Genomic DNA, 71,911 nt, shown 5'->3' with positions numbered 1-71,911 from the left:
ATTCGTAATCATGGTACGCCTCGTGACATCATTTCGGACTGTGACGCTCGGTTCACTTCGCGATTGTGGGAAACGTTTCAAGCGGCCCTTGGTACGTCGCTTAATCTGAGTACTGCATTCCATCCTCAAACCGACGGACAGACTGAAAGAACGATCCGTACTCTTGAAGACATGCTCCGAGCGTGTGTCATAGATTTTGGCGGTAGTTGGAACAAACACCTGCCATTGGTGGAATTCTCGTACAATAACAGCTATCATGCCAGCATCCAAATGGCACCTTTCGAGGCTTTATATGGTAGAAGATGTCCATCGCCTATTGTGTGGCACGAGATCGGTCACTCGCAACTAACCGGTCCCGAGATTCTACAAGAAACGACTAACAAAATCCACCAGATTCGAGACAACTTGGTGAAAGCTCGGAACAGACAGAAAAGTTACGCCGATAAAAGACGCAAGCCCCTTGAATTTGAAGTTGGTGACTACGTACTCCTAAAGGTATCACCTTGGAAGGGTGTAGTCCGATTCGGCAAGAAAGGGAAACTAGCGCCTCGATATGTTGGACCTTTTAGGATTCTGGAAAGAATCGGAAAAGTCGCCTACAGACTCGAACTACCGGAGGAACTCAGTAACGTCCACCCGACTTTCCACGTCTCTAACCTCCGAAAATGCCTTGCTGATCATGATCTAATCGTACCGCTCGACGATCTTCAGGTCAACGAAACATTACACTTCGTGGAAAAGCCTGTCGAAATCATGGATCGCCAAACCAAGCAACTCAGGCGCTCTCGCATCCCGATCGTGAAGGTCCGATGGGAAGGCAAACGAGGCGCAGAGTTCACTTGGGAACTCGAAAGCGACATGAAGGCCAAGTACCCGCAGTTGTTCAAATAAATAGATCTGAAGCATCAAATTGGTAAATCATGGCGTTGTGTAGCCTTCGACCTAATTTTGGGACGAAATTCCCTAAACAAGGGGACGCTGTAACACCCCGTGTTTTCGAATGTCAAAGTCAAAGTCCAAGTCAACTTTGACTTCTTTGACTGCTAATGTTCTTCTTACTTTTGTATTATGTGGAGTAAGTGTTGTATAAATGAAATGATCGAATGTTTAATCAATACGACCGAATTACGACTGTGAATAGTAGGAAGTAACAATGCGATAAAGTTAATCAATCAATAATCAAGCTAATCAGTTCATCAATCAAACTCGAGACTCGAATTATGTGAACTATGCTACTGTTATACGTGTGTGTGTACCTTATGTGTTACTTGTGCGTGTTTACTTATATGTTTGGTGTGGTATTCAAGCGAATCAATCGAAGATCGAATCGAGACTCGAAAAGCAATCGAACTCAATTGAACCCGACATCGAAATGTGAAATGCAGATGCTTGTATGTAGATATAGTGATTGGGACTGAAAGTAATTTGACTAGGAACCCTATCGTATTCGTACCCTTGTCCATCGAAATCGAAACATCGAAAATCGTCACGAAATACTCAAAGTGTGTCGCGGATCGAACAGGAGACATCCTGATCGAACAGGCCAGCCGATCGGCTAGCATCTTCCTAGCCGATCGAGCAGCCCATTCGATCGGAGCTCCCGGCCGATCGCCTGCCACTTTCCTCTTTTGGAGCCTATAAATAGGGCTGTCATTGTCACACTTTCCATTTTTGGAAAGCTCTGACCGAACCAGTCTTCTTCACCTTTTCTCAGATTTCTCTCAACTCCGGTAAGTTTTCACTCTAATTCTTGTACATTTTTTATCATTGCATGATTCTACACCTTTCTATCTTTCAAAACTCGATTTCTAACCGTGAAATCATCAAGATCTAAGTGTTCTTGGGTGATGTCATCATAGTGTTCTTCAAGAACACCAAACTTTGGCCTCATTCAACCATGAATAGCTTAGATCTGACCGATTTCCACATAAACAAACTAAGATTCTTACAAATCTTAACATTTTTATGAATACTTTCCGACTTTCTTCAACCTTTTTCACCCGAAGCCTTAAAATCGGTAGAAACGGAGCTTGAACCGGCTAACTAATCATTCTAACAGTTAAGAGGTTCAAGATTCGGGTTCTATGAACAAGGTTCACCGATTTCGGGTTAAACTCTAAACCGACGTTCCGAACCGTTCACCGGCCGGACTTGGGTGATTCCTGTCCGAGCCAAAGAAGCGAGTAGGGACGAAGGATATCATAGTTCAACTCGTTATCAAACTACCTCGATATGACAACAAGTGATTAAACAGCCAAGTGTTAGACGAAAGGCCGACCAGGTCAGAAATGCTGGCCGAACGGCTAGGCTGTTCGAACAGCCCAGCCGATCGGACATGCCAGCCGATCGACCGGGCCAGCCGATCGGCTAGCACATGGTCCCACACTTTCAATTTTTATGAAGTATACTATTGACAAAGTGATGTTCGATCGAATACGCTACTCGATTGGTAAACATTACTCTTCGGATCATGAGATACTATGCTTCAACACTTAATCGTTTTCACAACTCGTTCGTAGTAGGGAATGCCAGCCGATCGAACAGTCTGTTCGATCGAGCTACATTCTGTTGAGAATCACTTTAAGGTTCCCAGCCGATCGATTAAGCCGGCCGATCGAACGGACCGTTCGATCGATCGACCTGAAAGGTAAGGACATTTTTGTGTTCTCATATACTACAACGAAAACTTCAAAAGTTCAAATCCTCGAACACAAACACACCAGAGGAAGAAACAATCCACTCGAATGGCCCAGCCGATCGAGCCTACCGGCCGATCGAACAGGACTGTCCAATCGGATATACCAGCCGACCGAACAGACCGTTCGATCGAACCTGCCGTTCGATCGACCAGCCCACTCGATCCATTCACACTTGTCTTATTTTTCCACGTTGCTCATTGTTGTGCTATCGAACTATTCAGGCTAACCCTACTCTCAGCGCTCCCTTCAATCCATAATCAATCACTGTGAGTATACTCGACCCCTTTTTGCTTTTAGCACTTTTGGGTGTTACATACGTTGCTTATATCAAACACAAACGATCACACTACTCAAACTAATTGAACGCTAACCAATATGCATGTATTACGTGACTTAATGAATGCTTGTTGATTGTGTTTACACGTGGAATGCTGTCTACCTGCCTTAACGACGTAGTACTATAGTTTGGACTCTGCACCCGTTCACACGGGGGTTGTAAAGGACAATTACTTGCATGTATTACGGTGGTAATCATGTATTGCGAACCGTCTCGGACGGTCAACTCGCAGTCATTGGTATCGATGGGTCCATGTCGATAATTAACATGCTTCGTTTTCCTCTGTGTACGTGCTGGTTATGCGTAAACTATTCGAACTCTATACGCTATTATCAAACTTGTATGCTCACCTTTACATTTTATGTATTGACTTTATTTTAACGTATGTGACAGGTGCTTAAGTTGCTAGGATGCTTAGGTGCGTGGTGATGAAATCGAGGCTAGGGAGTCTAGAAATAATAAACAATTGTCTGTAATAATAATTGAATCTGAGTTGTCGGAACAAAATTTCTTGTTTGGATGATTATCTGTAATGACATGTTTGTTTATTCGGGATACGGTATGGGACGTATCTTTAACTGGATTACATAAATAGTTGTTATGGAAACTTCTGAACAATCTGTTTCGCTCAGTGCCACGCCCCGATGATTCCGCCATCGGTTGGGGTGTGACACCTTCTCCCCCCTTGGCCCTTCCGTCAATATTCGCCGTTACATGTATAACGATACCGGCTAACTATCATATTCATGCCCCTTCATCAACACCAAAAAGCCGCATTCAACGGGTGTATCTCCTCCGAACAGGCACGTACCCCACCATATATACATACATAACTCACAGGGGCGTTGGCTATCACCGGTTGATGTTCTAGGGTTATGTTGCCAGAAATTTTTCATAAAAATAGATGAGAGGGTTGAATATCTTTTTCATTGGGTTTCGCGTTTACTCTTTTTTTCTCAGAATCTGGATATACAGAGTGATTTCGCATATTCCATGTTTGTCGTCTTTTATTCCTTTTTGAATCGCCACAATTCAAACATTCCATCTCAAGATACGTTATCATTTGTCAATGACTGAAAAGAATGGATTCGACTTAGGGTTACAGGTTGTTGAAATTGTATGTATTACTAATAGATAATCATCAAGAATTTTAGCAAGAAGACAAAGAAAAATGTTTGAACAGGGACTGTGTTGTTTTAGGTTTTTTTTTTCTTTTTTTCTTTTTTTTTTACAAAGAAGTAAGAAAAGTAATGAAAAGGACGGAATTTTATGAGTATTTATTTATTTCACCTTCAAAATCAAATCAATTTAAACAAAATCACTAAAACACGGTTTGGGCATAGATTTTTCCAATTCCACCCCTTACCAAATCGAAAGAAAAAAAAACATGAAATCAGAACAATCGATAGCACAATTTCACAATTATAACATCTCAACACATATGTATTGCTAATCAAAGTATTTGAAGAGTAAGAAACCCCATGGTTAAACAAGAAAACTGTCTCAGAACCAACCAGGGATATAAGAAATGGTGCTCTTTATTGTGTTGTTATATGTGTGCATATATTTAAATATTAAATGTGGGTGAGGTGGTGTTAGACCATGGGGGTATGGTGGGGCTTGGGTTGGGTTTGGGTTAGGGCATTTGTTGACACGTGGAATGGGAGGCCCTCCACCACCCAAACCCACGCCCATGGGGTATGGTGGGGCTTGGGTTGGGGGCCTGAGTTTGGTATGGCCATTGAGAGCCCGCCATGTCACCTTACTAGCCCGCCCCACGCCCGGCTGATATAATAACTTATTACTCAACTAAAGAATTTTTGTATCTTATATAGTGATACTATATTTTTTGAACGACGGATCTTCTATATAAAATACAGTGCTACTAATGAGTTTCACAATTAATATTCCGCCGCAACGCGCGGGTAACGTTAACTCGTTTATATTAAATCCCTACCCTCATAAATATGGTCTGATATATCTTCCCCATAACTTCATCTTCCCCCAGATAATTTTCCCCCAAAATCGCCAACTGCGATCATCTTGCCACGATCATCTTCCCCACAATCATCTTCTCCAATGTAGTTGTCTGTTTCGAACATCTTATTGCTACTATAAGTCACAATAAGTCTTATTACACATACAAACACAACAGATCTGCAAAATCATCAAATAAACCCTAATTTTTTAGATAAATAATAAAAAATCAAACCTTGTAAGAAGAAACCCTAATTACTGGCAGGATAAAGTTTGTCATCAACAATTTTCTTGTCCCGTCGCTCCGTTGCAACGTCCCACATATCATTGCCGATGTGTTTCGCTATCATAAAATGCACAAAAGTTAGATGAATTTATAAAATGAAATGGTCAACGAATTGGGTACTCACGTGACCGTGTGCAGCTTTGTGGACTTGATACTGAACGTTTCTGGCGATGCAGAGCATGCCGACGATAATCCCTAGCGGCAGCACCGCCTCCAGAAATTGGAATCGACCCATGTTGTTGTTTGTGTCTCTGCAAATCTGACCTTTTTCCAAAAGCTTGTGAATTTGGTTTGTTTGGATGGTTTTATAAGGGTGGGGGCTTAATATAATTAATTTAACTAGTGTTATTAAATCCGCGCGTTGCGCGGTGGGTGGGTATCAGTTCGTTTAACTACGGTATTAACACTTGTTATAGCAAACAATAGAGAAACAAATCATGATATGACCAAAAATATACCAACACGGCGGGAATTTGATCGGTATTGGTTAGTTTTGTTACGCCACGTACACTCGTTACAGCAACTCATAGAGGAAAAAATCTTGATATGATCAAAAAATACTGACACGTGAATCACATCGATAAAAAACAAACGCAAGTTACATAAGATATATAAAAGAACCACATAACACATATTAAAAACCACTAAATAACACAATTGAAAAACCTTTATGGTATTAACACTTGTTATAGCAAACAATAGAGAAACAAATCATGATATGACCAAAAATATACCAACACGGCGGGAATTAAATAACACAATTAAAAAACCTTTACAGTATTAACACTTGTTATAGCAAACAATAGAGAAACAAATCATGATATAACAAAAAATATACCAACAGGCGGGAATTTGATCGGTATCGGTTTGTTTTGTTACGCCACCTACACTCGTTACAGCAACCCATAGAGAAAAAAAATCTTGATATGATAAAAAATACTGACTCGTGAATTACATCGATAAAAAACAAACGCAAGTTACATAAGATATATAAAAGAACCACATAACACATATTAAAAACCACTAAATAACACAATTAAAAAACCTTTAAAACAAATATATACTTACTGTTCATTATGTTTCTCAATTATTAGTATACAATTATAAATATATTATCTATAATCTATAATCGATAATACTATAAAAAGGAGAAGTGATGTACAAAATTGTAATTTTACTACAAGTACAAGTTATAAAGCAATATTTACAAGAGAGTGCAAGCCAACATAACAGGGATCTGGCTTTATTTTTAAGACGCATGAGAGTTAAAATTGGGATTTTATAGTGGGATTGAATGCGCCTCTTCAATTTCTTTCTTTATGGCAAAATTGAATGGATCTGGATGAGTGCGATGGAATACGTTTCGCAAAATTGATGATGAATTAAAGATTTAATTAAGTCGAAACCTCCCTTGAATCCTATAATAGACGAGCTTTTGTTATTAGGGTTTTGGTGTGTACAGGTGGGAATATACTTTGTTGGACATTATTATCAGGTGCTTCAAACGCAACCTGATTATTTTCACCAGTTTTACAGTGATAGGAGCACCTTGCTTCGTGTTGATGCCTTGATGGTCATAACAGAGAAACATGATCTGTTTATGATGTTATGTGAATTGATGATTATTTGAATTTGTTGGTGTTCTAGGGGCTTAGCGGATTGTGTTTTAAGTTTGTGAAATGGTAGTGGTGATTGGAAGTTAAGGGTTTTTTTTACTGTTAGTTGATCTGTTTATGATGTTATGTGAATTGATGTTGATTTCAGTTAAAGCTTCTTGTTTAGTGGATTATTTGAAGTTTTGATGTTTTAGGGACTTATCGGATCCATATGAAATAGTGTTTTAAGTTTGTGCCATGGTAGTGATGCGATTTTGTTCTGTTTTGGTGAATACTATTTCATGTGATTGTTGCCGATATAAAGTTAAACCAGAGGCAGATATGAAGATAACAGGGTATGGGTTGATTTAGAGGTTCAGATGGTGAACTTCATTTGGTCCGAAAGCGAATTGAGAACACTAACAGGGTATGGGTTGATTCCAAGGTTTCTGCCGGTTTGGTTCCGTAGCTTCTGAGCGCAATTGAGGCCAGAGTTGTCAATTGGAACCTTGTAACCAAGGGCAAAAAAGGTATGCTTCTTCATAATTTCAAGATTATGTCAATATAATCAATTGATTTGATTTCAGCATTTTTTAGAAGCCTTTCTAATAACCCTAACAAATCGGGCGGGGCATATCAGCCAACATGTCAAAACAAATTAAGGTCGAACTAGGTGATGACTGCCACCCTTACTTTTTCATGTTTGTTGATTTAGAGGTTCAGATGGTGAACTTCATTTGGCCCGAAAGCCAATTGAGAACACTAACAGGGTATGGGATGATTCCAAGGTTTCTGCCGGTTTGGTTCAGTGGTTCCAAATCCGTGAGGCCTACCTACTATGTCATTTATCATAATGAATGCTATTTTAAGACTTTTTGTCCTGTTGATGCTATTTAAACTAAATGCTTTTTATATATCTCGATAATCGTGTGCAGTTTACATGTAATTTTTTCATATACGGTGATTATCGCTCGTTGCTTGATGTATGGTTATTTTTCTTGATATTGACATCGTATTTCTGTCTGTCAGGAGTGAAAATGGAATATATTACGCCTTACATGTTGGCGGCACCAATTTTCGGATTCTAAAAATCCAGCTTGGCGGTCAAAGGTCAATTCTCGGGCATGATGTCGAGAGGAAACCCATTCCACAGAGTCTAATGACCAGCACAAGCAAGGTGTTTACGCGTTTACACAGCATGATACTGTTACTGTTCATGAATTTCCAAATGTAAAGGCCATCTAAAGTTGCTGTAAAAGTGCAAACGTACTGTAACAACTGTCACTAAAATCCATAATTAGGATGGTAATTAGCTATTAAGGAAATCCTAATTAAGAAACCCAAGTAATTCTGCACTAACCCTAAAATTTCCAGAACAATCAGAATCAGGATCAGGGCCCCTAAAACTCAGGGGGGGATAAACCCTAGCCAACAATTATCTTAATAACTATCTGTCAAAATCGAATTTTAAGAAACTGTCGACTCATCCAGCCTACATGCACGAAGGGCTACCCTATGAAGTAGGGTGACCCCTCGCGTAGCGCGACGCCCATGGGGGTACCCCTCGCGCTACGCGACGGGGGTCAAATTTCGTATATAAATAGGGGTGTCTGGGACTTGAATTTGAGAGTTGAAACGACGTAAAACGTCAAAATACACGCTGAGTTATCAGCTATATACTACACAAACACACACCGATCTCGAATCGCTGCCGCAATCAGGGTAATAACTCGATCGCTATTACGATTCAACATCCGATCGATTATAACTATCCAACGATAGTCCAGGTGCTGCTCAATTGAGCTTGTACTTTGATTATTCGTCGTGATTTCGACTTGAATATTAGAGTGCTGTTCGAATTCGGACTATGCTCTGTTATTCGTTGTGAATCCGATTGAATTATCGAGTATTGCACTGATTAATCGTTGTGAAGGTTTAATCTCGTGAATTGACGTAATTGCTGTATTAGTTACTAACCTGTGTGTGTGCATTATGTTAAATTAGGTTTAATCAAGGCTAATCAGTAGGCATTATCTATTTGCTCGTTAATCTGCAATGTGAGTCATTCTTCTTTTTAAACTATTTTCTCACAGTTTGTGAGTAAGTATTACAATACCTCAAATTATTTTCAAAGGTTATAATTACAGGGATTAAGTCTTTGTAATCACCAAATTACAGCTGGTATGTGGGGTATTGTGCACATTACTATTTTTATCACTCTATGTGAGTGAGTATTACTCTATGTGAGTAATTATTACTCTGTGTGAGTAAACCGTCATTATTGGGGCGACGGGACCCAATAGTGGTATGACCACAGTCACAGATCCGATCGAGTGACAAATACCCATTCTTGATAATTGGTTGATAGAAACATTGTAATCGCTCTTAATACTGTGATTTATAACTAACGGGTCGTTTTAGAAAACAGAATGATTCACTCAGTATTTCCCCGCTGACAAAACCTTTTTCAAACATGTTTCAGGTGATCTGTGTGATCCAGGAAAAGTGCAGTAAAGCACTACAAGCTCAGAGAAGTGGCTCATTGTGAATAAATAAATAAAACATGTTTTGGAAAATAATGATTTCTGTGTAAAATCAACTGATTGTAAATGATGGGATTTTATCCCTAAAAACTTTGTGTAATATATTAAAACGAGCATATTTTTACGGTTAAAAGATCCTGTAATAAAAGACTTCCGCTGCCATTAGATACCACGGGTACCACACTGAAATCTGCTCGCGGACCCCGACTCCGTCCAGGGTGGGTCGGAGGACGCGACAGAAGGTGGTATCAGAGCTAATAATTAAATTGAGCCACTGATCGACCCACTGATTTAAGCCTATTACGGAATTAAGTATTGGACAAAATACTTAATTCTACTAGTTATCATTCTGTGATTATTTGTTTTATTAACTGATTATTTGATAGTTACAGTATGGGTAAACAAAAGCTGTCTGCCATCTACCACAAACTAGATGTTGCATCTTCTTCTAAAAACCCAGTAAATTTAGAAGAAGGAATCTTTGTTCGCAAGGCAAATTATGAAAATCCTCTTTCCCCAGAGAAAAGGGATTCGATACTTAAAAAGAGTCAGGAGAAAAAGAAACCCCGAACCAAGAGAGTTAGGTTTAACCCAGAAGTTCAAGAATTGGGTAATAGTGCACCTTGGGAAGATAAAATAGACAAGAAATGGGCAAATCTCTATATGCTAGCTACTATAGCAGAAAACACAAATCTCTAAATATCTGATAAGTTGGGCCTAGTAAGAGAAATCACAATCCAGTAAATAAATAAAGTCCTAGTGTGTTTATTTCTGTTATCCTTTGTATAAATTGGTATGCAATAAAACTTCAGTGTTTATTTGTTAAACTTTGTTCCAAAGTTTTAACATTGCATTTTGCATATATGCTATGCAGCATGAATGAGATGTCGGAAGCATTCCAAAATCTCAACTTATATCCAGTGCCTATCGAAGTCTCTCACGACTTTACTGGTTACATTGCTGACATAGAAGAACCTGTGGAATTCCAAACTCCACCGTTGGAAAAAGCTAAACCGAAAAAGAAGAGAAGATACGTAGGGTGGAGGAAAGTACGCCGTAGGAAACCTGCCACTAAGAGACTCCCTAAAATAGAAAATCCTGTGAGTATGATCAAGGGAAAGGAAATAGAAACTGGAGAAAGTTCGAAACCAACCGAAAAGGAAATAGGAATAGATCTGAAACAAAAGGGAATAGAGATTGGCGAAAGTTCTAAACAGCCAGAAGAACTTACGTTTCAAGACGAAATAGACCGTCTATTAGGAAATTGTGAGGTCATAAGCCCAATCCGCACTAATTTGTATCCTTACCCGGCTACAGTCCAATTTCCTTTAAACATAACACCGGCTATTCCCGAACCTTTAATCCATACCCAACCACTAGGGGAACTGGAAGAATGGTGGACAAACGACTGGCAATTCCAAAACATAGTCAATAGTCCTTATAGTTTTCTTCCACAATTTGACCCAGAACCACTCCCAAATCCTCCCATGAGTAATGAAAACCTAGCTGAACTCCGTCAGTTCGGTGAAGAACTGATAGGTACAGGTAATAGGATCAGGGAAATGGGAGAGCATCTAACTTGGAAGTACGATGAGAGGGAGCATCGTTACTAGAACTGTCAGTTAAACCACAGAAAGCCGTATTGTATGATAGTAACTTAAAATTCTGTAAAATGGGCAATAAAACTCTGTAAAATACGGTGTGTATGGATGCATATACAATATACCAACAAAGTAAAAGTCGAGAAATCAACAATTTTGGTTATACTTGTATATTGTGATAATCTATGTGTTTATCTATGTGAATTTTTTTATTGATAAGCTAGACACTAATGGAAAACGCTAACAACGAACCAATTAATGAAGTAAATCAATCTGAGCAAGAACAGGAAGATCAATATATAACTCGACAAGATATCGAGCACTTTATCGCCCAAGGGATAGCTCATGCTATTCCAGAAATTGTAGCTGCTGTTCAAAAACCTGCCGAACCACAATTAATTCCTAGTAAACGTATTTCAGACGATAACGGCAGTAATAGCATAAATGGAGGCGGCAATCATGACGATCATGATCCGCAGCAGGCCCCACTCCCTAAAAGAATGAAAGCTGCAACGCCTGGTTGCACTTACAAAGAATTTCTTGCTTGCAAACCCGCTGAATTTGCAGGTAACGAAGGGGCAACTGCAACACTGCGTTGGTTAGAGAAAACCGAAGCAGTAATTGCAATAAGCAAATGTGCCGAAGGAGACCAGGTGATGTATGCATCAAACCTGTTCAAAGAAGGGGCACTCGAATGGTGGAACACGGTCCTCCAGGCAAAAGGAAGAAGGATAGCCTACGCCATAGGTTGGGAAGAATTTAAGAGTTTGGTAGAAAGAAAATTCTGTCCCTAATACGAGAAGGAACAGATGGCAAACAAATTCCTTAGTCACCGTATGACAGGAGTAGATTGTCGGGGCTATACTTCGACATTCTTTGAATACGCAAGGGTAGTGCCATCACTGGCTTCGCCAGAACCGGTACTTATTTCTCGTTACATCTGGGGGTTAATTAGTGAAATCCGAAACATCGTTAAAGCTGCGAGACCTCGTACCATTGACGATGCGGTAGAATTAGCTAATACCCTGACGGATGAGTTGGTACGCACAAGAGAGGAAGATCGTAAGAAGGAAATAGCTCAGAAGATTACCCAGGGGTTTCGTGCGGGTAATACCAAGAAAAGAGGAACAGGGCAATTCTCATCACCTCCTTTCTGCAGAAATTGCAAAAAGAAGCATTAGGGACAATGCAACATGGTTTGCAATTTTTGCAAAATGAAAGGACATCGGGAAGAAGACTGCAGAAAGAAAACAAGAGTTTGTTATAATTGCAGAGAAAGGGGACACTTTCAATTTGAATGTCCTAAGTTAGCTAAACCTATAGCCAACCAAACCAAACCAGCTGAAGGAGCAACCAAGAGAAATGCGCGTGCATTCCAGCTAACCACTCAAGAGGCCGAACTCATTCCAGATGTGATAGCCGGTACGTTCCTAGTACATGACGTATTTGCAAAAGTATTATTTGACTCTGGTGCGAACCAAAGTTTTATTAATACTTCATTCAAGATCTTAAGTTACCTTTAACCACTCTTAGGCAAATTTTCACAGTTGAAACCGCAGAAGGAAATTCTGTGAACATAGATAAAATCTGGCAAGGAGGAAAAGTAGAACTATTAGGCCATAAGTTTTCTGCAAATCTGTTACCAATGAATTTAGCCGGATTCGATGTAGTATTAGGAATGGATTGGTTAGTAGCCAACCATGCACGAATCCTATGTGATAAAAATGCAGTAGAAATTCAAACCCCTACAGGAGAAGTAATTTTAATTACTGGAAATAAACCTCGAAAGCCATTGAAATTCATACCAGTAATGAAATTGGCTAGTTATTCGAGAAAACAGGAAATGGTGTATATGATTTCCGCAATCATTAACACTAAAGATAAGAAACTCCAGGACATTTCCGTAGTCTCAGAATACCCAGACGTTTTTCCAGAAGAATTACCTGGATTACCACCTGATAGAGAAGTAGAATTTAGAATTCATTTAATTCCAGGTACTGCACCAATAGCCAAAGCACCATATAGATTAGCACCTACCGAAATGCTAGAATTGAAAAAGCAATTAGATGAATTATTAAGCAAAGGATTCATACAACCGAGTTCATCCCCTTGGGGTGCACCGGTACTGTTTGTGAAGAAGAAAGATGGATCGATGAGAATGTGTATCGATTATAGAGAATTGAATAAGGTTACAATTAAGAATCGATACCCACTACCTAGGATTGATGATCTTTTTGATCAATTGCAAGGAGCTAGGTATTTCTCTAAGATAGATTTAAGATCTGGATATCACCAGTTGAAGGTACAAGAAGAAGACATACCTAAAACTGCCTTCAGAACTAGGTATGGTCATTATGAGTTTACAGTCATGCCCTTTGGATTAACAAATGCCCCAGCAGCATTCATGGACATGATGAATCGAATCTGTAAACCATACTTGGATAAATTTGTGATCGTTTTCATCGACGATATACTTATTTATTCCAAAAGCCAAAAAGAACATTGTGAACACTTACATGCACTCTTAACTTTGTTAAGAAAAGAAAGGCTTTATGTCAAATTCTCAAAATGTGAATTTTGGCTACAAGAAGTACAATTCTTAGGTCATGTGGTAAATCACAAAGGTGTCCATGTAGATCCTGCTAAGATAGAAGCAATTACAAAATGGAAAGTCCCACAAACAGCAATGGAGATAAGAAGTTTTCTAGGCTTAGCTGGATACTATAGACGATTTATCAAAGATTTTTCTAAGATAGCCGTACCATTAACTAAGTTAACCTGTAAAGCTGCTAAGTTTGAATGGGGACCTAGACAAGAAGAAGCCTTTAAGATTTTAAAGCATAGGTTGACGAATGTACCAATCTTAGCTTTACCCGAAGGAACAGAAGATTTTGAAGTATATTGTGATGCTTCAAAATTAGGCTATGGATGTGTGTTAATGCAACGCAAGAAGGTAATTGCGTATGCTTCTAGACAATTGAAAAAGCACGAAGAAAATTATACGACTCATGATCTAGAATTAGGAGCCATAATTTTTGCCCTTAAGATATGGAGACATTATCTGTATGGAAATAAGTTTACTGTTTATACAGATCATAAAAGTTTAAGATATATATTTGGGCAAAAAGAATTAAACATGAGGCAAAGAAGATGGATGGAGATGCTAAGTGATTACGACTGTGATATCCAATATCACGAAGGAAAGGCAAATGTAGTTGCAGATGCCTTAAGTCGTAAGTACCATGAGAAACAGAAACGAGTCCGTGCTCTGAGGTTAAATCTACAAGTAGATTTAATGGCACAAATTAAAGAAGTTCAGAAAACAGCAACCCAAGACGGTGCTGAAGGAATAAAAGGTTACCTAAAAGAATTAGAACAAGGAAATGATGGAATTTGGAAATTCCATAAGAAACGAATTTGGGTACCTAAGCAAGGAGAGTTAAGAAATAAGATTTTAGAAGAAGCTCATAAATCTAGGTATACTATGCATCCAGGAAACAATAAGATGTACCAAGATTTAAGGAATAATTTCTGGTGGATAGGAATGAAAAAGGATATAGCCGAATACGTATCCAAGTGCTTAACTTGTTCACAAGTTAAAGCTGAACACCAGAAACCTTCAGGACTACTACAACAGTTAGAAATGCCTGTATGGAAATGGGAACTCATAACAATGGACTTTGTTACAAAGTTACCCAAAACCAAAAGAGGTAATGATGCGATTTGGGTAATCGTAGACCGATTAACCAAGTCAGCTCATTTCCTACCAATGAAAGAAACCTTTAGCATGGAAAGGTTAGCACAACTCTACGTGGACGAGGTAGTATCCCTACATGGAGTCCCGCTCTCCATTGTATCGGATAGAGATAGTCGTTTTACATCTCATTTCTGGACAAGTTTTCAGAAAGCAATGTGAACTCGACTAAATCTAAGTACTGCTTATCATCCACAAACAGACGGACAGAGTGAAAGGACAATACAAACGCTAGAAGACATGCTCCGAGCATGTGTAATTGACTTTGGTGGTAATTGGGATAGCCATTTGCCATTAATTGAATTCTCCTATAACAATAGTTATCATTCAAGTATCGAAGCTGCACCATTCGAAGCACTGTACAGACGTAAGTGCAGAACTCCAGTATGTTGGGCAGAAATCGGAGAAAGTCAATTATCAGGTCCTGAGATTGTACAAGAAACTACTGACAAGATAACTCAGATCAAGGAAAGACTGAAAACAGCTCGAGATCGTCAGAAAAGCTATGCAGACAATCGTCGCAAGCCGCTTGAATTCCAAGTAGGAGATAAGGTACTTTTAAAAGTTTCTCCTTGGAAAGGAGTAGTACGATTCGGTAAGAAAGGAAAGTTGAGTCCCAGATACGTAGGACCATTTCCAATAAGCCAACGAATAGGACCTGTTGCTTACCGCTTACAACTACCAGAAGAACTAGCTGGAGTACATGATGTATTTCATGTATCCAATCTCAATAAATGTCTATCAGACGAATCCCTGGTAGTACCTCTTCAAGATGTAGAGGGGAACGAAAAATTAAAGTTTATAGAGAGACCACTACAGATCGAAGATAGAAAAGTCAAGTTTCTCAAACACAAACGACTAGTGTTGGTCAAAGTCAAATGGAATTCAAGAAGAGGACCAGAATACACTTGGGAGCTGGAATCAGAAATGAAGCGCAAATATCCTCATTTATTCCAATAAATCTCGAGGACGAGATTTTTCTTAAGGTGGGGAGGATGTAACAACTGTCACTAAAATCCATAATTAGGATGGTAATTAGCTATTAAGGAAACCCTAATTAAGAAACCCAAGTAATTCTGCACTAACCCTAAAATTTCCAGAACAATCAGAATCAGGATCAGGGCCCCTAAAACTCAGGGGGGGATAAACCCTAGCCAACAATTATCTTAATAACTATCTGTCAAAATCGAATTTTAAGAAACTGTCGACTCATCCAGCCTACATGCACGAAGGGCTACCCTATGAAGTAGGGTGACCCCTCGCGTAGCGCGACGCCCATGGGGGTACCCCTCGCGCTACGCGACGGGGGTCAAATTTCGTATATAAATAGGGGTGTCTGGGACTTGAATTTGAGAGTTGAAACGACGTAAAACGTCAAAATACACGCTGAGTTATCAGCTATATACTACACAAACACACACCGATCTCGAATCGCTGCCGCAATCAGGGTAATAACTCGATCGCTATTACGATTCAACATCCGATCGATTATAACTATCCAACGATAGTCCAGGTGCTGCTCAATTGAGCTTGTACTTTGATTATTCGTCGTGATTTCGACTTGAATATTAGAGTGCTGTTCGAATTCGGACTATGCTCTGTTATTCGTTGTGAATCCGATTGAATTATCGAGTATTGCACTGATTAATCGTTGTGAAGGTTTAATCTCGTGAATTGACGTAATTGCTGTATTAGTTACTAACCTGTGTGTGTGCATTATGTTAAATTAGGTTTAATCAAGGCTAATCAGTAGGCATTATCTATTTGCTCGTTAATCTGCAATGTGAGTCATTCTTCTTTTTAAACTATTTTCTCACAGTTTGTGAGTAAGTATTACAATACCTCAAATTATTTTCAAAGGTTATAATTACAGGGATTAAGTCTTTGTAATCACCAAATTACAGCTGGTATGTGGGGTATTGTGCACATTACTATTTTTATCACTCTATGTGAGTGAGTATTACTCTATGTGAGTAATTATTACTCTGTGTGAGTAAACCGTCATTATTGGGGCGACGGGACCCAATAGTGGTATGACCACAGTCACAGATCCGGTCGAGTGACAAATACCCATTCTTGATAATTGGTTGATAGAAACATTGTAATCGCTCTTAATACTGTGATTTATAACTAACGGGTCGTTTTAGAAAACAGAATGATTCACTCAGTATTTCCCCGCTGACAAAACCTTTTTCAAACATGTTTCAGGTGATCTGTGTGATCCAGGAAAAGTGCAGTAAAGCACTACAAGCTCAGAGAAGTGGCTCATTGTGAATAAATAAATAAAACATGTTTTGGAAAATAATGATTTCTGTGTAAAATCAACTGATTGTAAATGATGGGATTTTATCCCTAAAAACTTTGTGTAATATATTAAAACGAGCATATTTTTACGGTTAAAAGATCCTGTAATAAAAGACTTCCGCTGCCATTAGATACCACGGGTACCACACTGAAATCTGCTCGCGGACCCCGACTCCGTCCAGGGTGGGTCGGAGGTCGCGACACGTACAATCATGTGATGTAATCGGACTGCAAATAAGTAAAAAAAATGGACCCCTATTGTATAAAAAAACTGAGTTGAGACTTCAGAGGGTACATTTAGTATCATTTTGAAGTTTGTAACTATATCGTCATGTATCTAATATCATGTTATTATTTTAGGTTGAAAAAGACGTCATTGAATGTCTGCAAAAAACATTGTCTAGAAGAGGTCTATATATGAATGTCGCTGCACTTGTAAGACTTTCAACATCCAGAAAAATAATATTTATTTTTTGTTGAGGATTAACACAGTCTTGTACGTGAGTTTATTTGTAAACAGGTGAATGATGGTGTGGGAACATTGGCTGTTGGGAACTTTCTTGATAAAGACACAAGGTACTTCAGAATCAGAAGCACAATTGATTTATGGATCTATTATAATTAGTAACAGACCACTGATTTACAGTTGCTTGTTCATTTGGGCCTAAAACCCTGAATGTACTCCCAATATGTTTTTGAATTTTGTGAAAATACTTTTTATGTTTTTTTTATGTTAATCGTTTCGTAGATAGTTGGGGCAGAAAACCTGGTTTTAATGTCAGCTGCTGAGCAGATATTTAGTGCGGGTTGGAAGATAATGAGACCAGCCTTGGTGTTCTTAGTGTCACGAGCCACATTAGAACTTACAGGTTTAGAGTGAGTACCTCATTTTTATCTTAATAAACTCGAACGATTCGATATAGATGTAATAAGTTCCTTTTTCGGCTTAGGGAACTCACAAGAGAACATAGGCGTTTGGCCGAAATTATTGAAATGATTTATACTGCAAGCTTAATACATGATGATGTGTTGGATGAGAGTGACATGAGAAGAGGTAAAACTTTTGTATAATCATCTGATTTTGATTAGTAAATATCATATAATCACTTTCAAAACAATTAGTCCCCTATAAAGATGTCATGATATAAGCATTTTTCTTTCTATACAGGCAAAGAAACCGTCCACCAACTATACGGTACACGAGTCGCGGTTCTAGCTGGCGATTTTATGTTTGCACAATCATCATGGTACCTTGCGAATCTTGAAAATATTGAGGTCATAAAGCTCATTAGCCAGGTATACCATATTACCATTGCAACTAGGGGTGCAAACGAGCTCGACCAGGCTCGAGCTCGGCTCGGTTCGAGCTTTGTTTTCAAAGCTCAAGCTCGGCTCGCTGGTACTTCCTCAAGCTCGAGCTCGGCTCAGGCTCGGCTCGGCTCGGCTCGTTTATTATCAATTAATTAATATATTAAACAAAAATAATATAATTAATAGACTCTTTAAGGCTCGCAAGCTCGATAAGTGAAGCTCGGGCTCGATTACTAAACAAGCTTATTTACTTTATAGTTTTCTCTTTCAACTACTATAGAGAGTCGGTACCAGAACGAACTAAACGGATACCAACTGAGTTCCCGCCGCATAGCGCGGGGGAAAACTTAGTTTAGCATGTGATGATATTATTATTTAAAATCTTTACACATTTATCTTTGATCTTGACATATTGTTATCAGCAGTTGAACTACCATGATAGTGGAAAACAGAAAGAAGTTTTACCTCAAATGGGACAATGGAACATAAAAGATAAGGTAATAACCATTAATGCTTATATTAGCTCCTCTATAGCCAACCGAATGCAATTTACTTATGATGCTGTACTATTTTTTGTTTCTCAGAAAATAATAAATGGAGTGTTGATGAAGGAGACAAAGCTTCATTTGGCACAAAAAGAGCTCTATAAGTTAAAGGAACGATTAAACAGTGAATAAACAGTGCTGAGACTACAAAAATCGGTGCACTAACCGAGCTCGAATGAGCCAAAAGAACAGAAGCTCGAGACCATTAACGCGGCAAAAGAAGCGGCAATCAAGGCGGCAGAAGCATCGAAGAGTCAAGCAACTGTTTTAGCAATATAACATCACATGATTATTTTTATCTACGTTTACACAACTATTTTATACAAAAGCGCACATGTGAGATATAACTGTTTTTTTTTTTGTTCTTTATCATGACAAAACGAATCGATATCATTCAAACAACATATGAGGCGACAAAACAGACGCACCCGCCGCAACGCGCGGGCATTCCCACTAGTGTATTAAAAAGGAAAAGTGATGTACAATATTGTAATTTTACCATGTTTATAAGTTATAAAGCATCATGTACAAGGATGTATAAGCCATTTTAAAGGCGTTTGAGCTAAAATTTTAAGACACTATAGAGGTAAAAAGGGGATTTCAGCCTACATATTGTGGGTGTTTGGCATTCCTTCTCAAAATGACTTATTAGCTTATATAAGTCATAAGTGAGAAGTCAGAAATTGTGACTTCTCAAAAATGACTTCTCACACACACAAAATCCCCTAAAATAAGCTAACCCAAACACTTACAAAACAACTTATTAACTTTTATAAGTTAATAAGTCATAAGTTGCTCCAAAATAAGCTAACCCAAACACCCCCATTGAATGCTTCCGTTTCTAATCTATTCAGCTCCTTCAATCAAGTTTCAATTCATGTTTCAATTCATGTTTTCAATAAATCTTCAGAACTGGCGAGGAGAGGAAGGGATTTTACGGTGGCCTTTGTTTCTTTCTGGATCCTCAGAAGGGTCGCTTCATATTCAACGGAAATTGAACGTTGAAATTGCAATCACATCGTTTGCCTCCCAATCGCCCATCATGACCTTCTCAATCTTCATCAGTTACAAACATCTCAGGTACATCTCCAGATTGATGAACTTCGAGGTACGCTTCCGGTTGTCACTATCGATTGCCTTAACCTCCACTATGTATTGTTTCTGTAAATTTGTTGTATTTTAGTGTTACAAGATGCTGAGTATATTGTTTAAAGCATTTCCTATGGACTTTTCCAGAAATATCATCGTACCTTGGATTTGGGGTGGCGATTGGTGCTTCCGATCATCATGTCAATTTGGTGTTTACGTGGTCAATAAACGACAGTTCGATCTCAGATCTGAAGGTTAGAATTCATAATAATATTCGTCTGTTTGATGTTCTATAAGCTGACGTAATGAATTTGTTTTCATTTTCGATTGTGAATCAGAACTATTAACATTCATTTTGATGAACGCTTGATTATAGGCTGATGGTTTCAGGTTAGACGATGGCTCAGACGGGAATCTCTGCAAGGTATTTTGGTTTTGCTTGACCTAGGTGCCTAGACGTGCCCCTTGGTCGCCTTTTAATAAAACCTTATATCACAAAACCTGATGAGTTGTTACACGGGTTAACTGGGTCAATTTTAAAAACCTGGTGAGTTGTTATAAGCTTCAACCATTGGGTGTTAAACGGGTCACTTTCATGAACCTGGTAATTTTTTATAAATGGGAACTAGCATTTTAATCTTATGCTAAAAGATTTGTACGGCTCTTTGTGTTGGGTCAAACGGGTCCAACCTTATAGAACAAGCCAATTGATTTGTTTTTAAATGCTCAAGCGTATAAATTATATTAAACAAGTAAAACAATCATATTTTCTTAAACGTGTCACGTGGGCTACTTTTATTAAACGAACAGTTTTTTTTACAAAGGCCAACTGGGTCAATTTTAATAGGCTGATGAGTTTTTATAAATGTATTTCAATAACCTGGTTCTATGGTGTATTTCCGTGGTTCTTTTCGCGATCGTGGCAGCGGCTTACCTACTAAAAATAATCCTCTACTTTGAAGCGATTCGTCGCAAATACTACCATTCGATTCGAGTAAACTCCTTTTTCGCTCCATGGATCGCATTACTTTTTTTGGCGATTGGAGTCCCATCAATGGTGACCACAGAACTACCACATTTCCCATGGTATGTTCTTATGACACCCATATTCATCCTAGAGCTCATGATTTACGGGCAATGGATGTCCGGTGGGCAGAGGTGGTTATCGAAGGTGGCGAACCCGTCTAACCATTTATCGGTTGTTGGAAACTTTGTCGGGGCTTTGTTAGGTGCCTCGATGGAGTTCGATCTTCTTCTTTGCGGTTGGAATGGCTCACTATACCGTGCTGTTCGTTACACTCTATCAACGACTTCCTACCAATGAGACTTTGCCAAAAGAACTTCATCCGGTTTTTTTCCTGTTTGTCACGCCCCGAGTGTTGCTTCGATGGCCTGGGCGCGGATTAACGACTCGTTTGATTACGGGTCTCGAATCGCTTACTTCATAGCCATGTTTCTTTATTTCTCACTGGTTCGTTAAAAGATAGTGCCAGTAATATATTAGTTAAAGTATATTTTTACGTGGTTTTTATTATTCTATAATTTTAAATCTAATTTATTAGAGAGAATATATTAGTTAAAGCATATTTTTACGTGGTTTTTATTATTCTGCAATTTTAAATCTAAAGAAACTGTTGTGTTACTTTACAGGCGATACGAGTGAATTTCTTTAGAGGATTCAAGTTCTCGTTGGCGTGGTGGGCGTACACTTTTCCGATGACCGGAGCTGCAATCGCGACGATCCGATGCGTTTTGCTACTGTTTTCTTAAGAAAACCTGTTACATTTTTTTAGTATTTTATATGTACATCAAATCTATCCTCATGAATAGGGGTGCAAACGAGCCGAGCCGAGCCCGAGCTCGACCAGACTCGAGCTCGAGCTCGTTTAACATATGAAAGCTCGAGCTCGAGCTTGGCTCGATTCGAGCTTTATTTCTAAAGCTTGAGCTTGGCTCGAAGGTAATTTTTCAAGCTCGAGCTCGGCTCGGGCTCGAGCTCGTTTAGTATTTATTGATTAATTTATATTAATAATTATTATTATTATACATATAATTAAGTTATTTTTTTATATTTATATAAATGGTAATTATTATTATATAAATATATGTTTAATATATTAAAAATATATATATAAACAGAAAGCTCGTTTAGGCTCGCGAGCTGGCTCGGGCTCGATAAGCGAAGCTCGGGCTCGGGCTCGTTTACTAGACGAGCTTGATTTTTAGGCTCGGGCTCGAGCTCGTTTAAGCTCGGCCCGTTCGAGCTTCTTTTCGAGCCGAGTTCGAGTAGCTTGCGAGTAGCTCGGCTCGTTTGCACCCTACTCATGAACAACAGCAGTTATAACTCTTTTCAAGCTTCACATATCATTCACCGATTTGATATTCACTATTCTGGTTACCTACTTCGAGATGCATGCTCTGTTTTGGTCGAATCTGCAACAAGGTAAAACCCGATAACCTCAGTTCATTACGTTTTGCACCTTTTACAAGACACACCTTTTATATCGAGACACCTCGTATTCACAATAAGGCTACACTCTGTCGGAAGAAATGCGACAATGTCTGATCTACAACCGGCCCGATGTCGATGCGCAGTTGATCGGGCTGGAATACAAAGTGACGGAAGAACTGTTTTTAGCTCTTCCGGGCACGGAAAAACCGATGTGGCATAGCCACGAGTACGAGGTGATGAGCAGCATGCTCTTTCTTCCTGGTTTTGGCTGGCCCGGTTGAATGAAAAGATCTTGAGAAAGTGTCGAAAACGTGGGTTGACCCGTTAACCCGTTTATAACTATTTAGAAAAAAAACTTTTATATTTTTGTTTTTTCCGTTCTTATATAAATTTCATTAGTGTTGTTCGTCCACTTTGCTTTAAACTTTAATTTATATGAAGATTGTGGTTTATTAGCTGCCTATTCGATTTCTAATTGAACATTTGATGGAACTAGGTCACTTATATAGGATATTGATCAACAGAGTCCTGCTAGATTCTGCATCAATCCCCCGATTGAATAGCGTTTTATGCTTTCTGCCAGCACATTCCGGGTTTGTTTGCTGAAGTTTATATCCATGTATTTGCAGTTAGAAATTAGCATAAACTATGATAACATATTTCTTCCATGTGCAAGTCATAAATGTCTGCATAAAAATAAAGTTTATGCATCTTACCTTAACAATCATGAGATCAAAGTTTTGACCCATTTGTAAATGGGTCAAGTCAGGTTATGTTTTATATCTAACAGGTCAAATGGGTTAAATACTTAAATAAAATAAATCTAAAAAGGAAATTTGGTCAAATGGGTCGAAAATTGTCCAAAATGTATTCCTTTTCATAGAACCTTGTAATCCATCTAGAGAGAGTATATAGTGATTAAAAAATATAATATTCCTAATCATATTTGAGATACTTATTATTTATAAAAACTGTAAAACTTCTGGACAAAAATACCCGTTTTGACTTGTTACCCCAATGCCTTGCCTCTAATGAAAACTTTCTTTACGCTCTCTATAATTATTTTGTTTTATAAAATTTCACAGTTCTTGGAACCACTGGAGCTATGCTACAGATCACTATGTGCGTGTGGAGACCGTGTGATGGCTGATGGAAGCCTTCTTGATTTTCTAAGACAAGTGTCTACATTTGGACTATCGCTTGTTAAACTTGATATAAGACAAGAATCCGAGTGCCACACGGATGTCCTTGATGCAATCACTCAACATTTATAAATCGGATCCTACCGTAAACGGTCAGAAGAAAAACGCCAAGAATGGCTTCTAGCTGAACTCAGTGGAAAACGTCCTCTTTTCGGCTCAGACCTCCCCAAAACCGAGGGAGTTGAAGATGTTGTAGACACATTTAATGTTCTAGCAGAACTCCCATCCGACTGTTTCGGTGCTTACATCATCTCAATGGCCACATCACCTTCTGATGTCCTTGCTGTGGAACTTCTTCAACGCGAATGCCATGTAAAACAACTGTTACGTGTTGTCCCCCTTTTTGAAAAAACTTGCTGACCTGGAGGCCGCCCCAGCAGCCATGGCCCACCTTTTCTCGATCGAGTGGTATAAGAACCGAATCGACGGTAAACAAGAAGTCATGATCGGGTACTCTGATTCGGGAAAAATTTCATTATACTTTTTTAGCTAGGGAACAAGGGATCTTTAATTAAAGATTTTAGGCAAAAAACTTAATCATGCATGAACTACAAAGTTAGCAGTAAATATTGATATGGCCTTGGGATTTTTTTAACAATTTTGATCAAGTATATGATGGTTTATTTGAGACTCACATGCTATTTTTAATTAATGCAGCAGGTTAGTGTGTCAAAAAAATATGCTTTGTTAAATAAAAGTAATTTAGAAGTCTTATTTATCCGCTAAAATAATTTAGGAGGCTGTGAATTAAAAGTATACGTCAAGCAACTTGCAACTAGGGTGTAAATGAGCCAAGCCCTGTGTGAGCTATTAAAGACCGACTCACACCAACCCGGGCGATCAAATGGCTACCTATGGTCAACTCGGTAACCCGGACGATTAACAAGCTCCTTTCTTCAAAGTCCCACAAAGTTTTTTCAAACTTTGCTATATCCCTTGGTGTAACCGTATTAACTTGTACGTTTAAATGTGGTATATTTGTTCGAATGACAAATCTTTTGTTTTTTGTAAGTTTTACTATTTTAGAAATATACCAATACGGTAATCTACCTTACGGGCTTAGCAGATAGTAAGTGTTGCGGCTAAGTTTATGTTCACGCTCTCGTACTATCGACTCCGCTGCAACGTGCGGGTCTCCTACTAGTACTATAAAAAGGAGAAGTGGTGTACACACATGTAATTTTACATGACGTCCATCATTTTATGCAATATGTACAACTAAACAATGCTTATTTTATAAGGGTGAAATTGTAAAAAGTAAAGAATTTTAAGACACTCAGAGGGGTATAATAGTAATTTAGAGGGTATAATAGTAATTTAGGTCACACCCCTCAAGAAACCTAATAGTCATCCAATGATTGAAACGGAACCATCAAGGCGAAGAGCAGATTGAAGGATGGAAAGGTGGATCGTCCAATTGAAGATGATGATTGAATTTTCTCCTCATCCACCAATATTTAAGATCAAATCCATGCTTCAATTCTGTACTTCTTTGCCACTTCAGTGCCCTGTTATCAGGTTTGGATTACTAACTCTTTTTCTCGGTCGTGCCTTTTTGTTGGTTCCATAGACGGTGTTAAGGTAATGTGATTTTGTATATTAGATACGCAATCATTATTGTTTGTTATGGGCTCTATTTTTCCTCTGTGTTTCTAATTTAGGGTTTCTAAATATGCTTTACCACGATTCATTGAGATAACTGGTGTTCACCATGCAATCAATTCATTCTCCTTTTTTTATTTTAATCGAATAAGGAAACAAGTACATAGCACATCGAAATCTTCAGTATTGATATTGAAACCGTCGAGCAATTATAAGTATCATCAATTAGGAGAGACGAATATCTAGGTTATACTCAGGCTTAATTTTCACCGAATTTGTTGTCGTTTTTGTTCTATTTTCAGGGTGAAATCGCAAGATTCGTATGTTTACACATATGTTGTGGATTTTGATCGCTAAGGAAGGATGTTTGAGAGGGAAGAAACAAAGGATGTTGATATATCATATCAGGTGATGGGTCTGATTTTTTTTTACAGTTTTGATATTTTTGCTGTGTATGATGTTAGGTTTATGTTTTTTGGCTGAGATCAAGTTTGTGATTATTAATAATTAAATCCACACGACTACTCGAGCTTGGCTTTCCGGCGACCGTACAGCGTCGGTATTGGACATTTTCATATATTTACTCTCAATGTTGTTGATCATAGTATGTGCATCTCGATCTTTGTTCTCACATTCGAATTATGCGTCGTTTTAGGTTAGTTTTGTTTGTTGAACTCCAATTTATGTTGTACGGTTGGAACTTAGTTAGGAGTTTTAGTTAAAATTTAAGAGCTCTTAACTGGTTCAGTAATTTTGGATTCCAATTTAAAAATTGTATTTGGGGATTTCATCTCAGATTGAACCAGGTCTATTATGTGATCTAACTACAATATAAGAGGGGAAGGGGCACCCTCGGTTAGCGGTGATCGGCTTCGAAGCCGCATGCGAAACACTGCCGCCACCCCCCTCGGGTAGGTGAGCGGCTAGGGGAGCTCCACTACTGCTTGCCGAAGGTGATGTGGGCTAGGAACTGCGAAAGGACTGGTTTATCTCCACGAGGACTGTAAGATCATTCTGTTCGTTTGCTGGCCGCTATAACAGTTATACAAGTTTTGACTTTTTTCTAAAACATTGACTTTCTTATGCCAGGGTGCTCGGAAAAGTTCTAAAAGTGGATACTGTTTGACTTCTTCTGAGTTATAATATGTCTCCAGTGAGTGTAATAGACAACGAAGTTGATATTCTAATTGGTGCTTTCCGCTCTGATCTAACGTCTTTCATGGAAGAATGGAGATCGATATTTTCTCGATTTCATTTGATAGTTGTGAAAGATCCTGATGTTAAAGAATTTAAAATTCCTGTGGGATTTGATGTTCGTGTTTACACCGAGTCGGACATAGTCAAAGTGGTCGGGTCTTCTAAACCTTCTTTGTTTTCTGGATACTCATCTCGCTACTTTGGCTATCTTGTATCTAATAAAAAGTACATAATATCAATCGATGATGACTGCAGCCCAGCCAAAACATCTTAACAACCTTGAACACACCCGCAACTCCTTTCTTTTTCAACACACTCTATGACCCGTATCAAAAGGGATCTCACTTCGTTCGTGGGTACCCATTTAGCTTACGTAGCGGGGTCCCGTGTGCTCTTTCGTGCGGTCTTTGGCTTAATTTTGCAGACTATGATGCACCAACACAAGCGCTCAAACCAGATATGAGAAATACAAGGTATGTTGATGCTGTTTTGACAGTACCACTGAAGTCAATGATGCCGATGAGTGGAGTCAACATAGCGTTTGTCCGAGAACTGGTGGGTCCTGCTATGTTACCTGCTTTGAAGCTGGTGAAGGAAGGGGAAGTGAGGTGGGAAACGATGGAGGATGTATGGTGCGGGCTTGTCGTGAAAACGGTTTGCGATCACTTGAAACTGGGTGTGAAAAGTGGAATCCCATATGTTTGGAGGAATGAAAAGGGAAGTGCTATTGACAGTTTAAAGAAAGAATGGGAAGGAGTGAAGCTGATGGAGGATGCAGTGCTGTTTGTTGAGACATTAAGGCTGTCTCCGTCGTCAGTGACGGCTGTGGATTGTGTGTTGGAGATTGCTGTTGCGGTGAAGGAACGGCTGGGATCGACACATGCGGTTTTTGTCAGTGCTGCTGAGGCCATGGTCGAATGGGTGAAGCTCTGGAAGGCAGTCCAGTCATTGGATCACTGAAAGGTAATCAAGGAACTGGAAATATGTAGTTTTACTTTGATGTTTACTTTGCTTCATAATATCCAAATTCCATCTTATGTGGACTTGTGTTACATGGTTTCGTGTAATAATACACTGCTGTCTCAATTCAAAGGCTTCTCATCTTTTCAGGCACACCTTTGTACTTATTGGTTTATTTATAAAATTTTACCGGGGTAACCCTTTACCCAAAGGCTTCTCATCTTCATATTAATTGTCCAATGATTTGCAGCAATTCTGGTAAATTTGTGAAGGATTCCCCTGTTTTTTTTACGTATATTTTAATTTTTATATAGGTCATGCTTACAGTTTCTTAACCATTACTTACAATTGCCATTGATTTGCACTCTGTGGTACTAAACTACTAATTATGGTACATCTCTCGTAACACAACTTGTTGTAGGTGTAACCAAAAAATGTTCATAATTAAAAAATATATAAAAAACTGATATAATGGGGGTGTTCTTAATGTGTCTGGTACAGTTTCAGGTTTCGGCTAAGTTTTTACGTTTGTGCTCGATTTGACCTGTAAACATGACCCTCAACAAAAAGAAAGACATCAACAAGGATGGCCACACTGCACGACCTACCAGGTGAGGTGACCAATGAATGTTTGAAGATGAGTTGTACATTTAACAAAACTACTAGAGCGATTTTTTGTAAGGTTAGAGTGACGGGTTAGATTTTGTAAGTAACAACTTCGTGCTTAACGTTAACATTTGTAATAGACATCATAAGTCGGGACATCCGCCGCAACGCGCGGGCATTCCCACTAGTAATAAATTAAGATGGACCATTTTGCCCCTAAAGAAATAGACAAAATAACCAGATTTTAATAACCAAATAAGAGGTGATTTGATTTTTGGAACAAAATGGCAATAAAAGTGAAACCACAGGGACCCAGATTTAAAAAGTTTGAGTTTTGAACTAAAATGACAAAAGTGACCAAACCTTAGGGACCAAAATGGCAGTTTACTCTATATTTATTAAAACTAGACCAGTAAGTTATAAGTATCCATGAATCTTTAGTTATCTCGTGTCGACTCAATAATCCAAACCATTCATTATTATATTGATTTTAAAAGTTAAGGGGCTGTTTGGCAACCTCTGCGGCTCTACGCCAGTAAGTGCTGAGCCAATAAGAGTACGGCGATGTGGACGTGGTTGGTGGTAAAGAAAGTAGTCGCGGGTCGAGTAGGTGGTGCGTGGTCGAGTGAGAGTTATAAATACGGGTGAAGGACAAAGGGAAAAATTTTCATTTAGCATTATTTTGAAACTTAGTGGGTAAGAGGATTGTTGCATGATTCAAATATGTCCTAATAAAACAAACACACCTAATGTTGAATAATTCAAAGGTAGTCTTTTAATGGAACTAGTGGGCTTCCTCCACGCGATGCAGCGGAAACCCGGTATTGATTCGATACATTACGATATCAACACCTAGTATGGAAATCAAAAAATAAAGTTGTAATATGCCCAAAAATTATTGATATGAATTTTACATCAATCGAAAACTAAAAAACGAATATCGGTACCAGTTTAAGTAATACCCGATACCAATACCGATGTCGGTATTGGTTCGGTGCGTCACAATAACGGTACGGTACCGTCATTCGCTATAGCTTATGATGTCAATGTGTAGTCTTTTTTATACGACTCCGTTTACAACAAAACTTAACCGGGCGTCGATAAACAAAATTAAACACACTCGCCAATTCAATTCTTGTTAAGAATGGTAACAAACATAAGTTATCAGAGAAAAACAAATTAAAAGATAATTAGATAGATTAAAGATGTGAATTATTTAAAAGATAAGGTTTAAAAATGAATCTCCAAAAAATAATCCAATACTATTCCCCCCCCCCCTTCCAAAGCTAAATGCTAAAAACTAAAACCCCCAAAAACCCTAAACCCACCCCCCCCCCCCCCCAAAAAAAAAAAAAACCTAAACCCCCCTCCCCCACCCCCCCACCCCCCAAAAACCTAAACCCCCCCCCCCCCCCAAGCTAAAATACTAAAAACTAAACCCCTAAAAAACCTAAAAAAAATCTAATTTTTTTTTAAATATTTTTTATGCTCAAATCGCTACTTTTAGTGGCAAAAAAAAAATTAAATTTTTTTTTTTGGCTTCGAAAAGTAGCGATTTTTATATAAAAAAATATTAAAAAAAAAATTTTTGTGTGATTTTTAGCTATTTTTAGGCATTTTTGGTGTGTTCACATTGGTTCTCGCGGTTCTCAAAATAAGAGGTGGTTCTCGCATGATCTTCTCCCTATATATATATATAGGGAGGGCTATATAGAAAACCCTAGAAAACCCAACCTCCCGACATTTTTTTTTTTTGAAAAAAATAACACATGTAATATACATGTTTTTAAGAGTTTTGGGCCAAAAAAATCAAAAAAATGCCGAAGGAATGATTTAAAAAAAAATCAGCAAGTTTCTGTCTTTTGTGCCTAACACATGTTAGGCAACCGGACATTGCTGAAATTTGTTTATTTTTTTTTAAAAACATCCCTTCGGCGCTTTTTTGTTTTTTTTTGGCCCAAAACACTTTAAAACATATATATTACATGTGTTATTTTTTTCAAAAAAAAATGTCGGGATGTTGGGTAAAAATGGGGGGAGATTTGAGTTTCCAGAGTTTCCTAAAATTTTTAGGGTTTTTTGTCTAGTATTACCCTATATATATATATATATATATATATTTGTTTATTTTTTTAAAAAAAATCCCTTCGGCGCTTTTTTGTTTTTTTGGCCCAAAACACTTTAAAACATGTATATTACATGTGTTACTTTTTCAAAAAAAAAAAAATGTCGGGAGGTTGGGTAAAAATGGGGGGAGATTCGAGTTTCCAAAGTTTTCTAAAAATTTAAGAGTTTTTTGTCTAGCATTACCCTATATATATATACATATATATATATATATAGTGGAATTATAGGATTAGTCATATATATATATATATATATATATATATCTATATATATATATATATATATATATATATATATATATATATATATATATAGGGCAAGGATAAATCGAAAACCCGGTTGAGTTGACTAAACCCTGAAAACCCATTAACCACTATTGATTAAGCTTGATGGATGGTTGAGATTCATTTTCGTCACTAGTGAAATATGAATTCCTTTCTCACTATTTTTTAATATAAATTATGTACCTAAAGGGGCAATATGGGAAAAGATTAATATACTCTGCATGAGTGTAAGAACCTTTACATCAAACATCAAACAGCTGCATCATTACACCTCCCTAATCCTAAAAACCCTACATCACTCTACAATTTCAAAAACCACAAAAATATTACCAGACTCACATAACTCTCTCATACTCTTCAACAACCGCTCTCAAATTAACCCCAAAAATCACCGGAGAGTCACTCTCTCTCATCATCTTCACCGGAGAGTCGCTCTCTCTCATCATCTTCATCAAGCGTATAACTTCATCGACGAAGATATTCAGAAAATCACCGTAGAATTTCAACGGTCACCGGAAGAAAAAATTCAGGCTAAAAACGAGAGGGGTTTAGGTGCGTCGCTCTCTTGGTTGACTAAAATCATCAACTTTGTTTTAGCTATTCAGAATTAGGGTGTTTTATAACAGAGATTATATGGTTTGGGCCTATAGGGTTTTTTAAGACTTTTGAAAATGCTGGATTGCTTTATACCCATTTAGGTTTTTCTTAATTACAGGTACCATTAGGGGTTTTTGTTGGTTTTAAATAATCTAACTTGTTAAAAAAGAAAGTTGAAAAATTTAGGTAGTTATGAATTTTCTTTTAGAGATACAGATCTGGGATGTGTGAACATAAAGAATATAAACTATTAAACAGTTTTCAAAGTGCTCGGTTACTTCATACATCTGGTTTTCTGTTAAATGACAAGGGTGACATTAGGGCTTTTTCGGGATGAACACATGATCAATTTGGGGTGGGGGGTGGTGGGGGGGGGGGTGGTTTGTGGGTTAATTTTGATTGAGAAAAAAAAAAACTGATAGTGTGTACTTGTTCATTCTAAGGAAACAAAACTCTGCTTGCTATAAACTGATCTGGGCCATAGTGATCTGCTGTTGATTGGAGTCCTATATTTGTTATCTAGTGGTGATATGTGTCTGTTAGAAAAGTCATGTGGTCCATATATTGACTGCCTCTTTATCTCATACTTTTGCAGGATCCGTTGTAACAACTAAGAATAGCAAAACAAATCCGACAAAAAAAATGACCACAGGTGCTTATAAATTAGATAAACTATGATCAATTATGCTTACAGATTAAAAACCATTTTGTATTTATTGATGTTGACTACAAATAAAAAATGCAGCTAAAAAGGTTCGTGATACCCCGGTGGTTGAGAAGCGCAAAAACAGGCAACAAATATGTACGTAACTACTTTTTATTCATTACATGTTTGTTTGTCATGTTATGTCTAATTTCCATAAGCTTTCTAAAAAACAGTGACACCGGATACTAATACATGCGGACCAGCAATGCGGACAAGGGGGGCTAGAAAAGGTTTAAAATTAGTCTTTTTTTTTTAATAAATATTTTGGTAAAGGTTGTTACTAGTTCATGATCTATATAAAACTTGTACAAAATGTAGTTAAGGATGCACATTGTGAGGAGAAGGTACGCAGGAGAAAGCTAATAAGTACGTAAAAAAGCATTCTTTTTTTCTTTCGATTGTCTAATAGTAATGCTTTATATAAATAATAAAACAAATATGGTGCCACAGTTTTACCAGATAGTGACTTGGACACTCCGATGGAAAACATTGAGAAAAGAAATAAAGGTACATTTTTTAATGTATGGAAGCTTTGGTTACATTCTTCTTGAATCTAATATTTATGTGTACATGACTTTGTAAAACATTTGTAAGGCGAGGGCGATCAGGACGGGCCGGCAACACGTACAAGAGGAGGTACAAAACTGTGCTAGACATGATCTTTGAGAGTCTAAATAAAATGAATATATGTTTCAATACTTGGCTTACGTACTTTAATGCTAATTATTTACAAAAAAAATGTATATTTACAGCTCAGCGATGGCGTGAAGATAGCAAACCAAAGAAAAATGTCAAAAGGAAACTAATAAGTACGTAAACACACCCCACTACTACTTTCCTTCTTTATGAAATATGTAAATCTTAACCAAAAGTTGTTATCTTAGTTTCAGCAGATGGTGACTCACAGATGACTGCAGATACAGCTCTACCAAAACAGGATGCAATTGCTGTTAAAAAAACAAAAAAAGCAAAACATGATCGGGTGGAAACCCGAAGTGGCAAACACGCAAAAACGACGCATAAGTGGCCTAAATTAAAAACACGTTCGTCACCTATGCAGTTGTTCAAATGCATCAAGTCTCTAACGAGGAACCAACAAGAAGACGTTAATAGGATGGGTTTTGGAAAAATGTTGTCATTCAACATCAGTGGGATACCTCTAAAAATTGCCCACTATGTTGTGGACCACTTTAACCCAGAAGAAATGGCTATTGAATTGCCATGTGGGTCAATAGATGTTGATGTTCAGTCTGTCCATGACCTTCTAGGGATTCCTAAGAAGGGCATAGACATGCAAAATGTACGAACATATTCAAAGCTTGATGTTGCTGTTGAAGCATGGAGAAAACGATATCGTAAACGATTTGTGGCACCAACGAACCCGGCACGATCTATACTCACAAGTGATGAAGCCAACAGTTTTGATTTCCGACTGGACTTCCTGATGTTATTCTTAACCGTCATGGTTGAGTGTAACAAAAATGGGCGAATGAAAGAGTGGATTTGGAAAACTTTTAGAGGAGACACGGATTTTAGTAAAATCAATTGGTGTGCCTATCTGATCCAACAAATCAAATCATGTAAAGATGGCTGGAAGAGTTGTGATCCTGAATCTCCATTTTCTGGACCACTCACACTTTTGGCTGTAAGTGTCCTGTTTAACAAAACTTACTAACAATATATGCATACAACATTTGTTTTGTTATCTTATCGCTTGTTTTTTTTCGCCGTTACACAGTTGCTATATGTCGACAGAGTTAAATGCACAGGATTTCCAGTTGACCGGACAATATACCCAATCGTATTCTGGAGCAAATACGAACTGAAAAAAAGAGAACGGTTTGAGATAAAAAGAGGTGGCTTTGGTGGAGAGGATTTGCATGAAGTTGGTGTGGTTAGACGGGATCCAAGAAAAAGAGAGTTACATGCTAATGATGAAGTTCTGAGTGTAAGATTAATAATTACAACCAATTACAAAATAATTATGTTCTTTCGAAAATTGGTTAAAAATGTATTTTATAACTTTGTTTGTAGAATGAGATTGCATTGATAGAAAAACATTTGGACGTGATGGAGGCGAAAAGAGTTACGGTGCAAAAAAAATTGGAAGTAGTGTTCAATGCTCATCCAGACAACGAGCAAGTTAAAAAATTGATACAACGATTTGAGAAAATTGTACACTAAAAAAAAACAAGGATATCGCTGTGGCCTGATTCCCCAAGGGAAAAAATTGCTGGGGTGCTCATGTCTCTTAACAAGACAGTCCAAAACCCAGATAATGATTACACAGAAGGTACAACGGGAAAACGGATGTGTATCACTTCATTGAATATGTACTCAGTTTTTTCTACAAGCTGTTACTAATTTGAATATTTTTTTTTTAAATGCAAACCCTGAAGATGATGTGCCAAACGCGGCTGCAGTGGCAAAGATCAATGGTATGACCTTTTTTACAAAAAATATTTATCTTTTTTTATTTGCAAATAATCGTTTACACGAAAAAAGTATTCATATGTATTTGTAGCTCAAAAAAAATAGAGTTCGAGATAACTTTTTTGGTAAGACTTACTGGAACAAGAATATACTTATCGTAATTCGTTCAGATTCGTTGAGCCATAAAGTGCTTTTTACGTTCTTCGTACAATCAATTTACTCCTACACGTTAAAAATTTATTTGAAAGATGGATTAACAAGCTCCATTTTGATTACATTTTCCCGAAAAAAATAACAGTGCCATTAGAAATGCCTATGTATAGTAGTTCAAAAACTTAGGGTACATTTAATGTATCGTGGTCATGGACTGACTCTTTAAACCCATTCATTTCTAACACAAAAATAATGAGAATTGACAGATTCGAATAAACCGAATCATGTGGATGTGCGAAATAAAAAACGCAGTGCAGCGACTGATAATTTACTGAAAAAAGGTAAGGTGCAAAAAAAAGTATAATACACGCACTTGTGATAATAAACTGATACAATTTTTTTAAAACATATATAGCGTCTGGCAATGATCGGGGGAATGGCAATGGTAAGCGAATGAAGAATGATGTGTCGGCAAAAAGTAACTTTAGTGATGACAATCCTAACAAAAACGTCTTGTGTGATAATAAACTGATACTTTTTTTTTAACGTATATAGCATCTGGCAATGATCGGGGGGATGGCGATGGTAAGCGAATGAAGAATGATGTGTCGGCAAAAGGTAACTTTAGTGATGACAATCCTAACAAAAACGTCTTGTGTGATAATAAACTGATACTATTTTTTTTAAACGTATATAGCATCTGGCAATAATCGGGGGAATGGCGATGGTAAGCGAATGAAGAATGATGTGTCGGCAAAAGGTAACTTTATTGATGACAATCCTAACAAAAACGTCTTGGGTGATAATAAACTGATACTAATTTTTTTAAACGTATATAGCATCTGGCAATGATCAGGGGAATGGCGATGGTAAGCAAATGAAGAATGATGTGTCGGCAAAAGGTAACTTTAGTGATGACAATCCTAACAAAAACGTTATGTGAGGAAAAGCTAACTTTAATTTCTTTATTTGAAATAGAAACTCCACTTTAATTTCCTACACGACAACATACACGTGCAGTAATTGTAGATAGAAAAATAAAAAAAAAAAATTAATGACATCAATGTTACATTTCTCTACAGATGAAAAAATGTAAAATGTTTAACTAACTATAAGTAGTAAACCACCAAAATGTATGTCCTAAAATTGCAAACTAAGCGTAACATGTGTGTATGTGGCCACATTAAAATAAATAGATCGGGGTAGGCTGACAAAACACCAGAGATGATAGATGGAGAAAGGTGCGGAGATGCCACTACAAAAAAAAATGCTACATGTGGAGACATAGGCAACAAAGAAATTGAGGCAAAAGATCAAGAGACGATAACTACAACAAGTAAGTTTTACATCTTACATATAACCCGTCACAAGTGTAGAAAAGTCAAGAAAACCAAATCACACACAAAACAAACTAACACGTATGTGTCTGTGTACATGTGAATGAATATAAAAAGACAAGAACAACGAAACACAAAACATGCAAGGATTGTTTGATGCACCTACCTTTCACCTGCTCACACAAGACACCGAATTAGGTGACTCATAATTCCCCAAAAAAAACGAACATGTCTTATTTCTGTACACAACGGATAACCCGACTTATCAATACGAAAAAAAAATTGCAGGTGATGATGTCGATGATACGCATGACAAAAATCAAGAAGGTCAGTTCTACATGTTTTTTTTTACTTCTTTCGAAGATTATAATAAACTTGGCATTTTTTTATTAAAAACTAACAAACAAAAACTAAAATTGAGCAGGGAAGGGAACGGCTGAAAAGGATATCACACGTAATGCTTTGATAAAGGAACTCGAATCAAGACGAAGAAAACCAGTTGGTAGGTTCGCCCGCTCATGTGATGACCATGAAGACGAAATGGGAATAGACATTACAACGGAAGAACAGCGTATTTGGGATTTTCTATTCGATGTGAAGTACTCAATGTAAGCTTCAGTTTAAAAATATTAAAAATATTACTTGTTACATTATGCAAAACTTTGGTCCTCTGATAGATTATGGAATGTTTTTGCTCCAAATAGTATGTTTTTTTTTTTAAATAGTCTATTATGTTTTAAATGTATAACTGCATATGATTTTTCGCAAAACAGGACACGTGGAATGGTCATCTCCTTGTCTAGCGGGGTAACAAAAAAATTTGGTCAATCTGCTGGGTAAGTTCACCTATAAAAGATATACATAAAACATAATAGGCCTAGTTTCTTGATATCCAGAATCTAATCTACATATCTAACATTGTCTTGCGCAGAGATGTTATCTTCGAGAGTATATACGGCTTAGAACTCACAAAAACGCTGATGCGCACTTTGAGGGAGGAAGTGAAGGTCTGCTCTGATGTAGTTGATGCTTGGGTAGATGTGATGAATTATGAAGAACTTGACAGAACCGACGGCTGCCCAACGCGGGTTTATTTTAGCACAACTGTGATAGTAAGTATTCATACTATATTACTTGATCTTTGACTGTGATTTTGGATTTATTAAGTCTTTGGGAACGTTGTAAGTATGTCTATCTAAATGCATCTTTTGAATTATGGTGATTCGCGGCTTGCACCACCTTATTGACACAACTTATTTTGGAAAAAAAAACAGGACAGCTGGCTTTTGACGGATTCTACTTGTGATGATGATGAACGTATGCAAACGTTCGGCGAAAGGATGGTCGTAGGCGGCGCATATGATTTCATTGGGATCAAAATGGGTTTCTTTCCAATCCTCGAGAATGATGAATATTACATGCTTGTTTTCGACCTGGAAAACGGTGAAATAACCGTCATAGACCACAAGCCTGATCGCACACCCTTAGCTGGCATTAGGGATCATCAAGACTACTACAAAAAAGATACACCATACAAAGTGGTTAGTCATTTTCTTTTCCCATAAAAACATTAGGATGAAAAACAAGAACTCATACAAAAACTGATTAGTTTATCGTTTTTTTTACAGAAGCATATGCTGGACAATTATTTGGAGCATTGCAAACATCCGTTAAAGGATAAAATTGCACCAGCCAAGATTAAGAGGTGTGATATCCATTGGGCGACAAGTGCACATCCAATGGATAGTGCAGTATTCCTTATGCACCACATGCAGAATTTTAACGGCGTTGGTAAACACTTTGAATGTGGTTTTAGTAGCAACTGGAAGCAAAAGCAAAAACAGATTCTTACCCTCCGAAAAAAATTCGCTACACGCATACTACTCTGTGATGTGAATGTGATGAAGGGAAAGGTTCGTGATGCTGCATTATCAGTGTAAGTTGCTGCTCCGTATGGTAATGTTATGTTTTTGTGTGGATGGGACTATGGTGTACAACTTAAACAATTTAAACTCGTACTTTGTCAGTTGCCTATATGTATCTAACTATTAATGTCTGTCGTTGATCCGGACATCTTAAACATTTTGGTGAAGCATAAGTAAACTACTGGAAAGTTTGACAAGCGACCATAACTATCAATATGTGTGTTCTTTGCTATAATAATTAGCGTTAGTCAAGCGGCCATAACTATCATTACAGAATTGCTTTGTTACAAAAAAATACCTTTCTTTGTACAAACAAACAGTACCAAAAAAAAATGTAACAATATATATTAAATTGAGGGGCGAGTTACCTGCTATGCAAAACCTAACTACTCATTATAATATATTTTCATAAATGCCAGCTTTGAATTGTCAAATCTGCAAAAAAAAAGTACACGCATGTACCCCAAACCATATAGAAGAAATATATGATAGTACCCATTATTATAATAATATATATGAAGTAGTTGTTATGGGGAATCTAAGATGGACAAAAAGCCATGATAGTTCTCAGATTGTACTTATGGGAAACGTTGAACCTATATGTTAACTCAATTGAAATACTATTATAGTATTGTTATAAAGAAAAAAAAAGTGAAGTCTTACAAAGTAGTTGTGCCAACTTGGAAGTGACTAATCTGCATAAGTACATACATATCGAACACTATATCCAAGAAATATATAAAAGTACAGTCTCATTAATTGCCCCAATATGGGGAATCTAAATTGGACAAAAAGGAAACTTATCACTTATTAATGTTTACACCAATGAAAAGGCATAAATAATAAAAAGGAAAAAATATGTGTACTTCTAGCTCTATCTTATGTCCAATTAAAAAAAGGAATAAATCACTACTTCTATCTCTAAGTATATTCATTGTTAATGTATCTCTGTCATGATTTCGTAACTACAGTACACACATCTAATAAATTCCAAATTGACTCTTTGCGTGTAATAATAAAAATATAAAATATATATACACCTGTCGCATTTGGGTAAACAAAAAACGATGCAAAAATCAAAAGTCCAAATCTTTAAAGAAAATTGTAACTCCTTAAATCAAAAAAATAATTATCTCCTATGTTGCTCAGTGTAGTACATTTAATGTTGATGTAAACTGATGTAAACAATATAATTAATTTTTCCACCTAACATCATTTGATTGTCTATAAAAATAAGGTGAAATGTAAAATTTAGTTTCATCACTTGTTCACCATAAAAAAGAACTAAAAAAAACACCTTACTATGTCTAGTCCATCATCACCGGCGAACTCAAAACGGGTTACCAAACGATTACGGAGAACTCTTTCATTCGAACTCCAAACTCCAAAATCGGATTGCAACCCAGAGTGTTCTCAAATCACAAAAACCCCTTGCATTCCGTCAATGCCGCCCACTGTTGAAGAAAATCTGGATATCGATGCTAAGCTTATAAGTGATCTCCTTACTAACACTAAAGCTGAAGCAACAACACATGATGAGATGTCGCTAGATGATGAACTTTTGGATGTTGACTGGGGATCATTTTACTTCACCACACAAGTTACCCCCGTCAAAAAAACTTCATCTGTGGTGCTCGAAGACCAAGCAAAACCAGTCAACGGCACCCAGGAGACCTCCCCGGCAGTTGATCAAAAAACTATCGATGATCCTGAAGATGATCCTATAGATGATGATTACTCTTGTTACTCTCAAAACACCCTTATCTCGTGGGCCAACCACAACCCGTGGGAGAGTGAGCTTAGCCCAGAACCACTTAGCACTGAAATTGAGTATGGCACACCAAGATCGTTTCTTGACTAAATAGTGGTGTTTACATCAAGTTGCTATTATCGGTGTGAAAAAAAATGTGCCCCAATTTTCCCTCTCTCATGCAATATAGGGGCTACTTTACTTATCCTATGTTGTTTACCATATCTAGTGTTGAAGTTATTATGTACTCAAATATTGAGATAAATCTATGTTTTTTCCAGTGTATCTTATTCAATAATTCGTGTCATTATTATATGATTTAAAAAAAAAATGATATCTTAAAAAAAAAGGGCATACATAGGTTACACACTTTAGGGAAAAAAATAAATAAATAAAAAGGAGACACGTGATCAAATCTAAAAAAACATACAATGTTGTTGGGGAAAAAAAATACTCAAGGAAGGTTCAAAGGCACATGATCAAACACACATATAACAAAAAATGTACAAAAAAATCTCGCTGAAAAAAATGTATCTCGGATACACCAAAAATGTACAAAAATCATAGGCAAAAAAAAATGTAACATGGTAAAGACAAGAACCAAAAAAACATAACATAAAAAATTCTCAGATTCAAAACATCAAAAGTCTACATAAAATCTTAGTGGGAAAAAAATGTAATATGGTAAAAACAAAACCCAAAACCCCATAACATAGAAAAATCTCAGATTCAACCAAACATCACCAAGTACATACTAGAAAATGTCATTAAACATACTAATAAGCATAATCCAACTAAGTACTAACTAATTCTTAATCATAACAAACAATGCTAACAAGTAAGCTGCCAAACACTAACGCTAATATCAGTAACCATATAACCCTATTCTTCTTCCGAATTTCTTGTTCGCGGGTAAACAGTTCAGCTTGCAGGTTGTTGATGTTCCTCAAAAGACCTGGTATGATCCTAGTTGACCGTAAGCACATCGGTGGGTCGACCCAACCAATGAAAGGGCAGTTGCTAGGCTACATTAAAAAAAAGGGCAAAAAACACGATTAGAACACACGTTTACTTAATAAAACCAGGGTTTGAATCTTTTACCTTAAATGGACATGAATAGAACCTTCTTCCTGGGTTATCGTCGGTCCATGATGTCCGAATAACAGCAATCCTCCCACATGAACACCTTTTCATCTTTTTTGAGAGATAGATGAATATAGTTTGGGTAGTTGGAGATGGAGATAGTTGGAAGCTTGTAGTTGAAATGATGGATCTAATATAAAGATATGAACCAACCATTTGTGGGTCCCATGGTAAAATATATCCTTTTGTCATTACCCACGTCCATGTACTTCCTACTTTTTTAACTTTCCATTACTTTTTTTAACAAATGGGGCTTACCCCCCCCCCTATGAAAAAGTTTACCACATATCTACTTGAATAAACCAAAAACAAAATACAAAAAATAATAATACATCCCAAGAAATAAAGTAACAACACACAAAGTAGATAGTTTTTTTTCCATTACATATTACACCACAAAAGATTACAAAAACATTAGACACATAAATTACTCCTTACATAATGTTGATAACCTGATACTACACCTAATTTCTAATTAACCTAAAAACATACATACATCTTAAAAAACAACATAATTAATAAAACACACCAACAACACCTAATTTCTACTTGAGCTTGTTCATGTGAACCATTTTTTTGCACTTGCAAGGGTTTGCTGGCACAGGGGAAACTGATATGTTTATTGGGAAATATGAATCCCACTCAATTTCACTCATCCATGAGACATCATCAACCCAATCGCTGGTTGTGGGGTCTTCAACATCTCTTTTTTTTGGGAATGTTGTAGGCTCACCCTTGGGCACTACTCTTGGCTCCATCTTGACTGTAGCGTTAACAGTAGGCTCGTTTTTCGGTATTGCTCGCGCCGTAGGCTTCACATCGGGTTCAACCTTGGGGGTCGGAAAACTAGTTCTCTTCCCGCGGGGGTGCCCATCACTGGTAAAAATCTCCCTAAGCGTACGTATGGGCATAGCGGGTAGAGGGGTTGTTTCAGGAATATCGCCAACGCCGACTGGATGCGATGCATACTTTCGAAGTCTCTTGCCAACATTAATGAACTCATTTTTTTCAGGCTTGAGATCGATCGCCTCAACATCCGGAACTTTGGAAACCAAACATGGCCTCTTGTGCATTGTTATGCTTTGTGTGTGATAAGTAGGTAACAATGCTTTGGGGATATACACATTGGGGGGTGCTGAAACTTATTTATAATGAAAAAGGATGGTGGTGATTAGATATGAAAGTAAATGACAAATTAAATGCATCGCCAGGTAAAAAAGGGAAAAAGTAACAAAAAGATACATCTTTTTTTTTTGTTACTGGCTTTTGTAACGAAAAGGGACATTTTCTAGCTAATTATATACATAAAATGGATGTAACGACCAAAATATGTAACATGGTATAAAAAAAATCCATAAGATTGAAAAATCTCAGATTCAAACACGGCAAAGAATCTACAAAAATACTCATGGTAAAAAAAATGTAACATAGTAAAAAAAAAAAACTAAAAAATACATAGCATAAACAGGTACATACTAACGAAAATATCATTAGCATACTAACAAAAGATAAATCCAACTAAGTACCACCCATTTCTTAATCTCAACAAACAATGCAACGTTTACTTCTAACACAAAACATTAGGGATATCATTTCATAATGCAACTGATCAGTTAAAACATAGTCATTAAACTTAAAACCATACGACATACCAAAACCACATACATTCTAACATGCAAACATATGCATGTGCATCGACTTTCAGATAATCTACACATGCAAACATGTGCATGTCCAAAAGGGGTGATCAAAGTTTACTTGCGCTCCACTAAAATGGAGACCAAAAAGCTGGCGTCATAAAAGTTTTCAAAACACGCACATCACACACATCAACATAAAAATACCAACTCAAGTGGACTCCTGGCTCGCAGAGCTTGAGTCTTCGTCCTCGTCCTCGTTACCCGATTTATTCTTATTCTTGTTCTTCTTTTTCTTGCAATTTCTTGAATCATGCCCAGTCACGTACTTCATACAGGTTCGGCAAAGCCTGGGTGTTTTGGGAGGTTTGACAGCAGAGTTGCTCGTTCCATCCTGAGGTGCTCTAGACAATCGCCGGCGTTTGCCGCGTCCTTTGTTCCTGATCCCGTCTGGGTTGTCGAGAGTTACGTACCCATCTAAAGAAACACCAAGCAATTCTTCAACAGCAGCATAGTTATCATTGTTGGCTTCGTCATCAACTGGTCCTCCATTTAGTAACTTGCATTTCAGTTCCTTTATCTGCTCAGCGAAAGAGGAAAGTCCTCCAACATCGCTTCTTAATGCGTCCACACATTCAGTTACGATCTCAAGGATCTGACTTCTCGCAGCAGCTTGTGGACGAGTGTCAACGCCATATCGACTCTCAATAGAAAATAAACTTTTAGGAAGCACGTCCCTAGACCAACGCTTAACAACATACTGGGCCGGGATTCTTTCAATATTGTTTACCCGGTAAACACAAAAAATGTGCCTACACAAATATCCAATACGGATGAAGTTGTTGCATGAACAGGATACCGACTGGTTACTCAACTCAAGTATAACCTATAAAAACACCAAAACACATAATTAAGCTTCTATGAAAAAAAGCATAATGAATAACTTAAAACAAAAAATGCAACTATAAGGATACATCAAAATTACCGTAAATGTGTTGGTTGCATTGTTACGTTTGTCCAATTGATTCACATAGTAAACACAACCTTCATCACAAATCCTCCGTGTTTACAATGTAACAAAACAGCTTCCCCTTGTATATCTCTTTTCTTACTTCCGTAGAAATTGCATGTGTATACAACTCAAAAGCATGCTTCTCAATAGCTAGGTCAGTACTGTCCATGAATACACTAGATGAAGTTTTAAACTCTGCAACGCGTTGCCTGTAACGCTGATTGTCTATCCTAGTCTCGTAACATAGCATGAACTGAACTAGTGTGTTAGCGCTAGAAGAGTTGACCTTGAAGCTTGAGTTAGAGCTTTCACATCTTGATGTAGTCTTCATCAAACAACACATTGGGATGTCACGGAAGTAGGCAGGTACCCATTGGTCCCTAATTGAGTACATGTCCTTCAACCAGTCGTGATCTTGTAACCCATATTCCTCCATCAAAAGTTGCCACCGCGTCTCAAATGTAGATGGCTTCATGTGAATACTCCACACCAAACGATGCATCAATGCTCTTAGCTCAGAGTTTTGTAACAAGTCTCCAGCAATCTATACAAATGAAAACACAAAAACTGTTAAAATAAATGAAACAAAAAAAAACTTCTCAAAATAGATTCATAAAAATAAAACCTTGGTGGGAAGTTTCTTCATAATATGCCACATGCAAAGGCGGTGCCGAGAGTCTGTGAAAACCTCTGAAATGGCAGCTTTCATTGAAGGATCCTGGTCCGTCAGAACTAGCTTTGGTTGCTTCTTGTGTGCCTTCAGAAATGATTCAAGTAACCACTTGTAAGACTCAGTGGTTTCGTTGAATAACAAGCCAGCACCGAATGTCACACATTGTTTATGATTATCAACGCCTGTGAAAGGAACAAAAATCATGTTGTACCTGTGCGACAAAGAAAAAAAAGTTAAATAATATGTTAAAGGGAAAAAAAGTGCAACTATCAAAAACCTTACTTGTTAGTGTGATAAGTCGCATCAAAAGCTAACACATCCCCAAACACCTCGTAGTTTATCTTGGATATTTCGTCTGCCCAAAAAATCGATCTCAATTGCCCTTTCTCAACAACAAACTCATAGTAAAAGTCTGGTAAGCTCTCGGATCTTTCTTTGAGACGATCTATAACAAGTTGCGCATCACGATCGCCAATATAAAGCCTAACCGACTGGCTCCAGTTCTTAAAATCAGTTGGCGTGCCACGTACATTGTGATGTCCACCCATCAGGGACACTAAAACTCTGTGAGAAACAATCGGACCAATTCTGTTCAAACTCATGTTATGGATAAACTGTTTGGATGCAAATGGTAGTTTCCTTGAAGTCCTACTTAGGTCACGATTGAAACGCTCAACAAACGGATGATTATGGTGCTCATTGAACCCTACCACTGTGCACGTAGAGCTGCCCTCACAAAACTTAACCAGTATACTAGCCTTGCAATCTGTCACTGTGAAATTACTTTGCCTAATAGTCAAGCTTGAATGCTCCAAAGTATCAGTTTTACGCTTAATCTGTGGTTTTGAATATTTAGTACACCTTATGTACTGGTGAGTGACAACCCCCTTCCATCTCTTGGTTTGCCCCTTACGAATAGAAAACCCAGAATACACAGCATAATCCTTGTACATACTGAACACATCCTTCCACGTTTCATAAACAGAACCAACAACAGGCTTTAAAACAATAGGAACATTATGACACCACATTCTAGTCCCATTGGGTGTGTGGTGAACATAAAATTCCTCGTCCGCATGAACACCTAGAAAAAGTGTATTGATTAAATAAATCATAACACGTATAGGTTAAAACACAAATTTACTTGTAACATGAAAACATAACAAACTGATACTATAGTTTCCAAAAATACAACATTAACACCTTTTCCAAAAAAAATTCAAATAAAACGTGGAAGTACATTTTATTGATGACGCCAAAAAGTGTAGATGCTATTGCATTTTTTTAATGGTGACCATATGTCATACTTTGTTAACGTATCCTTACTAAATTATTATTATGGTATGCGATAGTGTCACCTTTTCAATACATACTATGATATATAACCTAACCATAGTACCAAGTTCAATACCTTTGTTTCCAAAAAAATATAAAAACTTAATACAAGTCTAACGACATGTTTTCTAAAAGCTTGTTTCTTAAAAAAAATGGTTACACTTGTTTTTTGCCTTGGAAAAAAATACCACATTTTCAACCAAACTACCCAAAACATCATCTGTTTAATAATAATAACAATAATAATAATAATAATAATAATAATAATAATAATAATAATAATAATAATAATAATAATAATAATAATAATAATAATAATAATAAACTACAAACAACAATTAAACTATAGATAAAAACAATGACCTGTTGATAACAACTGAGTAAAAGTACAATCTTGAACACCATCTTCATCATCATCTAGTCCATTTTGATTCAGAATTGAGGCTACACATAAAAAAAAAAATAAGCAACAACAATCCAATGTACAAATAAACAAATAAATCCTTATTTTACACAACAGAAAAAATAAAGGAACCAACATGAATCGAACGAATATCTACACAAGCATTTAAAGCTGTACATTTAATGAAACAGAAAAAAAAATCACTCACGTGTAATCTCTGAAGAAATAGGTTCAGGATCTGGAGAAACTCTTCCCTCAACCAAAGCATCTTCATCTTCATTAAATGCAAAATGAAGTGAAAGATTATGTGGGACAACATTTAATGGTGAACCGGGATCATCATTGAGGTTGGCTACCTCCGTACCGCCGGCAACAGTTAGATGTTGTTGGTTGTTCAGATCAGCCATGTTAAATGCAAAGTCTCTTCAATGGTGAGTAAGGATTCTCTTTAACACATTCTCTATGGTGTGAATAAATGAAGAGAAAGAAACTGATGAGAAGAAAGGATTCTCTTTAACACATTCTTTATGATATTGGAAGGTTGTGATATTAAGAAAGGAGAGAAGAAGAAAGTCTCCAAGTACAAGCATTTATTAAAAGCATGACAAGATGAAGGTTTGATACAAGGAGAGAAGTCTGCGTGTGCAGACATCACCATCGCCATCTATAGATGTCAAAAGTGAATCATGCAAAATTACTATCATGCCCCTCCTTCTTCAAACAACAAATTAAACGTGGATCAATCCTAGCCACATATTAGAGTTTTCAGGGTTTAGTCAACTGGACTGAGTTTTCTCATTATAATTAGCATATATATATATATATATATATATATATATATATATATATATATATAGTGGAATTCCGTGTGTGTTGTGGCGGGCTATGTTCATTATAGGATTAGTCGCAATTAGTACTCGGTATAATAAGCAAAAGTAAAAAATCAAAAATAAAATTGTAATATGCCCAAAAGTATATAAACACGTGTTTCACATTAACCAAATGTTTGATGTCAAAAAATATTGTGTTTGATGTCAAAAAATATTGGGTTAATGTACGGATCCAAATTTGTGAATATAAACAAAATTAAATAATTTTATTTTAAGATTTTAGATGAACTAATATAATGAATGCTACAAAGTAATACAATTCATATATGATAAAAAGGAAAGGGAATGAACAGTCATTTATTATTATTATTATTATTACTATTATTACCAATCAATACCGAATTGGTACTGGTACCGAAAATAACAGTTACGATACCAGTATATGAAGGTAAAAAACGGTAGCGAACCGGTACCGGAAACGCCAAAAGTCGTACCGAATTGGTACTTAAGATCTTACGGTTCGGGAAATTCGGTACCGGTACCCAATATCATTTGCTTATCTCTGACCACAGGTTTTATACGAATAACATTATTAGCATACAACTTTTTTTGTTGATTTTCTTTTGTTTATCTTTTAGTGTTTTTTTCTATATTTTCTTTTTATTCTTATCAGCGGTTTCCGTACCCAACACACTTGTAGTGATTTCAAAGCACATGTAAACACAGACTAAACAACAAAAAACATTCGCCGCAACGCGGCGATAGTTTAAAACTAGTTTGAAAGAATGTAAAATGAAATAAAATAAATGAAGCAGAACTTGCAGTGCAAACAAAGTTAGAAAGAAATTAAAAAAAAAAAAAGAAGACGGTAGGTTTCTCTCTCTAGAAAACTAATGAAAGCCTCCGAAAAAGGCAACAACGTCGACCATCGTGACCGGTGATTCCACATCTACCTCTCTACTCCATACTTTCTCTCTAGAAATCTCTGCAAAAAAAAGCAGCCTTCATCATTGTTCACCTACTCCTTCAGACCATATCATAGTCGTCGCCGCTCAAGAAAAACCATCTTCTAGGCCTAGAATTCACTGCCGCTTTCAGAACCGTCGAACTCCACCACCGGTAGTCTTCCTCATTTACCAAAACCATTTTTCCGTCCATATATCTTGTCGCCGGAGGTTGAACTTTGTGAAGATTCACCATACCGCCCCTCATCGGGCATGGTTCCACGGTCGATGTTGTTGAATAGATGGTGGGTTTGACCGGTGGAAGAAACGATGTACCCTTTTGTTGCAGGGTGGCTTTGGCTTCCCAGACTATTTGGCTGTTTCATCTCTCCATATTTAAAAGATTTGCAGGTAAGCCACGTCTCATGACTTTGAAACGTGGCTTATTAAGGTTTGTAGGGAAGCCACCTGGCATAACTTTGAAACATGGCTTAGAGAAAGTATGGTTGTTGACACGTTGCCATAAAAAAGAATAAAGAATACATGTACTATTCATCAAGCCTCTTCAACCATATATAGTTAAGGCACTTTTTACGATTTATATAGATGAGAGATGATCAAATAGAAAGTTTATTTTGGCTAGAAAGGATATGAAGCAATAGGATTTTTAGTCAATTTTATCCAATCTCCTCTCTTCTTCTCTCTGCAACTTCAAAACCCACCATCTTCAACCTTTTCTCCACTTTCTATCACAATAATCACTACATTATAGTGCGATTTTTGTCACTAATCAATGATTGAACACCCAATCAGCGTGTTCTTCAATTTTTTTGAAGAAGCTCAGTTTAGTTTCATACAATATATAATTTTTTCACGTGATTTTGAAGCAAATCACTCGATTTATTCCATTCGAACGCTGATAAGTGTTTCTAGCATTCAAATTTCGTCAATCGTTGAAGAAATCTGAAGAAATCGGTTTCGATCTTTCTAAGAAAATTTTGAATTGCATTTTTACGATCTGGGTTTTTGAATTGAGTCATTGCATTTTACAAAAGAATGAAAAAACTGTTTTTTTTTTTTTTTTTTTTTTTTTTTGTATTTTCAGTCTATTGGGTTTTAAAAATAACACATTTTATAGTGTTTTTAGTCCATTGCGTTTTAGAAAATAAACACTTTCTTTTGTGTTTTTATATATTGCGTTTAAGGAAAACACATTTTTATGTGTTTTTTGGTCCAATGCGTTTTAGAAAAACACATTTTGAAGTCTATTTAGTCCATTGCGTTTTAGGTAGAACACATTTTTATGTGTTTTTAGTCCGGTGCATTTTAGAAAAAAACACGTTCTTTTGTGTTTTTGTCTACCGCGTTTTAGGAAAAACACATTTTATGTGTTTTTTTTGGTCCATTGCATTTTAGAAAAACACATTTTGAAGTGTTTTAGTCCATTGCGATAAAGGTAAAACACATGTGTTTTTAGTCCATTGCGTTTTAGAAAGAACATTTTTTTGTGTTTTTGGCCATTGCTTTTTAGAAATAAGACATTTCTTGGTGTTTTCTGGCCATTGCGTTTTAGAAATAAGACATTTCTTTGTGTTTTTAAGCCATTGCGCTTTAGAAAAAAAACATTTCTTTGTGTTTTTAGTCCATTGCACTTTACAAAAAAAACATTTCTTTGTGTTTTTCAGCCATTGCGTTTTAGAAATAACACATTTCTTTTGTGTTTTTTGTCCATTGCGTTTTAGAAAAAAGTCATTTTTACGCTTTTTGTCCATTGTGTTTTACGCAACTGGGTTTTCGAAAAAAAAAATCGAAAATATAGCAATAGTTTACTAGTTTTAAAGATAAAAAAACGCTCGTTTTTGGTGCAATTTTTATAAAAAAAATAATGTGGTATGAAAGAGTTATTAACTCTTAAAAAATGGGGGGGGGGGGATTGGAGGTAAGAGAAACTATTGACTTGAATTGACTAGAATGCCCCTAGACAAACCTACGCGCCTCCTTTTTTTCTTCAATTTCACTCATTTAATCTTAGCCCTTGATTAATAAATAGATATTCAAGATTACTTTCTAGACTTCCTACCCAAATAAACTTCCTATTATATCCTGACCCTTAGATAGATAAGGTTTGTAAAAGGAAAATGCCAAAGAGTTCCTTTTATATGATTATAAATTCCTAAAACATATGGATAATAAAACTAGTTTATATATTTATATTAACCATCTTAATTTATTAAGGAATTTGTTACAAAAAAAAACTTTCGGACCCTGCCCTTTTGAGCTCCTATATGAATCTTCAATAGTCTATAATACTATATAAAGCAAATGTGATGTACATACATGTAATTTTACATCGCGTCCAACACTTTAAACAATATGTATAATCACTAAATGCTTGTTTTATTAGGGTAAAATTGTAAAAAGTACAAAATTTTAAGACACTGTAGGGGTATAATAGTAAATTCGATCTACACCCCATACTCATAACCATGGTTGTAAAAGAAGGTTTCCAAGGCCGAGTACTCCCCGAGTAGTCTCTTCAAGGTAGGCTGCCGAGGCGACTTTCTTCAACTCCGACTAATTACTCGGAATTGATCGAATGCGGTCAACATCAACCAAAATCGGATCTAATAGGTCAACTTGGGATGATTTTAACTTAAAATAAAATAAAACACAATTTATATTCCTATCATATTAAAGAATGGATATCAATTTCACGTATTTTGTTATAAATATTATTAAATTTATGTTACTTGAAACATATTTAATTTCCAAAAAATAATTTTTTCATAATTTGGCATGTCCGAGTACTCCCGTGTACTCTCCACCTAAGCCGAGTACTCTCAACTCCCCGGTCGATCGACTAGGGAGCGCCTAACGACTTTTGCAACCATGCTCATAACCCTCAAATCCATTACTTCTTTGCCCTCAGGAAACCTAATAGACGTCCACACTGTTATTATTATTTGCTTCATCTACTTCTGATCGTTGATGGTCCACACTGTTATCATTCTTACTGTCATGAAGTAGAAGATTCTCATAATAGTTTTTAACGTGTCTAGCCTTCACACCCACAAAAGCTTGCCAGAGCTGCGATTACAAGTGGCGAATTATATCTAAAATCCAACAGTATAACATAAATTGAAAATTTTCCACATCAACTCAAAATCCCGAAGTGTAATCAGATAACAAATATCGTACCTCTCCCCTCACCGCCATTGGCACTCCACCTTGAACAAGAAACTCCAACTCCTGTTTCCATGGAATTGACGATTCCAGTGAGCCGTCAGTTGGGACACTGACGCCATCAGTCGGCAAGACCTCGGGAATCGGGTCGGATTCGGATCTCTCCAGATCATAAAACTCATCTTCAGAGTCGTCTTCGGCTCCAGTAATTTTCTCTGTTTTTGTGGTATTAATCTTTTTCTTAACACGGGCATTCATCATATCTTCGATGGCTCGAAGTGATGGCCTAATCTGAGCCCATATTTGGGCCCGATGAATTTTTGAAGAAGCTTCATCCTTTTGAGCTTCGGGTTCTTTTAAACCATCATCTCCTTCTTGAGTCTTATCAGAGCTGCCGTCAACTGAATCTGCTTTTTTTTTCCTGTGTGGATGAGCCATTTGCAGGCAATTGAACGCACTCTGACTGTCGTTCTAGAAAGTTCTTCCATCTATCCGATCGTTCTTCATCTTCCTCCTAAAACCATGTTAAACATTAAAGATCAGCGGGTTCTGTTTTAAAAAAGCAAGAACCCTGTAGATATTTGCATATTCACGGTATCTTTGTACATGCTGAGGTCTAATTGCAAAACCATAGGCGTCTCTGCCCAGCAAAATTACATCAGTTCTTAGTCGAATAACCTTTCCAATCACACATGACATATCTATTTCTAAGTTCACAAGTGCTTACAAATATTGTAAGCATATTAATAATGTATACAAACTTCTGAAATGAAGGGTAAATGTTGGTAACTTGCAAACTCAGCATATATGTAGACATCATGCAACCATTTTTTAGTTAAGGGACTTTTCTCGTGTAGAAGGAAAAAGTATGTTGGTATTTTTATGGTACAACCCTTTTAAATAAAAGACCTTTCAAAATTTCTAACATCATGATTACTCACATGAACGACCATCTTATCGATCTCACAAATATCAACGTGCTCAACAGAAGAATGGCGAGCTACTTCACGCAAGACGCCACCATCTCCACCTCCAACAACCAAAACCTACGAATGAATATCACAAAACGGTAAAGTTTATAACTTACGAGTCTGTTGATGAATATGAACAAACTATATCCCCTTTATTTCAATGGTAAAGTTTCTAATTTCAAAATTTATAAGTCAACTATATCCCCTTTATTGCAACCTTCTGAACCGGATCACCAACCTATAAGGAATGGCATCAATATATAAGCTTACTTTATAAACAAGATGTCAAGCATTAATAAGTCAGCCATCAGTCAAGTAGTGCACACACAAGCATATACATACATATACACACAATGAAGGGTGCTTAGGCTCAAACTTACTTTGTCACCCACTACATCCATTAGTAATAAGGCAACAGGAAGGCTGTTGCAGGAGGCGATTGGACCAAAAAATCAGTAACGAACATGTGCAAAAAACGAGCATAAGCGCAGCTGAGACATCTGGTCACAATGGGGTACAACTTTTTTTATTTGGGATGATTTGAATGACTCAACTTATGAGGAAAAAAATAAATTACATTAATAGTTAATATAGTTATCAAACTTATCTTCCAACAAATTACCAAATCAAACTTTCTGTAAACCACTATAAACCACCGGTTCTTCAAATAAGTCTTCCATCTCAATCTTATATAGTAGGTTTTGTATCAAATCCAAACTAATAGCCAAAATAGTTATAAATTAGGCACAAAATCATGAAAGAAAGATGAAATACCATGGGTACAGATTGATCATCCTCCTCATCTTCAAAGATCTCAATACTCTTTGATGATTGCTTCGGTTCACCTGATTTTGACAAAAACAAAATCATCTTTTAATAAAGTATACACTAAATAAATTTAAACAAAAATCTTAACGGCTATGTAGTGAAAATAGTACCTCAGGTAATTCTTTATGTTGTTAAAATTTTTTTGCAGCCAGACCCTTTAATTATAAACAAATATAACAATAATCTTAATCATTCAGAAAACTTTAATTTTTTTCGATAAAAAAGATGTAAAACTTACCCTGTCGTTGGTCGTTCTTGTCATCATTCCTTGTAAAGATCAAATAACAACAAATATAAGCAAAATAATATCTATATAACATAACATATAACATTTTAAAAATATATCTATAAATAACACATACTGTAATAAAACTCTCTTGTAGACAATACGAGGGTGGGTATGGATCCTTTTCACAGATTAACATCACCCCAAATTCTTTAGTTATCGCTACGAATCTTGACAGCAGTAGCCATCTTGGCGCCTTTGCCTTCACAAACAAGAACACAATGTATTGAAAAGTAAAAAAAAAAACCCAGATCGTATACAACAGTTATTTATATATTCAAGATTCAACTGCAGAAAATCTTGATCTAAAGTTAACTGGTGTTTAGATTTTACGTTGCAGATTTGACAGTTTGTTGCTATCAATTGAAATCTCTGTTGATTGAAAGAAAAAAGTTTAAATAAATCAATGGAAACCCAAATTACAATCTAGAACCGAAATTCGATTGAATCGAAGAAGGCTTATTAAAATTCTTACAATACTCCCAACTTTAATTTTACTCTGGTAATAGGGTAGCCAAAACATGACAAAAAAAAACGTCTTGTTGAGACTGCAACCATAATCAAATCTGAGTATTAAACAAAGAACGAGGGCTGAGGTAATCATGCTAGACATAAATTGAACTCGGAATTTTTACCTGGAAAGAACGCCTCCTGGATTCGAACACTTTAATCGAACATCGTTGGGGTTAATCTTCACCGGCCGATTCAATAACTTTTAAGCTTCACTTGCCGATTCATTGTGGGGTAGGAGTCTTTGGAGAGGAAATGGTAATGGTTGATTGTGGTGAGTTTCGGATGTTTGGGAAAGTGAAAGAGACGATTTGAGATGGTGAACCATTTGCCTTTTGAAGAGTTACATTGATGACTGCCTTTGAAGAGTCACATTGATGGGTAAGCAGATCCTGAATTTAGTGTATGTATTCAACAAGTATAGTATAGATAAAACGAAAGAGGGGTAGGAATGGAAGAGAATGGTAAAAAGTTATGTATTTTAACTTGACTCTTTGTATGCCATCTTAAAAATTTGTATAGAAATGACAATTCTATCCATGGGAAATGCTTTATATAGTAATATAGATTATTCAAAGACTTTTAGTGGCTGCTATGGTGTATTATGTTTGGCAAGAAAGAAACTTGAGGTTATTCCAAAATAAACAAAGAACTGTGGATGAATTATGCTCAATCATTAAAGAGACAGTGAGAACGAGGCTGATGGGGTTGAAAATTTATGCTAATACCAATACTTTGAAAGCTAGGAAGGAATGGGGGTTCATGGTACACTGGAAAGACCCAAGCAAAATTGTGGATCAACGGAAAACTTTATGATAATCAGTAAAAGAGGGTTGAAGAGCAGGGGTATTTCTGGAAAAAAGGTTTCAAGGTGCAACAAATATGGGAGATTGAAATCCAAAGGGTTAGATCTTTTAGAGAGATATATGGTTGACTGTGAATCCCTTGGTCATTTTCAGATGTGTCACATTGCTGAGTGGAGAGGGGCAGTTGGGTGGGGGTTTGGGTGTGTGTTTTTATTTGTGAGCTTGGGTATTATTGGGAGGGTTATGGGCTGGGCTCCCCAAATTTTTCTTTTGAGTGTTGAGTCTATAGATGGTGAGGTAGGTTTGTGGGCGGGGGGCACTTTGGGAATTGCAGTAATAAGGTGCACTCATAAAGCTGGTATAGTCATCTGGCCATTTTGGCTTCCTTTTGCTCCTCTTTTGTTTGGGTTTTTATTGTGTGTGACTTGGAGTGAGTATGTTCTCTTGATTCTCTGGTTTGTTTATATACCGAGAATTAAGTCTGCCATTTTTGCTTGGAGGATAGGTTGGTTGAGACTTGGGATAAGTCATAACAAAGGAAGTATAAGGCAGGATCAAGTCCTTGTGAATAGGTATAACTATATCTCTCTTTCTTTATTTTTTCTTAGCTCCTTGCAAGGTCTTGAAAACATTTGGTTAGGACAGAAACATGTGTGTGTTGTGTACTTTAGATCCTTTTGGATCAGGGGGTGGGGTATAGTTGGAAATCAGGTGAAATAAGGGCACTAAACGCCAGAAGAGTAGTCATCTTTCTATATACCTTATACCATAGATCTACAAGTATTTTTCATTCTGTTTTGGTTTTTTTATTTTTAGGAAATTTGAGCCTTTTTTTCTGTTTTGTGGCTAGTCTATCTGGTAGTTCAACCATTCTAGCCACTTCTGTATTCTTGATGAAGGTTTTAGGATGTTATGTGCAGGGGAGTTGCACTAGCCAGGGAGAAATAAGGTTGGAGCTTGTCACTATTTTTAGGACATTATTCTCCTCTCAAAATTTTGCTTTTTCTTTTCTAGTCCCTAACAGTGACAAGCAATCCTTTTTAGTTTGGTCTTCTTTCTCAACTGTTTCTTGGTTTTGTATTGAGTCATTTGAGTCTGACCTCTTTGGGTCAAAGGGTATTATGGGAAGTTGGGGTTGGGTTGAAGTGATAAGGGAGTGGTATGGAGAAATCATGCTGGTGAGGTTAGAAGGAGGACAGGGGTATAGTGGGAGTATTTTTGAGCTGTCTAGTGAGAAGATAATAAGTTGGAAGAGCATACTGGATAATTGGCAAAGCGAGGACCTGATCAGCATTAATAATAAGGACCAGGGGTATTTTTGGAATAATGCGCTGGGAATAAATGTTTGTGATAGGGTCCTGCAGAGAATTGTGTATACTGGTCTGTTGTTTGCAACTACTAATGAGTTCTTGAATAAAGGGTCAAGTTATTCTACAAAGGCTTCTAATTGTAAGAAGTGTAAGAAGGATTTATAGAGTGACAAGTGTCCAATAACCTAAAACTAAACCCACTACATCACCACCAAAAACCTAAACACCCACCCCCACCCCCACCCCCACCCTACCCCACCACCACCCAAAAACCTAAACCCCCCCAACCCCCGGGAAAAAAAAACTATACATCACCAAAAAAACCCCCGAAAAACCTAACCCCCCCACCCCCCAAAAACCTAAAAAAACCCTAACCCCAACCCCCCCCCCTCCCCGGGCAATAAAAAAAAAAAAAAACTATACCTCACAAAAAAAACCCAAAAAACAACCTAACCCCCCCCACCCCCACCCCCAAAAACCTAAAAAAAATCTAAAAAAAAAAACTAAACCCCCACCACCACCCAAAAACCTAAACCCCCACCCCCTTGGCAAAAAAAAAAATTTTTTTTGGGGCGGGGGGGTTGATGGGGGGGGGGGGGGGAGGAGGGTTTAGGTTTTTGGTGGTGGTGGATGTTTAAGGTTTTTTTTTTTTTTTTTTTTTTTTGTAGTGGGGTTTTTTAAGGTTATTGGACACTTGTCACTCTATAAATCCTTCTTACAATTAGGATCCTTTGTATTTGATCCTAATCCCTTGAATAAATATGTGCTTAGTTGGAAAGATAATGATGACATGATCCAAAGCTGGTACTGCAAAAATTTTAAAGCTGGTTGTATGAAAGATCACATAAGTAATAAAGAGTTAATGCTGTTTGCTTGTCAGATGGCTGTATGCGGTTATGATATTATTTTAGAAATTGGGAGTAATAAGCTTATCATGATGGACAAACTTATAAAATTGCTGGTGTTCTCTTTCTTGTTAGAACAATGGAATGATTGCAGAAAATGTGGTCAACGGAAAGGTCAGCAAGATGGTCAATATAATAGTCAGCTGCTGAAGAAAGTATCAGGAAGTATTACTGCAGCCTGTTATTATATGGTTTGTATTAAGAGTTTGTGGTTAGAAAAGTTTCATGATAGATGGTACGAGTTGTGGTTGTATATTGAAGGTATTTGGATTTGGCTCATAATGCTTACTGCTGATCTTAGTTCTAGGCCTGGTGGAAACACTGATGAAATCAAAAGGCAAGACTGGTCAGTGGGTATTGGGAATTCGATGCTGTTAAATTGGCCAGTAGATGGTTATAGAATTGTGAGTACAAATTGGTTGATTTTTTATTTGAGATGGGCCACAATATGGGGCTTGAAAGAGGTATATGGTCTTGTTATAATGTCTGGAATTGGCGTGGTATATGGGTTTAATTGGAGATTAGGCGTTGAGTTGGTCTACTTGGGTTTCATTTGTTCATTAATTAGAACTGGGTGGTGGGTTTGGCGAACCAGGTCTATTCTTGTGGGAAAACAGTTTGGATGGCCCAAAGCCCTTATTGTATGGGCTAAGTGGGGTGAAAGTAATTGGGCCGTTTGGTTTAGTTTTAATTGGATGGGGAGATCGGAAATTTGTGAAACAAATAGGATGGGGGATATTTTGTATTGGGCTATATGGGTTGTGGGATCAACTGCTAAACAGTTCTGTATGCGAGCTTGGGTTGATGGGAAATTGAGTTTTGGGCTGTTGGCTCTTGGATCTGTAATGATCATACTGATGCCTCTAAATTTGGGCTTTGTTATAATTGTTGATTGTTCGAGATGTAATATTGGGCCTTTAATTGTGAAATATAATCTGGAAAGAGATATGTGGACTGAATGGTTGGGATCGAAGTGGGTATGGGCTGCTTATTATGTTCTATGCAAATGGGCCTGGTGGCGATGTGATTGGGCTAACAGATTTAAGTGGAGAGTCATAGTGGGAGTTGTGCTAAAGTGGGCCAGAGTTAGTTGCGCTATTTATGAGTGGAATGGATGGGCTAAAAGGGCTTCTAGCTGGCAAGATGGAAATTGTGCGATTAAGAAGGGATGTTGTAGTAAACTGGACAAAATTTGGAAGAAATGGATAGAAACTGGTTTGGAATGTGAAAAGTATCATGTTGGCGTGGAGAGTTGGGTTGGTGGGAGTGACTTTTGGGGGCCTTATATGTTGAGTTGGGTCTTTGTTTGTAGTAGGATTTGGATCTATGTGATAGGCCTTAGTTGGCCTTTAGGATTTAGATATGGGCATAGGTGGTATCTTTTGTATAGATTGCCCGGTTTTTTGGTTTGGGCCAGGCTAGATCTTGGGCCTATATCCCGGGTCTAGCTTAGTTCCTTGTTGTATTCTTTTATTCTATTCTAATAAATGTTTGCCCGGGGTTCTCCCCGTTTCCCAAAAAAAAGTATATGTAGATGTATGCTTGTTTTGGGGTGATTTGTAGGGATTTTAGTGGAATTTTAGGGTTAGGTAGTTGAAATTGTAACTGATTTAGTGTTTGGTGGAATTGTATAGGAAATGATAGTATGAAATTAGTCAATTTTAGTGTAAATATATGCATTTCGAGACACATTTTTAATAAAAACACCATGATTTGCAGGAGAAACTTACTTTTTAAATATATTTGGATTTGAATAGATTTGTCAATTTATACAAGTTCTGCTCATGGTGGCTGTATAGTGTTGCTTTAAGTTATGGTTGAATAGTGATTAAATTTCCCTTTTAATTGCTTGAAGATGACAAATTTATTACCTCCCAAGTTACTCAAACAGAAGCTTCCTTGGTTTCTTCAAAAACGCGTCCAAACTTTTGAAACAGATCTCCGTTACCGCAGCGATATTCAATACCTTCGCGTTTGGATGAAACTGGTAACCCTACTTATTTGATTTTTTAGAATTTAATCTCCATAGAAAGTCGATTTAAGTGATTGTAGAAGTTTGCACGTTATGGTATTTTATTCATTGTATTATTAGTTTATTACGTAGGGTTAGAAAGATTTGTGATCTATGTATTTGTATTGATTTGTGTGAAGTTGGATTTTGTTGATGATCCTGGTTCTATTCCGGAGCATATGAAGGAGAATCATATTTTGAACAAAAGGTCACTGTTTCACCAGGCTTATACTATTTATTATGAGAAGATGAAGAAGTTCACTGAGGCTAAGAAGATGTACCATTTAGTGGTGCAACAGTAAGTTTATGCTGTTTCAATAACCTACTTCTTGCTTTTGATTGTCTGATAATGTAGTGGTTAAGTAATCAATTGTGAGTAATCCGTTTGTTACTGCTACCTGATTATCAAAAGGTCTGTTCGATTCTTTGCTTTTTTGTTGTTTGATTTGATGAAACAGTTAAATGCTAATGCAAAGTTTATAATTTTATAGCTACCATGACTAAGATAATTAAGGAAATGTTACCTCCTGGCGTACGTGTTGCAAGAGATACTCAAGATCTATTGATCGACTGTTGTGTCGGTAAGAATATCTTTTTGTGCTTTTAGCTATTTGCTAAAATAAACGATCTTGTGATCCACTGGATCATCCTCATCCTTATTATGTCGTATACAAATTCCACTGTGCTTCGTATTACAGAGTTCATCAATCTGGTTTCGTCAGAGTCAAATGAAGTGTGTAGCAAAGAAGATCGTAAAACAATTGCACCAGAGTATGTACTCAAGGCACAGGTTTGTTCTATATTTAGTTTAAGACCCTTGTCATCTGTTTTCTCTGATCAAAAGATCAATTCTGACCAAAACTTGAAAGATAGATTCACATCTACCATTCCCCAGATTTCTGTCCATCATAATTTCTGATGCTTTTTCTGAAAGGAATCTACAAACTCCAAAATCAAAATTTATGTGGAAACCAGAAATTATGAGACCTTGGAGTGCTGCAAGGTCATGGAAGTCAGATTTTGATGTACCTATTCTGCCAGAAAATATGATGGATCTGATACCAGAAAAGTCATCATACAGAGCAGAATATCTGAGAATGTTAAGTAAACAAGCAGAAACAAAAGAAGGATTTGAAAAAGTGTCACCCATGGAGCATGATGCAGAAGAATCAAGCACACCAAGAAAGAGCAACAGGATGAATCTGATCCTCATCCAGCTGATAAAGATGTGTATATGATTGATGCAACATAAGAACATCATGCAGAAGGCTCACATATGGGAGAAACAGGTGCAACAAAATCTAAACTCAATATATTTTATACTTCTGAAAGTGATCCTGATGAATCAATTCAAGGAAAATATGAAATTCTACAGAGAAGCACTGTTTTTACAAAACAAAATGTGAGTGAAACAAAAGACCCATTTTCTGAGTCGGACTCTGAGGAGGAAAATGTGGTGACAACAGGTGGAGATCAGTCTACTAATCAAGGAAACCTGGATGAGAAAAATAAAAGTTTCTCAACAACTCATGGAGAACCTGAAAGGGTTCAAGGATATGAGGAAAACCAGGACTTGAATTTGTTTCAATTTTCTGGTGAGGGAACAGAGAATTTGGATACTTCCAATCCTCTTAACCTCAGAACATCAGAAAATGTGTTTTCTGGTGGTGTTAGAAGAGAAACATCAGTTATTTCTCCTATTTCCCAAGGACAACCATCTATGTCCCCTAAACAACTTCATAAAAAACTTGAAGATAAAGCTGCTACTGAGAAAACAGTCATGGAGGAAAAACTTGATCTGATACTGGAAGAAATCAGAAATCAAAAATCAGAAATCAAAGTTTTATCAGAAACTGTCAAAACTGTGTAGAAACAAACAGAAGAAAATAATGCAGCTCTCAAAGAAATACAAAAGTCATCAGAAAACAAAGGAAGTTCATCAGAGATGGAGAAGGCTCTTAAAGAACTACATGATATCAAGAAAAAGATGACTGAGATTGCAGCTGCAGGAGAAAGTTCAAGTTCAGGAAGGCTTCTTGAAGAAATACAGCTTCTCAGAGCCAACAACAGCAGCTTGACTGAGGCTTTTGAGAAGTTGATAATGGAATTAAGCGAACAAAGAAATAAAGAAAATCAGGAGTTTCAGAAGATAAAGAAGCAAGAAGAAACAAACACTCAAGCTCTTACTAACATTCACTTGTTAGTAAAAAGATTGCAGTACAATGTTGCCACATTGGCAAAAGTTGATCTTCATACACTAAAAACTCCAATTCCACAAGAAAGACAAGCAACAGAATCAGAAAATCCTCAACATCAACCAGAAACCATCCAACAAGAACAAATTAAGCAAACATAAACCTTAACAGCTCAAAAACAGAAGCAGACCATGGGTCCACCACCAGATAAACAAAAGTTACCCATGGGTCCTCCACCAAACATACCAAAACCAGACACTTCAAAGATCCAACATAAAGAATATACTCCAACTCAACCATCTTCTACAACCATCACTGGAGAAACAGAATTTAGCATAAGGATGGACACAAAAGAGAAGAGAAGAATGGAACATGAAGTGACCTCCTCAAAAAGGCCAAGAAAAATAATGAGAGTAGATTCAGAAGGCAACATCAAAGAATCAGAAGTACTGGAAGGTGATCTACATACAATCATGTATCCAGAAGAACATCTGAAGCACTACTATTGGAAAGGTCTAGAAGACAACCTAACAAGGCCGTTCTCACCAATGAGTAAAGGTATTCTTGAAGAAAGAAATAATGGCAGCTGGGAAATATTGCACAACAACTTGACCAATCCAATAGTATCAATTGAAAGAGTTGATACTTTGACTACTGGAGGAGGCATATTAGGGAATGAAAGTCAAAACAAGTACACCCTGATCAGAAAAGACAAAGATGTTCAAAAGGTTACTGATGCAGATTTGGCTGATAAGATTCATCCAATGGACATAGTCAAGATGAAGAACATCATTGATGAATGGAAAGGTGGTTCAGTAGTGATCAGGAGAGCCCTTAACAGTCTTAAAAGTGCAGGAGCGAAATTATACAAAAGAGCAGCACTAGCATACTTTGATCTATGTATCAATTTCGAGTGTAGCACCAAAGTGTTAATACCTCCACCCAACACAATGATTCCAGCTGAAATCCCTTCAAAGTTAGCAAGAACTGGAGCAATCTTTGACACACCAGAAATATGTGTTGTCTTCAAAGATGCCCATGAAGAGAAAGCTCTATTCAGAATCAGTGAAATTTGCATGTATTCAAACCAAACTTTAAAATATATAAGAAACTGCATAAATGGCAAACAAGAGCAGCTCAAGAAGAAAGGAAAGAACAATGAACAGCTGAGAAAGAAAATTGAAGATTGTATTGAAAATTGGATGGAAGCAAGAGAATGGTACAAATCAATGTACAAGGCAACTCAAAAGATAATTGATCACAAGAAAAAGCTGAAACCAGGAGACAAACACAGAGGTGGAGTGAAGATCAACTAAAAGAATTGATGAGATATTGCTGTTTTTGAACAATATTTAGAATTTGTTTTTCTGTTTTTGAACAATGGTTGGATGGTTTATGTTTTAAGTTTTATGTTTTATGCTTTATGTCTGTGAGACATAGTCACTTGATCTTTCTTTTTCAAGAATTAGTTAAAAGTTGTTTACATTTGGACATAGAGGTAGTTCATTTTCTTACAATACTTAGGGGGAAACTGTTAGGAAACTTTATTTGTAAGTATTGAAGAAAATCTCAATCAACCGGATCTCTGAAGAAGATAACAGTCCTGAAGATCACAGCAAGATGAAGAAAATCAGATAGGACAACTGAAATGCAAAGTATCTACTACAAAGAATCACAAGTTTATCAAGAGTTGATTTGGATTATCAGAAAAGGTCATTTCTGATGGATCTGATGATATTTCTGATGAAATATCATCAGTTTCTGACAATTCTGATCATCAGACTTTCTGATGATTTGTTCACCAGAATTTCCGATGAAGTGGTTTATCAGAAATTCTGATGAAAGCCTAACTTGTCTAAAAATCACAACTCTATCCTGCCACCCATGACCGAAGCATGACATTATTGGTTATCATGATTATAAATGCAACGTGAACGATGGATTCAATGAATATGTCAAATTGCTACTTTACACAGGACTTATTGCATGAATAAACAATTGTTTATTCATGTCCACAGCCGTCTATAAATAGAAGGCTCGAGAGGCAGAAGATACTTGAGTTTGAAGCTTAGCATTCATATACAAACACCCAAACTCCACTGCTCTTCTCACCCACAGAAATCAAGATTCATTTGTATTAGATAATAATCTTACAATCACCTTGTTAAACTAATTTGTTTCAAAGTGATATAAACTTGATAATTCTGTAGGTCTTGTTTCTTGAAAGTCTGATTTCCATTTCCGCACATCTTTTTCACATATACTGAAATCACTTGCCATATTACGTAAAAAGAAGTTGTTAAGGCCATACTAGGTCCAACACTTTACAGCAGCCGTTACCGTTTTAGTATGCATACAACTTTGTTTAAGGCATTGCGTGGATGATAATGCCAACCACTTTGTTGGACTGAGCTGGATGACAACCTAATCACGTATCTAGGACTTGCACTCGGAATTGGAAATTGTGTGGCGACAACACGTGATCGCTAGGAGCCCTGATAACTTAAGAAACACCGGGAGTTCGCTACAGGCGAACATGTCATATTGGAAGTCCCACCCTGGGAGGGTGTGGTACGCTTGGGAAGCGTGGAAATCCTAATATTGTTACACTGAGTTATTCAAAATTCTGGAAAGAATCGGTTACGTCGCCTACGAACTCGATTCACCCGATGAATTGAGTAACGTACATAGATGTCATTTATGTCTCAAATCTAAGGCAATGTTTGTCCGATGAAACACTTGTGATACCCTTATTAGAGTCGGAGGTTAGTGACAAGTAGCAGTTGTTGAGAAATCTACTGAAATCATGGACCAGGACGTCAAGATCCGTTAGCCTAGTCGAATTCCAATCATAAGTGTTCGTTGGAACTCGAGACGTGGACCAGAGTTCACGTGGAAACGCCATGATCGGATGAAGCTCTAGTATCTTCAATTGTTCAAACAGTTGTTTCAACCTTGGACGTCATTGACGAATTTCGGGACGAAATTGCTTTTCAAGTTGGGGATGATGTGGTACCCGCGGAAATCCACAGTCATCCTGAGTTACTTGTCAAATTTCGGGACGAAATTTCTTTCAAGTTGGGGATGATGTGACAACCCGAAGTTTCAGGGTTCTTTCTATGCATATCATTTGTTTGCAAACCCTGTTTTATAATTTGACCTGACTGATGTCGTGTGCAATTACCTGACTGATTAATGTTATGTGTGATGTTTGATTGTTATATGAGCATGTTTAATCGTACTTGAGTGGTTACGAGTTAAATTGTGTAACTTGTGAATGGACTAAGTTTGTACGCATTATGCTAATTGGACCACACACTTAATTGCTCTTTGGTTGTTTGGCTCGGCCCAAGACCCTTCACATACACCCACACTTATTACTAATATGTTAAGTATACATGATCAACCAAAGCCCAAATGGAAACATGGTATTGGGCCAACCATTGTGAGATGATATAAACACGCGCACACCCACCTCGATCCACTCTTGTATCTAATCGAAGCACCTGAGCCCAACCCGTTGCAAATGTTGTTTCCCACGGCCCGTAGCACATGAAGCCCAACTCGAGCCCTACACCTTTAATTTATGTTGTGATTATGCATGGATTATATTGATAATTTCTAAACCCACAAACCCTAAACCTAGTTTAATTCAACGGTAGCCCTCACACTACCGAAGTCTCCTTTCTTTCTAGCTGGCACGTGTAACACCCGTACTATTATTTAGCGCTTTTCGTATAAATTACGAAAAAGAAATAAGTAATTACGACTACATATACTTATGAAAATACGGGTTTATTTAAACTTTTACAATGTAAAAATAATACAACAGAATGTAATTAAATTCGTCATTTAGAAATAACAACGATGCAACATGCGGAAGCTTCTTTTTCATGTGTTCGGTTCTTTTCGTCGCTTGATCCTCATCCGGGTACTCTTGATATTCACCTATGATCAAAACCAACTCAAAAGTTAGTTTTGATAGCTTAGAAACAAGTATAAACAAGTTCCAACATCAAATAAACAAAATAAAATTTCAGATTTATGCCTCTCGCGCCACGCGAGAGGCTCCGCTTTTTTTTTTCGCGTGCCACGGGGGATAACATTTTCCAGCAGGTCTGTGTCTGGACCTGCATTTTTACCCAGCTCTAGTTTTTAATAAAAAAAATCAACTTTCAAGTGCCATAACTTTTTATCTACATATCCGTTTCGCGTGATTCTTTTTCCTACGCGACCGTAATTTAATTCTCCATCATATGGAGTTAAAATTTAACATTCAAACTAATAAAATCCCAAATTTTTAAGCAATCGACTTATTATTCAAAATCAACATTTTGACCCGTTTGTATTTAAAACCACCAACCTGATTCTTAAATAATCAAAATACATACGCTAATGTATTTAACACACAATATTTAGCTCGGATTCGTAGTTGCTATAAATTGCGCGACTAGTACGCAAGCTATGTGCATAAACTGATTTGACCCGTTTACGAAATTTAAGCAATTTAGTCTAAAATTTGCTCTTTTCTTTTTGACACTACAATAGTTCCATATCAAAATAACTATATATATAATCCACCACAACTATTTTGTGGTGGATTTAACATAACGAACCCCTTTTTGCCAAATTTTACCCTTCGGCTAGACCTTTTTCGCAATTGACTATTTCTAGGCATTCGACCCACAATTGTTTTTGCCTAGAACTTTTATACACATCTAAGGGTTACAAAGTCATAACATAAGTTTCTAAACAACCTTTAAGGGTCGTTTACCCGGTTTACCTATCAAGGGCTTTTTGGTCATATTTAATCCTTCATTTTTGTGATGAAGGACTTCGACTAAATATTTGACCCTCTTTGCACTTTTAACTATAAGTCCACATATGCGTACCTGGCTCGGGTCAACATATTGACCCGTTTTTACCTTGTCTCAAGGTTGCTAATCCATTGCAACACTAATCCATAAGCCGTCTTATCCTGTGAGCGTATATCTCAACAAACGCTTATTAGTCGTTACTTGTCAAATGGTATCAACGTTACCATTTGACCCATTTGGTCTAAACGACCAAACATTTTGTGCTTATAATCGAATGGTAATTTATTTTTATTTTTTTACCATCTCATTAAGTAAGCCATTTCGAATTTTTCGCTAATTTGTTTAGGTTTCTTAAATCCGTTTCTTATGCGTTCATCCAACATGGCTTATGCCATTTGGTGTCGTTTTAAACATTGACTTTGATTCATTTATACTTGACTAAATCACCGTTCTACACTTTTTATTCGTTTAGGCTTACTCACCAAGTAGCCATTCGAAAACTCATTTTTCAACATGGTTTTTGTCATTTATATTAGTTCCGATCCGTATTATTTCACGTCGGAAACCATATCTTGAATTTTATCCTTATCGTATTTGCAACTTATAGAATAAACACATATTCTACAAAAAGGTGTAAGTTTCACTTACCTTGCATCCGGTTATGCTCTTTTTCCGCGTACTCGATCCGTTTGACCCGCTTCTTTCCCAAGTCTTCATCTAGCTTGTCTAGAGTCAAACTATCATCATCACAATTCTTAAGACGGTTAGATTAGTGATAATCATTTACGACTATTCCATCCTACGGGTTTTATGTCGAATTTATCATTCGACCATATCAAAATTATCATTCGATCTAATCATTGGTCGGCTTGACTTTTTAAAAGTCAATTGACTTATCAACATATTCAAATGCACATTTGGTTCAATGAACTCACTTAGGCATATTTCATCCGAACTCTTAACGAAATCAAATTTTACATACTAACTAGTAGGCCGCGATTTCATTTAGGCATTTCATATCACTGAAAATGGGCTGTTTTTGGTGACTTGTTTAACCTGTTTACAAGTCTTCAAAAATTATGATTTTTTTATGTGGCGTACCTCTCGGAGGGTTAGACCTTGAGTTAAAATTTCAAGATCTAATTCTTTACAAAAAAATTCGTAAAAATTCATTTACTAAGCTGCAATCAGATTCGTCACTTCTGACTGCAGCTTACGGAAATATTCATTTAAAATTCCTCGTTTATTCGATTGACGAAATTCCAATTGACGATTCTTTTAATCACTTAAAAATTTCTACATTAAGAATTTGAGATCATAACTAAATTCCTAAATTGAGTTATTGTCACACCCCCAAAATCCACCTGCGGATAACACCCGCTTCGAGGGCGTGACTGACCAGGATCCAGCCACCAATTATACTGAATAATTAAGTTGATAACAAAAGTAATACTTACTAACCATAGGATTAGCAAATATCAAGTTCAGAGTTTAAGGTCTCAAGTTTAAACAGTAATAAGTAGCGGAAGCATAAATAAAGTAGTAGTTAAACAAGTCCATGGTTCAAAATAAGGCAACACCCAACACAAGGGTGGACAGACACTACTCGTTCCCAAGCAGCAAGCTCCTTCGTCACTGGTCACCTGCAAGCATGCAGTAAGGGGGTCAACAATAATGCTGAGTGAGTTCACTAGTTGTCCAGTTTTAATTACCAAAAACTTGTTTCACCGGTTAATATATCCGTTTATACATGCCATGGGGAGCTACCCCAAAAGTTAGCGACTAAACTGTTTTTCCAATACCGAACACTAGGTAACCGTTGCGTTTCCGCAGGATGCCCCGATGTCAATGTTCTATCATCATTGACGGATGCCTGAGTACATTAGTTCACGACCGATCCCAAACCAGGGCACGGTGTGAGGCTGGTAAACACCTAAATAGCGCTATCAACTAATAACCCGTTCGCCTGGCCCCGGCGACTAATCGGTATTTGTAGTAGGGACTTGAGTGATAGAGTTTCGTTTAGTGCCGTTTGGTTGCATTCCGTATAAACAGTAATTAACTAAAAGGTTTCCCAATACCAGGGAAGGAAAAGTAAGTTAGTTCCCAATAACTAGGGAATGTATGTAAATGGTATCCCCTTTTTCAAGGGGATAGGGTTGTTTCAGTCTCGTGTCCCAAACCACCGGGACGCATGCTTTTAAGTTGTGAACTCACCTTGGGTTGCTCGGTAGATTTAGGTTACTTGGTCAAACACGCTGGTCACCACGTCCTAACATGGTTACCGGTATAGGTCAGGTTCGGTATACAAGCATTCACGTAAAACACATACAGGTACGTATCATACAAGTAAACAGTCGTGGGGTTATTGGGCCGGCCTAAACAATGAAGCAGTCAACAGCAACACATAATCCAGTCAACAGATAGCCCAAGTTAAACACATATTGGCCCAATAACCAAAATGGACAGCCCACTCGCAACCAGGCGGTCTCGAGTCGCAACCAGGAGGTTTCGGCTTGTCACGTTGTGGTTGCGAGTCGCAACCGCGTGGTCTCGAGTCATCACGCTGTGGTTGCGAGTCGCAACGGTCGTAGTCTCGAGTCGCAATCTCGTGGTTTCGAGTTGTCCTGCTATGGTTGCGAGTCGCAACCGTGTGGTTTCGAGTTGCCATGCCATGGTTGCGAGTCGTAATATGTCCCTTTCATGCACACGTGATGATGCAGATATGACAGTCCAATTTGTACCAAGAAATCAGGCCCAGATTAGGAAACAACCAATGAGGTTTCACTAACACTTTTTCCTAATCTGAATACTAGCAAACTTAGATCAAACTTTGCCATTTTTAAACCTTCAAGCCACATTCAAGAAGTCTATCCTATATTCAAAGTTTTCTAGGGTTTTCACCTTAACAAAAAAATCATACATTTTATGAACCAAAATCACACATATTTAACAAGATTATTTGCAAGAAACAATGAAACATTCATTTTATAATCTTGAACATAGTTTTGGTTGGCATAAACATTCCTAAATCACTATTCTTTAGCCATCTTTAAACATGTTATATGAGGGTTTTCACATATGACCAAACTTCACAAATCCTCCTAAAGATCATGCAAAATACTACTAACCAAGCATTTCTAGTTCATTTAACCCACATAAATTCTATGCACATAATAACAATACTAACCGGTTGTGAAGAAGAAGAAGGAGCCGAAAACAAAGAGAAAGGAACCGAGAAGATGGAGTGTCCGAGTGACGATCTTGACCGAGTCCTTGTCCGAGATCCTTGCTTGAACCGAGATTTTGGAGAAGGGAAGTGGTGTTTGTGGAGGGTTTTCTAGTTGAGAGAATAGGAGGAGTGTGTGTTTGTGTGTTTGTGTAAAGTGAAGGAAAGTGGGAAAGGTTAGGATTATATACCAAGTATCAACAAGGCTAAGGGGTTTCGGCCCCAAACCGGTTACGGCCCAAAGGCCCACTCGAAACCGAGTGGCCCACTCGCAACCGAGTGGTTGCGAGTCGTGGTCTCGGGTCGTGGTCTCGGCTCTTATATCTATATATATATAATACATACAACACATAAAATGCATAAAGGATCACGTTTTCATTTAATAATAATTATGTACACACAATATTACAAGGTGTTCGTTCGGAAAAACCTAGAGTGTCACATTATCCCCAAGTTTTAAGAACTTTCGTCCCGAAAGTTAAGGCAGCCACTGTCAAGCTAGTGTGTTTCAACGGGGTGTCACATCATCCCCCCGTTAGTTTGGAATTTCGTCCCGAAATTCAGTTGTAGCTTCAGTGCTGGGGGTTTCGTTTGGGAATAACTGGGGATACTTAGACTTCATCTGGTCTTCCCGCTCCCAGGTAAACTCTGGGCCGCGTCGTGAGTTCCAACGAACTCGCACAAGGGGTATCTGGCTACGTTTGAGGGTTTTGATCTCTCGATCCGTGATCTCAATCGGTTCCTCAGTAAAGTGTAGCTGTTCATCAATAGTGAGTTCCTTAAAAGGGATCACAAGTGTTTCATCCGACAAACACTTCTTCAGGTTAGATACGTGAAATACGTTGTGTACCGCGCTCAGCTCTGCAGGCAGGTTCAATCTATAAGCAACCTTACCGATTTTCTCGGTAATTTCGAATGGTCCAACATATCGTGGATTCAGCTTGCCTCGTTTACCAAAACGAACCACACCCTTCCAGGGTGAGACTTTAAGTAGAACCCGGTCCCCGACCTGGAATTCTAGTGGTTTCCTACGCTTGTCAGCGTAGCTCTTCTGACGGTCACGAGCTGCCGCCATGCGTTGCCTGATCTGGGAAATCTTTTCCGTTGTATCTACTACTAGTTCTGGGCCTGTGAGTTGACTATCACCGACTTTCGCCCAGCAAAGAGGTGATCGGCATTTACGACCGTACAATGCCTCAAAAGGTGCCGCCTGGATACTAGTGTGATAGCTGTTATTGTAGGAGAATTCCACCAGCGGTAGATGCTTCTCCCAGTTTTTGCCAAAATCGATCACACATGCTCTAAGCATGTCTTCCAGGGTTTGGATGGTGCGTTCAGACTGCCCATCCGTTTGCGGGTGATAAGCGGTGCTCATGTCCAAACGTGAGCCAAAGGATTTGTGCATAGCTTGCCACAACTCGGAAGTAAAACGAGCGTCTCGATCGGAAATAATAGAAGTTGGCACCCCGTGCCTGGAGACTACTTCCTTTAAATAGATTTCTGCTAAGGTAGAAAACTTGTCTGTTTCCTTAATGGCCAAAAAGTGTGCAGACTTAGTCAATCGATCTACTATCACCCAAATAGTATCATTCCCGCGTTGGGATCTAGGTAGCCCTGTAACAAAATCCATGGAAATTTGCTCCCATTTCCACTTCGGGATTTCCGGTTGCTGTAGTAGGCCTGCTGGTTTCTGATACTCGATCTTGACTCTTGCGCAGGTCAAACATTTGCCAACATAGGCTGCTATGTGGGCTTTCATGCCAGGCCACCAGTATGTGGTTCTTAAGTCGTGGTACATCTTATCTGAACCAGGATGTACTGAATGACGGGACTTATGGGCTTCGTCCATCACAAGCTCTCGTAGATCTCCGTAAAGTGGGACCCAAATGCGCCCTGCCACATAGTAGGCGCCGTCTTCTTTCTGTTCTAGTTGCTGCCTCGATCCTCGCAGGGACTCAGCCCTGATGTTTTCCGGTTTCAGAGCTTCAATCTGAGCATTTCGAATCTGGGTAGGGAGACTAGACTGGATGGTAAGTTGTAATGCTCGCACGCGCTTTGGTATAGTGTCTTTTCGGCTGAGGGCGTCTGCCACAACATTGGCCTTGCCCGGATGATACTTGATGGCGCATTCATAATCATTCAGAAGTTCGACCCATCGGCGTTGTCGCATGTTTAATTCCTTCTGCTTGAAGATATGCTCGAGACTCCTGTGATCGGTGTAAATGGTGCACTTGGTACCGTACAGGTAATGTCTCCATATCTTAAGCGCAAATATCACCGCTCCTAGTTCCAAGTCGTGTGTTGTGTAGTTCCTTTCGTGTGTCTTGAGTTGTCGGGATGCATAGGCAATAACTTTCTCGCGTTGCATCAACACGCAACCGAGCCCATGAATAGACGCATCGCAGTAAACCACAAAGTCGTCCGTTCCTTCAGGTAACGAGAGAATAGGAGCACTGCAGAGGTTATCCTTTAGTTTCTGAAACGCGGTTTCCTGAGCTTTACCCCACTTATAAACCATACCCTTCTGAGTAAGAGCCGTGAGAGGCTGAGCGATCTTTGAAAATCCCATGATAAATCTTCGATAGTATCCCGCCAGTCCCAAGAATTGGCGGACTTCAGTCGGAGTCTTAGGGGTAGGCCAATTCTTTATAGAGTCGATCTTTGCAGGGTCGACGTGGATTCCGTCCTTGTTAACCATGTGCCCAAGGAAATGGACTTCTCGAAGCCAGAAGTCGCATTTCGAGAACTTGGCATACAGTTGCTCATTGCGGAGGAGTTCGAGGATAAGGCGTATGTGCTGTTCATGCTCTTCCTGACTTTTCGAGTAGATCAAGATGTCGTCTATAAACACGATCACGAACTTGTCGAGGTAGGGTTTGCATACCCGGTTCATGAGATCCATGAACACTGCAGGGGCGTTGGTCATTCCGAAGGGCATAACGAGGAATTCATAATGACCATAACGAGTTCTGAATGCAGTCTTGGAAATATCTTCATTACGAACCCTTAACTGATGGTAGCCTGATCGCAGGTCAATCTTGGAATAGTAGCTCGATCCTTGCAACTGATCGAATAGGTCGTCGATTCGAGGGAGAGGGTAACGATTCTTGATGGTAACCTTGTTCAGCTCACGATAGTCGATGCACATTCGGAACGTGCCATCTTTCTTTTTGACAAAGAGTACTGGGGCTCTCCAGGGTGATGAACTAGGACGGATAAATCCTTTATCCAATAGTTCCTGTAGTTGAGTAGAGAGTTCCTTCAATTCCGCGGGAGCTAGTCGATAAGGTGCACGAGCTATAGGCGCTGCTCCGGGAGCTAGCTCGATTTGGAATTCGACCTGACGATGGGGAGGGAGTCCAGGTAATTCCTCAGGAAATACCTCGGGGTAGTCACGCACTACTGGAAAGTCTTCAATCCTCTTTTCCTTTTCCTGCGTGTGGGTAACAAGTGCTAAGATAGCGGTGTGCCCTTTTCGTAAACACTTCTGGGCCTTCAAGAACGAGATAAC

General features: G+C 37.6%; 4 protein-coding genes, 2 long non-coding RNA genes and 2 pseudogenes across 9 annotated transcripts; 6 read left to right on the top strand and 2 right to left on the bottom strand.

The window, feature by feature from the left end:
* Positions 1 to 20,471: 20,471 nt before the first annotated feature.
* LOC110944909 lies at positions 20,472 to 21,685 on the top strand (annotated as a pseudogene).
* A 3,335-nt stretch (positions 21,686 to 25,020) lies between these two features.
* LOC110944904 lies at positions 25,021 to 27,607 on the top strand (annotated as a pseudogene).
* Positions 27,608 to 31,812: 4,205 nt separating this feature from the next.
* LOC118492516 lies at positions 31,813 to 32,267 on the top strand. The gene is made up of 4 exons (XR_004894155.1): positions 31,813 to 31,870; positions 31,948 to 32,004; positions 32,093 to 32,140; positions 32,225 to 32,267. It is a non-coding gene; the product is annotated as an uncharacterized LOC118492516 (long non-coding RNA).
* Positions 32,268 to 32,373: 106 nt separating this feature from the next.
* Positions 32,374 to 34,033, top strand: LOC118492515. The gene is made up of 5 exons (XM_035990651.1): positions 32,374 to 32,410; positions 32,527 to 32,583; positions 32,659 to 33,419; positions 33,513 to 33,722; positions 33,809 to 34,033. The coding sequence occupies exons 3-5, from the start codon at positions 32,682 to 32,684 to the stop codon at positions 33,956 to 33,958; spliced, it is 1,098 nt and encodes a 365-aa protein (XP_035846544.1). The 5' UTR covers positions 32,374 to 32,410; positions 32,527 to 32,583; positions 32,659 to 32,681; the 3' UTR covers positions 33,959 to 34,033.
* Positions 34,034 to 35,055: 1,022 nt separating this feature from the next.
* On the top strand, positions 35,056 to 37,823 carry LOC110935416. The gene is made up of 9 exons (XM_022177801.2): positions 35,056 to 35,120; positions 35,200 to 35,262; positions 35,557 to 35,696; positions 35,986 to 36,024; positions 36,122 to 36,305; positions 36,471 to 36,533; positions 36,629 to 36,809; positions 36,972 to 37,238; positions 37,326 to 37,823. The coding sequence occupies exons 3-9, from the start codon at positions 35,585 to 35,587 to the stop codon at positions 37,635 to 37,637; spliced, it is 1,158 nt and encodes a 385-aa protein (XP_022033493.2). The 5' UTR covers positions 35,056 to 35,120; positions 35,200 to 35,262; positions 35,557 to 35,584; the 3' UTR covers positions 37,638 to 37,823.
* Positions 37,824 to 42,363: 4,540 nt separating this feature from the next.
* Positions 42,364 to 45,982, bottom strand: LOC110936045 (protein FAR1-RELATED SEQUENCE 5-like). Its single transcript, XM_035984849.1, has 6 exons — positions 45,784 to 45,982; positions 45,536 to 45,616; positions 44,120 to 44,921; positions 43,790 to 44,048; positions 43,223 to 43,708; positions 42,364 to 43,038 (listed from the first exon to the last, which is right to left on the bottom strand). The coding sequence occupies exons 1-6, from the start codon at positions 45,980 to 45,982 to the stop codon at positions 42,364 to 42,366; spliced, it is 2,502 nt and encodes an 833-aa protein (XP_035840742.1).
* A 4,072-nt stretch (positions 45,983 to 50,054) lies between these two features.
* On the bottom strand, positions 50,055 to 54,152 carry LOC110944459. Of its 4 annotated transcripts, XR_004894146.1 has the most exons (8): positions 53,253 to 54,152; positions 52,694 to 52,819; positions 52,570 to 52,598; positions 52,442 to 52,486; positions 52,278 to 52,348; positions 51,474 to 51,578; positions 50,548 to 51,046; positions 50,055 to 50,436 (listed from the first exon to the last, which is right to left on the bottom strand). XR_004894146.1 is itself a non-coding variant. In XM_022186134.2 (7 exons), the coding sequence occupies exons 6-7, from the start codon at positions 50,968 to 50,970 to the stop codon at positions 50,284 to 50,286; spliced, it is 576 nt and encodes a 191-aa protein (XP_022041826.1). In that variant the 5' UTR covers positions 50,971 to 51,046; positions 51,474 to 51,578; positions 52,278 to 52,348; positions 52,442 to 52,486; positions 52,570 to 52,819; positions 53,253 to 54,152; the 3' UTR covers positions 50,055 to 50,283. The 4 variants fall into 4 exon arrangements, 3 of the variants coding, with proteins under 3 accessions (XP_022041826.1, XP_035846539.1, XP_022041820.1); XM_022186134.2 differs by having other exon boundaries at positions 52,570 to 52,819; XM_035990646.1 differs by having other exon boundaries at positions 52,442 to 52,598.
* Positions 54,153 to 58,681: 4,529 nt separating this feature from the next.
* Positions 58,682 to 58,917, top strand: LOC110935411. The gene is made up of 2 exons (XR_002589095.2): positions 58,682 to 58,740; positions 58,858 to 58,917. It is a non-coding gene; the product is annotated as an uncharacterized LOC110935411 (long non-coding RNA).
* Positions 58,918 to 71,911: the final 12,994 nt, after the last annotated feature.

The sequence above is a fragment of the Helianthus annuus genome, chromosome 1 (genome assembly GCF_002127325.2).
Source record: "Helianthus annuus cultivar XRQ/B chromosome 1, HanXRQr2.0-SUNRISE, whole genome shotgun sequence".
Lineage (NCBI taxonomy): Eukaryota > Viridiplantae > Streptophyta > Magnoliopsida > Asterales > Asteraceae > Helianthus > Helianthus annuus.
This window is presented reverse-complemented; position numbering and strand designations above follow the sequence as displayed.

What these genes read in the sequence shown, in the direction of transcription:
- LOC118492515 (XM_035990651.1), top strand. Translation starts at nt 32,682, where the DNA reads ATGACTGCAGATACAGCTCTACCAAAACAGGATGCAATTGCTGTTAAA. An exon ending in GACCACTCACACTTTTGGCT is followed by an intron (nt 33,420 to 33,512) that starts GTAAGTGTCCTG and finishes GCCGTTACACAG; the next exon opens with TTGCTATATGTCGACAGAGT. An exon ending in CTAATGATGAAGTTCTGAGT is followed by an intron (nt 33,723 to 33,808) that starts GTAAGATTAATA and finishes CTTTGTTTGTAG; the next exon opens with AATGAGATTGCATTGATAGA.
- LOC110935416 (XM_022177801.2), top strand. Translation starts at nt 35,585, where the DNA reads ATGATAGATGGAGAAAGGTGCGGAGATGCCACTACAAAAAAAAATGCT. An exon ending in GCATGACAAAAATCAAGAAG is followed by an intron (nt 36,025 to 36,121) that starts GTCAGTTCTACA and finishes AAAATTGAGCAG; the next exon opens with GGAAGGGAACGGCTGAAAAG. An exon ending in ATTTTAGCACAACTGTGATA is followed by an intron (nt 36,810 to 36,971) that starts GTAAGTATTCAT and finishes AAAAAAAAACAG; the next exon opens with GACAGCTGGCTTTTGACGGA.
- LOC110936045 (XM_035984849.1), bottom strand. Translation starts at nt 45,982, where the DNA reads ATGGCTGATCTGAACAACCAACAACATCTAACTGTTGCCGGCGGTACG. An exon ending in TATTTCTTCAGAGATTACAC is followed by an intron (nt 45,617 to 45,783) that starts GTGAGTGATTTT and finishes TTTTATGTGTAG; the next exon opens with CCTCAATTCTGAATCAAAAT. An exon ending in TGAAGAAACTTCCCACCAAG is followed by an intron (nt 43,709 to 43,789) that starts GTTTTATTTTTA and finishes TCATTTGTATAG; the next exon opens with ATTGCTGGAGACTTGTTACA.
- LOC110944459 (XM_022186134.2), bottom strand. Translation starts at nt 50,970, where the DNA reads ATGGCTCATCCACACAGGAAAAAAAAAGCAGATTCAGTTGACGGCAGC. An exon ending in CAATGGCGGTGAGGGGAGAG is followed by an intron (nt 50,437 to 50,547) that starts GTACGATATTTG and finishes TTGTAATCGCAG; the next exon opens with CTCTGGCAAGCTTTTGTGGG.